This window comes from Myodes glareolus, chromosome 14, assembly GCF_982192425.1.
Source record: "Myodes glareolus chromosome 14, mMyoGla1.1, whole genome shotgun sequence".
Classification (NCBI taxonomy): Eukaryota; Metazoa; Chordata; class Mammalia; order Rodentia; family Cricetidae; genus Myodes; species Myodes glareolus.
In genome coordinates, this window is record NC_142039.1 from 27807129 (window position 1) to 27878860 (window position 71732).

The following is a 71732-nucleotide window of genomic DNA, read 5'->3' on the forward strand; positions in this document are numbered from 1 at the left end:
AGAGTAAAGAATATTAGGAGCTGCAAAGGAAAAAAGGCCAAGTAACATATAAAGGCCAGCCTTTCAGAATTACACCTGACTTCTCATTGGAGACAATGAAAGCCAGAAGGTCATGGTCAAGTGTTATACAGACATTAAGAGACCATGGATGCCAGCCCAGACTACTACACCCAGCAAAACTTTCAAACATCACAGAAGGATAAAACAAGATATTCCATGACAAAAAAGATTTAACCAATACCTAGTCATAAAACCAGCTCTACACAAAATACTAGAACAAAAACTCCAACCCAAGGAAGTTGGCTACATCAACCAAAACACAGACAATTGATGACCTCATAGCAGCAAATCCAAAGAAAGGGGAAACGCATAAATTAACATCACCAAGAATGAAAACTAAATTAACAAGGGATAGAAATCACTGATTACTAATATCCCTTAATATAAATGCAGTCAACTCACCTATAAAAAGGCACAGGCTAACAGATTGGCTATGGAAACAGAAACCATCCATCTTCTAAATACAAGAAATACAACTCAACCTAAAAGACAGACATCGTCTCAGAGTGAAGGGTTGGGAAAAAATATTCCAATCAAATGAACCTAAGAAACAAGCTGGTGTAGCTATCTTAATATCTAACAAAATAGACTTCAAACTAAAATCAATCAAAAGACACAAAGAAGGACATTTCGTATTAGTCACAGGAAGAATCCATCAACAGGAATTCTCAATACTGGACACTTATGCCCCAAATACAAGCACACCCTCATATGTAAAAGAAACACTTCTAAAGCTTAAATCATACATTAAACCCCACACACTAATAGTGGGAAACTTCAACACTCCTCTCTCACCACTGGACAGGTCAGTCAGACAAAAAATGAACAGAGAATTAAGGGAACTGACAGATGTTATGACTCAAATGGACTTAACAGACATCTATAGAATATTCCACCCAAACATAAAGAATATACCTTCTTCTCAGCACCTCACGGAACCTTCTAAAAAATTGACTACATATTTGGTAACAAAACAAATCTAAACAAAAACAAAAAAATTGGAATAACCCCTTGGTTTGTGTTTTCTTTATTGTCTCTATTTCATTTTTCAAGTCTTGAATAGTTTCTTTTATATGTTTGATTGCTTTTCCTTGGTTTTCTTTTATGGATTTGTTGATGTCTTCCAGTTTTGTTTGTCTTTTCCTCCATTTCTTTGAGAAAATTTATCATTTCCACTTTAAGGGCATCAAACATTCTCCTGAAGTTATTTTTTTAGGTAATTTTCTTCTGCTTCATCTATATTTGGTTGTTCAAGTCTTGCTGTTGTAGAGTCACTAGATTTTACCAGTGTTGTTCTTTGTGGTGTTGCATTTGTTCTTACTTTTTTTTTCTTTAGAGTTTTTAATTGCTTTATAAATAATACCATTCAAAATTTCTACCTCCTTCCCTCCTCCCATTTCCCTCCTGATCCCCCACTCACCCTTCCCTTTCCCCCTCCAGTACTAAGAGGGGGCAGGGAACCCTGCCCTGTGGGAAGTCCATGGCCATCACCCCTCCATCCAGGCCCAGGAAGGTGTGCATCCAAACAAACTAGCTTACAAAAAAGTCAGTACATGCAGTAGAACCAAATCCCAGTGCCATTATCATTGGCTTTTCAGTCAGCCCGCATTGTCAACCACATTCAGAGAGTCCAGTTTGATCACATGCTCATTCAGGCCCAGTCCAGCTGGATATGGTGAGCTCCCATGAGAACAGGCACACTGTCTCAGTGTGTTGATGGACCCCTTCCGGTCCTGACTTCCTTGGTCATCATCTCTCTCTTTCTGTTCTTCAACTGGACCTTGGGAGCTGAGTCCAGTGCTCCAATGTGGGTCTCTGTCTCTATCTCCATCCATCACCAGACAAAGGTTTTATGGTGATATTCAAGATATTCATCAGTGTGACTATGGAACAAGGCCAGTTCATGCACCCTCTCCTCTACTGCCCAAGGTCCTAGCTGGGGACATCCCCTGGACACCTGGGAATCCCTCTTGAGCCAAGTCTCTTGCCAACCCTAAAATGGCTCTCTTAATTAAGGTATCTTCTTCCCTGCTCCCATATCCAACTTTTCTCCATCTCAACCGCCCCACTCCCCCAAGCTCTCCCCAATTCTCCCCTTAGCCCTTCCTTCTCCCCCTCTCCCCTTCCCCCATCCTAACCCATCCCCATGCTCCCAACTTCTGCCCAGCGATCTTCACTGTTTCCAATTTCTTGGAGGATCTATATATGTTTTTCTTTGGGTTCACCTTATTATTTAGCTTCTTTAGGATCATGAACTATAGAATCAATGTTCTTTGCTTATGGCTAGAATCCACTAATGAGTGAGTATATACCATATTCATCTTTTGTGGTCTGGGTTATCTCACTCAGGATAGTATTTTCTATTTCCATCCATTTGCATACAAAATTCGAGATGTCATTGTTTTTTTACTGCTGAGTAGTACTCTACTGTGTATATATTCCACACTTTATCCATTCTTTCATTGAGGGGCATCTAGGTTGTTTCCAGGTTCTGTGTCTTTTCCTCTAGTTAGTGTAGTTTGCCCTGTCTGCCATTCTGGTGACCAATCCAGGTGGCAGTATAGCCAAGGCTCAGATGATTGCTTCTCATGAAGCAGCCTGTGCCATGGTTCCAGTTACCTTGTTGGTCACTCTGTGTTCCTGGAGGTCACTCAGCACTGCCAAGGTTTGCTTCACTACTATGGAGTCTGCTGTCTCAGACCTGCTCTGGCTCAGGTTGCTGGCTCAGACTTGTTTCTGTAAATGTCCCTGGTTTGGATCCACGTCTGTGGAGGTTCCTGGCTTGGGGTTGGTCCTGCACAGGTCTCTGGCTCCAATCTACTCCCTTGGAGGTCCCAGACTCAGGTGCACCCAGACCTGCAGAGGTCCTGGCTCAGGTCTATTCCCTCATAAGTCCCAGACTCTTGCCTGGACCTGCAGAGGTTTCTGATTCCTGCCTACTCCCTTGGAGGTTCCAGACTCATGCCGGATCCCACAGGGGTCCTGGCTCAGGCCTACTTCCTTGGAGGACCCAGACTGATGATTGGACCCTCAGGGGTCCCGGTTCAGGTCTCGTTCCCCAAATGTCCCAGACTCATGCACAGACCCGCATAGGTCTCTAGCTCCAGGCCACTCACTCAGCAGTTGCTGCCCTGTACCTGTTCCTGTGGAGTTCACTGTTTCTATAAATGTCCCTGGTCTAGATCCACTCCTGCTCCTGTGGGGCTCACCATTCCAGTCCCACTCTGGCCCAGATTGCTTGTTCAGTTCTGCTCCTGTGGAATTTGCTGCCTCAGGCCTGCTCTGGCCCAGATCGCTGGCTCAGTCATGCTCCTGAGGAGTTCACTCAACCTAAAAGCTCTTAATAATGCGATTTAGCCAATGGGCACTCTACAGTCTGCAATTCCTTTGCCTTCCCTATTGCCTAAAAGATGGCCTCTTACAGTGATTAATTTAAAAGATTGTTTCTTCATTACACTTTTACCAGAAAAAGACAGAGAAAAATTTGCCTCCTTGGTGCCTACATATAATAATTATTAGCCTGCTAAAAGATATCAATGAATGTTTCTCCCACAGGCAATATTAAATAGCCCCACTCTGTGCCAATATTTTACAAGTCGGCCATTGGAAATGATACATAAGTAATTTTCTGAATCTATAGTCTACCATTACATGGATGACATTTTACTATCTGATTCAAATGTAGATGCTTTAGAAAGAATATTTGAAGAAGTAAAGAAAGTTTAGCCTTATTAGGGATTATAAACTTCTCCCGAAAAAAAAAAAACCTACAAAGATGAGATTCTATTAACTATTTAAACTATAAAATGGGTTTATAGAAAATTAGATCTCAAAATGTACAAATTAGGAGAGATCAATTGCGGACTCTTAATGACTTCCAAAGATTGCTAGACAACATATCCCATCTATGGCCCAATATTGGGATAGAACCTGTGGATCTGAGTCTTAACTGTAATCTGATTATATTACTCTCCAAAATTTCCCCTACAGAAATTTTAATGCATAGGGAAGATATTATCTTCAAATGACTCTTTTTGCCACATAAACCAACTCAAAAATGAAAAAAATTTATGTGGTAAAGGTCTCTGAGTTAATTGTAAAAAGAAAATTGAGACTGCATCAATTAGCAGAAATAGACCTAGTAGAGAGTGTAATATCATTTGCTAATGATGAAATTAACAAATTATGGAAAGAAAGTGAACCCTGGCAAAGAGCTTGCAGTAATTTTTTGAAAGAGATTAACAATAACTATCCCAAAAGGGAGAGAATTTGACTTAAATAAAAAAAAAACTAATTAGATCCTTCCTCACAATGTATGAGACACATCAATAACTGGAGCCAAATGAATTCTATACTAAAGCAAAAATTCAGAAAAGGCAGGTTACAAATCAGAAAATATAAGCAATGTAGAACAAAGTCTTTATGATTCTGTCTAAAAGTGAGAATTATATGCTAATCTCATGGTACTAAAGGATTTTTAAGAACCTCTCAACATAGTTACTGAGTCACAATATGCAGAAAGAGTTGTCTTGCATATTGAAACTGCTGAATTTACACCAAGATATAGAATTAACTTCATTATTTATTCAGGTTCAAGACATAATCAGGAATAGGCTTTGTCCCATATACATAAGACACATATAATCCCATACAGGTCTGCCAGGTCCTCTAATAGGTAATGAAGAAACTGATCAATTATTGACTGGAAATGTGCTGAAGACTTCAGATTTTCATAAAAAATATGTCAATAGCAAAGGTTTAAAAATGGACTTTTCCATCACATGGAAACAAGGCAAGGAAATTGTATGATGTCTGATTTGCTTTTATACAACCAAACACCACTGCCTGCAGGAAGTAACCCAAAGGGCTCTCAAAGGAATGAAATCTGACAGATGGCTCTGTTTTATTTTGTAGAATTTGGAAAACTAAAGTATGTACACCACACCATTGATATGAATCTGAGTTCATAAAAGACTGATTCAGTAATCTCACATTTATTAGACGTTACGGCCATTTAGGGTATACCTGCACAAATAAAGACAATGCTTCAGCATATGTCTCTATGAAAACAAAACAGGATTTTGCTTATTACATTATAAAACATATTGCAGGTATACTAAATAATCCTACAGGTCAGGCAGTTACAGAAAGATTAAATTAAACTATAAAGGATATGTTAAAGAAGCAGAAAAAGGATGATAAGTAGTCCCTAGAAATAGATTGCATAATGCTTTATTATGTTGAATTTTGTTAATGTCAATGAGAAAGGAACAACAGCTGTAAAAAGACATTGGACAATAGGAAAACTTCTGAATTAAATCAATCAGTGTACTTCAAGGATGAGTTGATTTCAGAATGGAAACCAGGACAAGTGCTATGTTGAAGAAAGGTTTTGTTCTTTTCTTCCACAGGGAAAAAAAAGCTGTGGATACCATCAAAATTACTCAAGATTCATTTTGAAAAGGGGAGACTTCTTGATAAAGAGAAATGACAACTCATCCACAGAATTGACATATCTACAAGCTGTAAGGAAACCTCACAAGGGTTGGGGCAGGGTTCTGTTCTTGTGACTACAGAAAAATAGAAAATACCCACATTTGAGAAGTCAAGAGACCTTAGACATCTAGACACATAAAGAAGAAAAGATAGCTATCCAGAAATAATCACTAAGCAAATAAATTTCTGACTTATGATAGCAATGTTCTCTGCAGGGTGAAATCTCATTACTTAAAGATACATATCTTCTTCCTTCTCAGTATAATGGTAGTCCCAACTCACTTAAAAATCCAAACTGACTGTGGAGTTGGACTGTAGCTCTCCTTTCTAAATCCAAGCATGTTGTTAAAAGAAAAATGCAGAGTTTCTGTCTCATATCAGGAAAGCCACCTGGTGTAGGACAGAGGAAATAAAAACCCAGGGACTAAGGTTATCAAAATTCTGCTTTCAAAAATTCTACTTCTCCCCATACCCATTTTTATCTCTGTGTTACCTTCCTTTTAATATATGTTTATAAAAATTCAGACTTTCCATTTCAATATGAACAATGTTCAAGTTTTCCACAATGAGCAATAACTTTTCATACAGTAATCTTGGAAGTCTCCAAGAAGATGATGGGGCCCCACAACAATGATTTCACCTGGTTTGTATGTTGCCATTCAGGGGATAGCATCATTTAAATATTGGCCTTAGACTACAAACTGCACAGGACAGTATTGAGGTGGCTAGCTGAGATGATCCAGCCGAACATTCTACTCTAACCAGAACTTGAGACAGGCCCTGCTCTTTCCCATTATGCAGAGACTAGACAACAAATGATAAAGCTATCTCTCTCGGGACTTGACAATTAACCAAAAATTTTCTTTTTAAGAATCCCCTAAAGATATTGTCACCCCCAGATAGCAAGAAATAAGTTTAAGAACACAACACCCAAATTCCCAAGAGGTAGGCTGGGTGGTTTTTGGTCATTCAATGCATTATGAATATTTGTCAATGTTTATGAGTGTTGGTTACAAGTTATTATTGGAAATGGCCAGGAAAAAAGCTAGGCAACAGAAATTTGATTTAAGGTTCTTGTTTTGGAAAAAAACAAAGAGGATATGGATATGACACTATAAAAGGGTACTTTATTGAATCTACTCTGGAAAGAAAAAAGGGAGGATATAGATATGATGAAAAGGTAGATTATCGAATCCATTTTTGAAAAGCAGCTACAAGTTTTAAATGTTTTACATTGGATTGAACTTTTGCATAATGTATACAAATTTTGTATATTGATACAAATTTGAGACTAATTTTGTTAAAACATACTATACATATATTTCTGATCTTGTTCAAGGTATTATACATATATAGCTCATTTAACAGTGTTATGCAAATTTGTAGTCCTTGAAAGTTATTATTACTAACTGCTTAGGATAATAAGGAAATGCAGATTAGTCACCTATTATAATCAAACATGTAGTCAAACTAGGTATGTTTTCAAGTTCAAACAAAGATAAATTTTAGATAGACAGGTTATCTTCAAACACTTCACAGATTTACAGAATGTGGCACTTAAGATGTTTTAATAACATAGGCTCTTTTTATGACAATGAGATATGTCTGATCCTGACAGCACAAATCTACTTCAGAGAAGACAATGGGCATCAAAGAAACTCTACATATAGCTTACATTCTTTGTGGCAAAATTAATCCACTGGGTAAGAAAATGTCCTTGCCTCAACTGTTAACAGTATCCTGTCCTAATTGGACAAGCAAGACAAAAAATAAAGTGACTATTAAACATTGTCAAGACAATGAGGGACAGCCCTTCAGAATATCTTGCTTCACAAAAAAGTCTGTTGGATATGCTAGGTCTGTAGGCTGAAGATAGATGCCCCAATATTGCAAAGGAAATTTGGTTAACTGTCCAGGAAGCCAGCTGTTTCTGTCATTTCTCACAATTTGGAAGTGACTTGCTCACACTTCTTACTTACTCAGTTAATAATATTTCCTTCTTGGGTCTCCAAGGGAGGTGAAGACTAGACAGTTATGGTAGAAAGTAAATTAGGTACAAGACTTTGGACTCAACAAGATAGGATAGATATGGAATATTTTCTATGAACTTATCAAATGCAAAATAAAGATATTGTTAATGTATTTATTGCCTGCATATATTGCATAGTTATTGTATTTATTGTATGTTTTTCTTTTATTAGTTATAGACTTCTTTTTTATTTTAGACAAAAAGAGGAAATATAGTGATATTTCATTTGTATTTTAATAAGTAAAGCTTGCCTGAAGATCACAATGCAAAACAGTGACACTAGTCAGACACATTGGCGAGGTGGTGGCAAAACATGTCTTTAACTTCAGCACTAGAGAGGAATAAAATGCAGGAAAGACAGGAACTCACTCTCTTTAAGTTTGAATATTTTATAGAGGTAGGAGCTCTCCTGTGCCTTGGCTGCTTTGCTTTTCTATTTTCTAATCTTCAAGTCAAACCTCAATATCTGTATCTGGGCTTTTAATTAATTGTGATGCAGAAAAACAAGGTTGTATTATGGTAGAAGGAAACTGACCAAACATACTGTATTCACACTGAGATATCTTGGGATGGGGGAGGGAGAGGGAACACAGAGGCAGGGATCAGCAACTGGGACAATAAAATAAAACCAGTAACTTCAGCAAGGCTCCATCTCTCAAAAGATTCACAACCCCCCAAAAATATATGTATCTTTAAGCTGGGAACCAAATGTTCAAATACAGACACCTGGAGCAGCTTCATCGTCAACCACAAAAGGCATCATGGACTTACATGAGTGCTGGAAACCTGAAGGCAGAAGTCTGAGAAGAGCATCTCCCACATGAACCTGGGATCCACATCATCCTTGGCTCTTCTCAGTCTAGTTGCAGGAGAAGACTCAGCCATGACTATTGCCTCAAGAACAGACAACACACACAAACCGTACTCTGAAAATATATAGAGAAAAGGGAAACCAAGGAACCAAACTTGCACCCAATCAATGGTGTTGTTCTATCTCAATACGAATATTTAGAAGATTGTGAATAGATCCGTATTTTTATTTATTTTTTTTTATTAATTTATAAAAAATTCCACTTCTGCCCCTCCTCCTAATACCCTCCCATTCCTCCCACTCCCTCTACACCTCCCTCTCCAGCCCTAAGAACAGTCAGTGTTTCCTGCCCTGTGGGAAGTTCAAGTTCCTCCCCCCTCCCTCCAGGTCTAGGAAGGTGAGCATCCAAACTAACTATGATCCCAAAAATCCAGAACATGCAGAGGAAACAAGTCCCAGTGCCATTATCAATGGCTTCTCAGACAGTCCCCGTGCCAGCCACATTCAGAGAATCCGGTGTCTAGTTTCTTGAGTTCTTTGTATATTTTGGAGATCAGACCTTTGTTTGATGAGGGGCTGGTGAAGATCTTCTCCCAGTCAGAAGGTAGCCTTTTTGTCTTAATGACAGTGTCCTTTGCTTTACAGAAGCTTCTCAGTTTCAGGAGGTCCCATTTATTCATTGATTCTCTTATTGTCTGTGCTACTGGGGTTCTACCTAGGAAGTGGTCTCCTGTGCCTATGTCTTGTAGACTTCTTCCCACTTTCTCTTCTATCAGGTTCAAAGTGGTCAGGTTAATGTTGACGTCTTTAATTCATTTGGACTTGATTTTTGTGCATGGTGATAGATAAGGATCTACTTTCATTCTTCTACAGGTTGACATCCAGTTATGCCAGCACCATTTGTTAAAGATGCTTTCCTTCTTCCATTGCATACCTTTAGCTCCCTTGTCAAAAACCAAGTGTTCATAGGTTTGTGGGTTAATATCTGGGTCTTCTATTCAATTCCATAGGTCGACTTCTCTGTTCTTATGCCAATACCAAGCTGTTTTCAATACTGTAGCTCTGTAATAGAGTTTGAAGTTGGGATGGTTATACCTCCAGAAGTTCCTTTATTATATAAGATTGTTTTGGCTATCCTGGGTTTTTTTGTTTTTCCATATAAAGTTGATTATTGTTCTCTCAAGGTCTGTGAAGAAATTTGATGGGATTTTGATGGGGATTGCATTGAATCTATAGATTGCTTTTGGTAGAATTGCCATTTCGTTGATTCTTTGGATTGTTCTCTGTATTTCTATTTTGTTGATTTCAGCCCTCAGTTTGATTACTTCCAGTCTTCTACTCCTCCTGGGTGAGTCTGCTTCTTTTTTTTCTAGAGCTTTCAGGTGTGCTGTTAAGTCTCCAATGTGTGCTTTCTCCATTTTCTTTAATTGGGCACTTAGTGCTATGAACTTTCCTCTTAGCACTGTTTTCATTGTGTCCCATAGGTTTGAGTATGTTGTGTCTTTATTTTCATTAAATCCAAGGAAGACTTTAATTTCTTTCTTTATTTCTTCCTTGACCCAAGGGTGATTCAGTAGTTGACTGTTCAGTTTCCATTAGTTTGTAGGCTTTCTGGTGTTAGAATTGTTATTGAATTCTAACTTTATTCCATGGTGATCCGACAAGACACAGGTGGTTACTAATATTTTTTTGTATCTGTGGAAGTTGGCTCTGTGATAAAATCAACAAGACAGACAAACTCTTATCCAAACTAACTAAAAGACAGGCAGAGGATATCCAAAATAATAAAATCAGGAAAAAAGGGGGATACCACAACAGACACTGAGGAAATCCAGAGAATTATAAGTACATACATTTTAAAACCTGGACTCCTCTGATTGGAAAATCTAAAAGAAATGGGTAGTTTTCTCAATAGACACCACTTACCAAGGTTACATCAAGATCGGATAAACAATGTAAATAAAACTACAACACCTCATGAAACAGAAGCAGGCTTTAAAAGTCCCCCCCCCAAAAAAAGCCCATGGCCAGAAGATTTTATAAAAGAATTATACCAAACTTTCAAAGAAGAGGTAATACCAATACTTGACAAAACAGAAACAAAGAAATATTTTTCAAACAATTTTATGATTCCACAAACTCTGATACCCAAATTACATAAAAACTCAACCAAGGAAGAGAATTACAGACCAGTTTCCCTCATAAATGTAGATGTAAAATTGCTCAATAAAATACTTGCAGGCAGAATCAAAAACATATAAAAACACCATCCACCACAACCAAGAAAGTTTCATCCAAAAATCGAGGGATGGTTCAACACACAAAAATCAGTAAATGTAATCCACCATATCAGACGATGAAAAGATCCCTCATGCTCATGAATCAGTAGGATTAACCTGGTGAAAATGATCATTTGATCAAAAGCAATCTGCAGATCCAACAAAATCCCCAGCAAAATTCCAACACAATTCTTCACACGACATCAAAGGAAAAATACTCAACTTCATATGGAGAAACAAAAGCCCAGTATAGATAAAACAATCCTGTGCAAGAAAAGAGCTTCCGGAGGTTTCATATCCCTGATCACAAACTCTGCTACAGAACTGTAGTAACAAAAACAAACAAACAAACGAAAATCAGGTGAATGGGACTAGAAAAGCTTCTGTAAAGCAAACAACACAGTCAATAAGACAAAACAGCAGACTACAGAATGGGAAAATTTCTTCACCAACTCCACATCAGACAGAGGTTTGATCTCCAAAATATACAAAGCACTCAAGAAATTGGTCATCAAAAGAACAAATAATCCAATTTTTAAAAAAAATGGAGTACAGACCTAAACAGAACTCTCAACAGAGGAATCTGAAATGACTGAAAGACACTTAAGGAAATGTTCAACATCCGTAGTCATCAGAGAAATGCAAATCAAAACAACTCTGAGATTTCATCTTACACCTGTAAGACCTACTTGGATCTAATCTACATGGAAAGTAGAAGAAGACAAGATATCCTGAGCAAATTGGGAGCATGGAGACCATGGGAGAGGGCTGAAGAGGAGAGGGAGAGGAAGGGAGGGGAGCAGAGAAAAATGTATAGCTCAATAAAATCAATAAAAACATCAGGTGGTGCCATAAAAATACAGGCAGGTATAATCATTTACTGGAACTGAAGACCCATACATAAATTCACACACCTATGGGCACCTGATTTTTAATAAAGAAGCAGGAAACACACAATGGAAAAAAGAAAGCATCTCCAACAAATAGTGTTGTTCTATCTCAATACAGATATTTAGAAGATTGTGAATAGATTCATATTTGTCACCCTGCACAAAACTCAAGTCCAAGTGAATCAAAGATCTCAACATTAAACCAGACACACTGAACCTAACAGGAGAGAAAATGGGAACGACCTTGAACACATTGTTACAGGAGACAACATCCTAAACAGAACACTGATAGCATAGGCCCTAAGATCAATAATTCATAAATGATACCTCATGGAACTGAAAGTGTCTATAAGGCAATATCACTGTCAATAGAACAAAACAGTAGCGTACAGAGTGGAAAAATATTTCACCAACTCCACATTTGACAGCAGACCACAATATATCAAGAACTCAAGAAATTAGGCATCAACAAACCAAACAATCCAATTTAAAAATGAGGTACAGATCTAAACAGAGAATTCTCAACAGTAAAATCTCAAATGCCTGAGAAACACTTCAAAAAATGTTCAACATCCTTAGTCATCAGAAAAATGTAAATTAAAACAACTCTGTGATCTTATTTTATACCTATTGGAATGAATAAGATCAATAACACAAGTGACAGCTCATGCTGGCCTTAATGTGGAGCAAGAGAAACACTCCTCCCTTGCTAGTGGGAGTGCAAGCTTGTATCGCCACTACAGAAATCAATATGATGGTTCCTCATAAAACTGGGAACTAATCTACCTCAAGATCAGGCTATACCTCTCTTGGGCGTATACACAAAGGACACTCCATCCTACCACAAGAACACTTGATCAACTATGTTCATTGCAGGTTTATTCGTAATACCCAGAAAATGGAAATAATCTAGATATCCTGCCAAGGACCGGCTCAGGGGAGCCACTCAGACCATGGGGGAAAACAGGGCGAAGGATAGGAGTAATCAGGATACGGCGAGGAAATTTACAGACAGACCATTCTCAATGTATTTGAGACATGCTGCTGCAACTTTATTCTTTCAGTGTGAGGCTTTTATATTTTTACAAACAAAGAACTTGGTAAAGGCATACATCATCAGATTATAAAATAGAAAAGATCAGCACAAAACAATTTTACAAAGAGAATCTTTGAAGATGCTTTGGCATGGGTACAAGGACTTTTGCTCCCTCACATTTTGTAAAGTCAGTCTTTTTTCTTGATTTTAGAGAGACCACTGTTCTTGAGTTAGGCCATCTTTATCAGCTTATACCAGGTGGCCGGCTGGTCTGAGCTAGGTGACCTTGTGTTCAGAATATCCTGGGTGGGAGAGAGGAAGGCCATTATCTTCCTGGGAAAACTTTCTGCTAGGAAATTTTAAAGACATGATCTCAACTCTCCTCCCTTCCTGATGTTCAGGTGTTGTTATCAGCCTAGGTTTTCTGACCATAAGGAAGGCTACATAGGCCTCCTGTTAAATTGCACGTAAATGCCTAATACTGTTTTCCTGTAGAAGGTTTCTAAGGTTTTTCCTAGTAAAATTAATTCCTTTTGTTCCACATCATCAAGGAATTATCCTAATGATGACCCTGCCAATTCCCAGAACTGGCTACTTCTTTTAAGGCTTTAATGAATAGTGGGGCAGAGCTGAAATGTTTTTAACAGCCTTGTTTGTATCTGCAACTGCCTGGAATAGTCTGATCTGTTAGCAATATGCAAGAATCACAAAGAACACACAGACAAGGGAAAAGAAAGACATATATGGCTCCAAGGACAGTCAGGTCGAGTCAGTACAGGTAGCAATTACAGGTGGCATCATGACCACAGCTGATTGTCAAGGGACCGCCTAGAACACAGCTCCAAGAAGCACAGATCCCAATCCTCCGGCAACACTTGCCTGCCCAGTCAGCATTACTGCTACACTGGCATGACAGCCGTGGATGTAGCAATATCCTTCAACTTAAAAATAGAGAAAGAAAATGTGGCACATTTACAAAATGGAGTACTACTCATTGGTCAGAGAGCGGGCGAGAGAGAGGGAGAGAGAGAGAGAAAGACAAAGAGAGACACAGAGAGAGACACACAAAGAGAGAGAGGCAGAGATCTCGAGATTTTCAAGCAAATGGATAGAACTAGAAAAAATTCATCCCAAGAGCTGTAATCTAGACCCAGAAAATCAGATGTGGTATGTATTCAATAGAAGTGGATAATAATTGTTATGTTAATTATAATCAGTCTACAGCTCAGAGACCCAGAGAGGTTAGGTAAAGAGGAAATCAACAGGGGAAGCATGGATCTCCCTGGAAAGAGGAAATAGAATAAATTCTGTTGGTAGAGTAGAGTTGAGTGAGATGGGGCCAGGATGTTGGGAATAAAGGGAGAGTTTGGAAAGAGATACCTGGGAATGGTAGACATCTGGGGTTGGTGTGGAATCCTAGTGCATGGGAAACTCCCTGGAATCTTGGAGGGTGACCCTAGTGATAAAACTGACAATGGAGGATACAGAGTCTGAACTGGCCATCTTTTTAGTCAAGCAATGATTCCAGTTGTGGGACTGGGTTCCATTTGATTGAGTTGTTGTCCATGGGTATCCCTAAATAACCCAGGCTGATGCTAGGACCCAGGTCACCCTCTGAAAACTGACTGTGGTGCCCTGTTTCCAAAGACAACTTCCATACAGCTCACTGGATGTAGACATGTTGAGCTGGTGAGCATTTGGACTCTTCAGCCTCACATTATAGTGTCTTTGGCACAAATGGTACCCTGCAGGATATGAAAAGAGAAATATGGACACCAACTCAGTCACAAAAGCCTCATCATACAACCTGACCTGCTGGCAAGATGTGCTGGAGCAATGGTGGCACAGAGCTTGTGGGAGTGTCCAACCAATGACTGGTCTATCTTGAGGCCGCACCACAAGAGGGAGCCCATGTAGGAACACTGCTGGATACCAAGAAGCCAGAGACTGGACAGCCCAGAGACTTAGGGTAAGACCAAACACACATGGCAAAAAAAAAAAGAAATCAATGATGTGACTCCTAATTTCTAATATTGTGCTATACTTATAGATCGGTGTCTTGTCCAATTGTTATCAAAGAGGATTCCTCCTGCAGCAGATGGCAGTGAGTGGAGTGACCCATGACAAGACACTATGTAAAGACAGTCAAAACTGAAAGTCTTCATCGGGTCCCACTTTCAGCGATCAGGAAACACCAGAGAAGAGGGGGACTAAAGACATTTGGGTTCAGAGGGGATGGAGGACACCGAGAGAACATGAGTCTCTAAGCAGGGCTCACAGGGGCTCCCAGAGACTGAAGCAGCAAACACAGGGCCTGCGATGGTCTGCACCAGGTCCTCTGTGTATGTTATGGCTGTTAGTTTAGTGTTTTTCTGGGATTCCTAACAGAGGGAGAGGTTGCATCTGTGACTTTTTTCCTGCTTTTGGGAATCTTTTCCTCCTATTGGGTTCCCTTGTCCCCTCTTGATATGGGAGCTTTTGCCTTGATTATTGTTTCTTCTTTTGTCCTGTTTGGCTGTCATCTCTTAAAGGCCTGCTCTTTTCTGAAGAAGAAACAGAGGGAGAATGGATCTGGGGAGAAGGGGGATCTGTGGGGGAGCTAGGAGGACTGGAGGGAAGGAAAACTGTGGGTGGGATGGATTGTATGAGAGAAGAACCAATTTTCAGTTTTAAAAGAGAAAAAGAAGTGGGTTGTTCAAATAGGACCTTCTTGCTTTATTGCATAATCCCACTAATCAAACACACACACACACACACACACACACACACACACACACACACACTGCATGCTGTAGCACTTGGTTATTCAGAAACACATAAGAGTTGGAACCACCAACTATCAGAATGGCTCCCAACTAGCATGCTTTCTTCAAAGTAATGTTGAAAACCTGAAACTAAAATTCCAGAGACCATGCCCCCCTTCTGCCACTGTATTTGCCACACCACAAACCAACCTAAGCCAAAGACATCCATCCGGTGCTGTTTGTGTGGCTAGATACCCTCTGGGCTTCCTTAAATGAGTTTAACGATGGGGTGAGATGAAGGTGCTCCCCAAAAAATCATTCTGAAATAAATTCCCATTCTTAGCTACTTAAGAGAGTATAAATGTAACCTGACCATGGTTTTGTGGAAGTCAGACATTTGGGGAATAATGAGTATTCAATAAGACCATGAGTTGGGACCCTTGTCCCAAGGGACTGGTGGCTTTAGAAAAGACCTAAGCTAGAATGAAAGGGAGAGAGAGAAACTGGGCCTGTTGAGCATTTGAAACCTCAAAGACCACGTCCAGTGACACACTTCCTCCAGCAAGGTCACACCTCCTCGTCCCTGTCAAGTAGCACCAACCCCTAATGACCAAGCATTCAAATCTATGAGTCTGTGGGGCTGTCCATCCCTATTTAAACCACAAGGGGAGTCAGACAGGAACGCAGAAGGTAATTAAGGTTCGAACAAGGCTGAGGATAGTTATTTTAAACCATGGTTCAGATGTTGTCACTGAATAACAGGACATTCCAACTGTAAGGTCCTTCAAGTGGATACCAACAGTTGCAGCTAAGCTTGTGAGACTACCATAGGCAGGACAGATGAAGTCAATTTTTCCAGTCACTCGTCTGTCCATCCATCCATCCATCCATCCATCCATCCATCCATCTACCCATCCATTCATCAACCCATTCACCCATCCACCCACCCATCCATCCAGCAACAACTACAGCAGAATACTGAGTTTTTAGTTCAGCCGTGATTGGCCCAGTGCAAGTGAAATCACAGGGAGTCATTGTGACATCAGCTAGAGACCAGACCATATAAGGAGCTGCCTGGGGCTGGGTTTTGTCCTTGTATCACAGAGGAGGAGTTGGTTGGTGGATAAGGATTTGGACTCAATTATTCCTCGTATTCTTGGATATCCAAAAGTGGGTGATCCTGAAAAAAGTGAGCTTCTCTTGTTTTCTGTTCAACTTTCAACATTTGACATTATTGATTGATTCTTTTCGACCATATTCAACTTTGTTTTAAATTATGGCTGTTATTTCTATTCTTTCACTGACAGAGATTTTCCTTTTTATCCAATCTCATTTCTTTGTCATTCTTCACTGTTCTCTATTTTTTGTTTTTTTTTTAACTCTCTGGTTTGTAGGTACATAGGGAGGAATTCACTGACTGTGCTGAAGATTCACCAGCCGTGTGTAATCTCCCTGCCAATATCAGGTGACCAGTGTTTCTATTAACAAGAAATTCATCTTTTCTTCTGACTATGATGAAAATAAATATTTTCATGTTTGTAGAATAAGATTGTTTATAATAGAACATTCTCTTATTCTATGCTTATCGCTGGCAGTGGCATTTCTTTTCTTTTCAGGGATGACTATGTTTTCTTGATGTTGGACTATGCTTGCTCTTTTGTCAATTTTTGTATGTAGATTGATTCTTGTGTTCTCCTGAAGATATCTTGATCATGAAGTATCATCATTTTAATGTGTTACTAAGAAGTAAAGGAGTAAGTGCTTTCCTTAAGGATATTTTAATGTTCGTAGTCATTGCCCCTGTCAGATACTCATCTCTTTTCAAGGTGCTTTACTAGGCTAAAGAGTAAGGGCTTTACGTGAATATTTTGTTTTATAAAAAGATTTGAAATTATCCCTTGCCTCAGTTTTATGGGCTAACGGAATATCTGTGGATCATTACAGTTATTTCTTTAGATTGTATGACCATCAGGGAATTATCCCGGTAACAATACAAGGCATTGTCAACCTATTTGTTCTTTCAGATTGTGTTGCCTAGTTTTATATTTCAACGTTAAGGTTTTCCCCAGATTCTTGTATCTTTCCTTGGTATATGAGTCCACATCTTTACTGGGGAGTAAGGAAAGATGGGAGCTACAGAGAGACGGTGATGCTTAGAGAGATTCCATCCATGCACAAGGACTCTAGCAATGATGGCCATGCAGTGGGAGTCTGAAGCAGTTGCATTCCTGTCAGACAAATTCCTGTCATGCCTTCATGGAATTGCAGGTTTCTGAGGGAAAGGGAGGTCCTATACCAATTGGAAACAGGTTCATTTAGTATGAGACCTGTGCTACACTACAGAGGATGGGGCCTGGAATCGGGCTACTTGAAGGGTCCATTCTTTCTCTGGTGGAGGTGGATGGAACAGACACAGTCAATGTGTGACTTTGTGACAGCAATGAGTATGCCTTGACTTCTGGGCAGTATGGGTAGGGTGGGGATGGGGGGCAACCAACTCTGCTAAACCCATGTTTATTGGCTAGCATTCTGTTGTGATAGACGTTATAAACCTGGCATCTTAAGAGAGGGTGAGCATGTCTATGTGGCTTAGTTTTGGAGGGACAAGAGGCCATGGTGGTGGGTCAGAATCACAGAGGCCAGCTGGAACCCTGAAGGCAAATGCAGAAAATTGAGATTTCACACACTTCAACTCCAGCAAGAAGTAGAAGAGGACATGAAGACTATGCTGTTTCTTCTCAAGGACAGTGCCATGGATGGCGTTCTGTTTCTATGGCTCCAACCTCCAACGTTTCCAAACAGTACCATCGATTTCTCTTATGTGTCCATGTGTTCAAACACCCCGTTTGTATCTGACATTTTTAATTCAAAGTACCACAGAGGGATTGTTGAATGTCAGATGTGATGAGGACTTGATTCCTTGTTTAGGAATTTGTGGAACGCATGAATGTGGGGCTAGCTAGAGGACCTGTGCCTCTTGGTGATAGAGAATTTCTAATTCAGGGTCACCAACCATCTAAGCAACAGCTCTATTTGGGAAGGAAATGTGCCACCATCATGGCTTCAGTGTCTCTTTAAAGTGCGTACACGCATGTGCACAAACATACACATACACAAACACACACACACACACACACACACACACAAACCCTTCCTCCCTGGAATTGATTCTGGTCTAGGATTTGGTGCCAGCCATGAGAAAAATACTCAGGTCACTGGTTGTGTCACAGAACATGGTCAAAACCACTGTCAGTTATGGAAGCCATGATTGGTTCGCTCATTTGGGTGACATCACAAGGAAACATTATGAAGTATGCTATCAACTACTCTGTTATAGGCCCTGCCTGCATTGGGTTTCTGTCTTGTATCTCAGAGTAGCTGTTGCTGGGCTACAGAACAAGTGTCACCAAATATTGGCTGTGACAGACTGGGAATCTCCAATCTACTGGACTTTGCTAGAGTGAGTTCCTTTCCAGTTACTGGTTTTGGTTCCAGGGTTAAGTTTTGCAATTTCATGTTTACATGTATGTTGTTAGGTTCCATCCTAGGTTTGATCTGTGAATGTTGTATCTATTTATTCATTATTACCCAATTTCCTGTTTCAAAATTCATTTATTCTTTACTTTTTTCCCATTTTCTTCAGATGGAACATGTGTTACTGAAACTAACCATAGGAACTTCATTGTAAATTTCCGATCCATGCCTAGCCTGCATTTTGGTCAAACTCTCCTACTCTATCGCTTCCTCCACTCCATCTCTGTGACTAATACTGTTTCTTTGATAAACGCTCTGCCCTCCTCTTCCTTAAACCCACAGGAGAAGAATATATCAGTTTCTCTTTGTGGACTTTGTTTCTCTTAGATTAGATTTTCTCTACTAGAAGCTACTTTCCACAGTGTATAAACGTTCAGTTGTCCCTGTGTCTGAGTATGGGCTATTCCACAGAATTAGAACAGATGCTGCTACACTTGTGTTCAGTGTCTTTATGTCAATTACCTTCTGGATTATTCTTGTACTTCTTGGTCTTAAAGGCATCATTTGCTTGTTTGGATTATCTCAGATTTCAAAACAGAGAATTCATACCTATAAACTTTCATTCTAAAACTATATCATTTCTTCCCTAGCATCGTGTGTCCCTGAAATTGCCCAAAATACAGAGAACTTGAGGTAACCATCATGGTCAGCCACCGGGAAGAGGACATCCTTAAGAAGAATTATAAATTTTTAACATCTCTGGGGTGTGGTGCCTTTGGGGAGGTGATACTTGCCCAACACCTTACCACGAAAACGCAGGTGGCTATCAAGGTGCTTGAGAAAGAGTACAATGATGAGGAGTACATCAGGTCTGAAGTTGCGATCCATAAGTCCCTGCAACACAGCAACATCATCCAGTTATTCCATGCTATCAACACGCTGCAGACCACCTATCTCATCATGGAATACCTTAAAGGAAAAGACCTGGTGATGTTGATCAGGGAGGTGGGCTGTTTAAAAGAGGAGGAGACTAGGCCCATAATCAATCAGTTGGCATCTGCTGTGCACTTTCTGCACCAAAGACGGATCGCGCACCGCGATATCAAGCTAGAAAACATCCTTCTGGGAGAAGGCGGCAAAGTCAAACTTTGCGATTTTGGGTTGGCCACTCAGCTTACAGAGCGTCAGATGCTGGAGGAGCTGTGGGGCACCTTGCCATATATGGCCCCTGAGATCTTGGCCGGAACACCATATGACGCTATGGCAGGGGATATGTGGAGCTTAGGGATTGTCTTCTACGTCCTGGTCACCAGACAATTGCCCTATGTAGCATCGACCCCCGAAGCTATGTACTATCTGATCACCACCACCCCGTGCCGCATTCCATACCATCTTTCTAAGGCCTGTTATCTCACCTTGGCCAGACTGCTCACGGGTTACATTTGGTTCAGGCTAACTTCATCTCGGCTTGTGGAACGACCTTGGCTGGGCCATATTCAGGAACACGTAACATCTCCTGCCAAGGAAATCCTCCCCAAGGTTGTGGAGACCATGTGTAACATCGGGTACACCTGTGAGCAGGTTATATCATCACTAAAAGACCCAGAGTCAAACCTAACAGCAACGATTAACATACTAAAATTCAAAGTGAGCTCTGGGGATAGCAGTCTGCAAAATATCATCCCTGCAGTCGCTATTAGTGTCCCTGTGGCCATGAAGAGGAGCCACAGCGAACCAGCTCTGCTGTCCAGAGGCAGAAGCAAAGCGCGGCTCCACACACACACCTGCCCGGAGGAGCTGCATTATTCAGATAACACAGCCCCAGAAGGAGATGCATTGGCCACTGAAACCATCAAATCTACAGGGGACAACACAGTCAACATGATGTCACTGGATAGCCTGGCTGATGAATCTTCCTCCCATGAACCACCTCTGAATGGGAGATGCATGGGGCTGGTGAACATGGCCTTTAGCGAAGAACAATCCACAGAGCCAGAGGTGCCCAGTGACCAGCCCCAGGTTGTACCCACAGCCTCTGGAACCAGGCCACTCCGGGGCTGGAAGCTAATGAAGACGAGAATTTCCCAGGCTCTGAGAGCACTGTGCTGCTGCTGCCTGCCTGCCCCACGTGGGCAAATGGAAGTGGCCTAGGAGAATTTCAGCCCTGATAAGGAGTGCCTGCTGCAGGAGGGAGCCAGGAGAGAAGCTCAAATGGGTGCGGCCCTGCAACCCAGGGCAACAGGTCCCTGCGTCCATACTCCAGCTACAGGTTCTGAGCTACCAGTCCCTTTCTCCCGTAGCTTACTGCTGCCCTGGCACTGCTTTCCAGATCCAGGGCTGGACAGAAGGCCCATCTGCCCGCTGAGACTCCACCTCCCCAGCTTTGGTTTGCATTTACGCCCGTTACCCACATCTAACACACCTCCCTCTGCAACCAGCCATGACTTAGATACCCACCTCATGCTGATCATCATCTTGTCTTCTTCCTCTGCTCCAGCTTAATATGAACTGTCTGTTGGACAGACCTGCAACAATGCATGTCCTTGAATCTGATTGACAGGGACAATGGATACAGAGTTTGAGCTTATGCTTCAATCTGAACTCCCACTCTTTCAATAATTCTGATTTTTGTGTTCTGTGTTATTTTTAAAATTTGCCTACTTGTTATTTGTTAGTTTTTATATATCTTTAACATAAATGTGTTCATTAGGAAGTTCAATTTAAATAGAAAACGTAGTTAATTAATATTGTTAATGCTTCATGTAAATATCTGGACAGTCTCCTCAGCCTGGAAAGCTGAGGCAAAAAAGAGAGGAACTTCTGGTCCTAGCTTGTAGGAGACACTGTAGGCCAGTCTTCCTAAGCCTCAGCTCTCCTGCCAAAACCAGCCTACCCAAGCCTCAGCCGTCCTTCCAAAACAAGACACATGAGCATGCATGGCAGGAACTTCTTCCCTGAGCCAATGGAATGCCTCCTGCTATGCCCAGAGACTGGTGACTAATGGACATGTGACCAGAGTTGTCAGTGAAGAACAAACCCAGGTCATCAGGCTTGGTGGCCAACACCTTTACCTGATGAGCCATCCCACTGATCTGGAAGATTTATTGGACTGGTTAACCTAAGGCCTGGTGTATTCCCCATTGACAACATGCAGGCCAAGTCTGGAATCTGGATGCCTCTGCAGTTTCTGTGTGCTGCTGGTGACCTAGAATCTCCCTAGCACTGAGTTCACATTGAAGGCAGAAGGGGTTAGCGTAGTGTCCTTGGAAGATGGTTACAACAATGGGTGAATTCCTCAAAGAAGGGGCTTACACACCCAGGATTTCCTGCTCCCCTAGTCTGCTCCCTGGGCTCCCAGTGCTTTGGATGGTACCATTTACAATCAGGATGGGTCTACTCCAATCACTGTCCCACATGCCAACCCTATCTGGAAATTTCCCTCAAATGCACAAGTGTGTACTACCCATCCTAGACACTCATGCAGTCAGGTTGAGAACCACCACTTCACAGTTCTGCCTGAATGCCTGGGAAATGCTTACCAATGAAGTCATGGTGACACTGATTACCCCAGGGAGGATACATCCACAGGACTGGACACATGACCTGAAGACCTAGTAATCTGAAGATCTGGTCCTGATGGTGAGCCTCCAGGAAGTCATGTGGTCTGGGCAGGCCAATCATCATCCTTCCACAGGCTTTTTTCACAGAGAAATGACAGATCTCATTTTTGGTAATCGAGGCAGAAACAGGATCTGCTGGTAGAGAAGTTGAATCCACAGAAGGAAAAATTGTGTGTGGGAGATTAAAGAATTGCCTGCAGTAGAGAGCAGTCCATGACAGACCAAAGAAAGGCTCCACCCAGACCAGAGTGGTGAAGCACAGAGTTTACTGGAGTTATTCGTGAATTGCTCATAGATATAGGAAGACCCAGCCCCCTGTGGGTGGCACCATTCCCTAGGTTGAGCCCTGGACTGTCTAAGAATGAAGCAAGCTAGCAAAGATGAATTTATTCTCTTTGCTATGGACTATGAGTGTGATAAGACAAGCAGCTAGAGTTCCTGCCTTAAAATCCCAAAACTGATGGATTGTAACTTGGATTTATGAGTCAAATAAACCCTTTCCTCCCCTGTGCAGTATTTGTTACAGCAGCAGAAACAAAACTAGAACATATGTCAGAGATCTTTACCAGCCGAGCTTCCTCCTCGGGACCTGACAAACCCACCTGCTTTGTTTAAGAGCCTGGATTTTGAGGTGTTCCTGGTAAAAAGAGGTTGAGCCTATAATGCTTAAAGAAAAGAGAAATAAGCTCACATCTGTTGGCACTACCCACTCCATACTGTTGGTAAGATGTATTTGGAAAATCCTCTGTCTTGTGAACTAAAGAAAGCACCGGTGGATGCCTTCCCCATTCTCATTAGTGAGCTCTGCTAGGGCACATGATGTCTTCAGGAGATAGATGCCAAGCACAGCTCTTTCAACTCCTATTGTGACCTTGACCTTTGCAGCTTCTCCGGGTTTGAGAATGCACAGAAGTGTTCCCTCCTACCCCAAACTTGACACTTCTGATATTCATTCTTGTATGTCTTCATTTAGACTACAAAGACATGAAAAATTTCATGAAAAATTTCAAAGTCTGAAATACTTGTCAACACAGAGACACTTGGTGAAGATGGCTTCTTATAATTAAAGATGTCACATGATTAGGTACTAATAAAGTTGGTGAAACCATGCCTATTATTTTAAAGATGAACATGACAGGCACCAGTGAGCAGTCCTAGGAACTCAGATACAGTCATACCCTAAAAACGTCAGATTGCCTGAGGAGGGGACAAGGGAGAGAATGCTGGGGATGGGGAATGTCAGACTACCTGAAGGAAGAACTGGGTGTGAGATGCTTTTCTTCAAGAAAAACAGCAAGTGAATCTCCAGGCTGATTCCTCCATGCTACTCATTAAGATTCAAACCCGAGAAAAGCAAGTCACTTAGGCACGATGAAGAAAAGTTAATGTGGACAAATACCCACACTCAACTCTGTAGTGCTGGAGGTAGGAGAATGAGCTGATGTAATATTGACACCAAGGTCATGGAGTACCTCTGTCTACAGGAGTCTGTGCTCTGCCAACAAGACCAAAATCCAGTGTCCTGATTAGTGTTGCTTCCATGAATAAACATTTGTCTGACCTTGTCTCAGTTCAGCCAGGTGCACTTGATTCCGGAAAGAAACAGTCGACTTAAAGAAGTCATTACTGTCTCTGTCAGCTGTAGGTACCAGAAAGAAACGGTCCAGTTGGAGAAATCACCACTCTCTCTGTCAGCTGTAGGTACCGGAAAGAAACGGTCCATGTGGATAGGTCATCGCTCTCTTCATCAGCTGTAGGTACCGGAAAGAAACGGACCAGTTGGAGAAGTCATCGCTCTCTCCATCAGCTGTAGGTACCAGGAATATACGGACCAGTTGGAGAAGTCATCGCTCTCTCCATCAGTTGTAGGTACCAAGAAGAAATGGTCCAGTTGAAGAAATCATCGTTCTCTTCATTATCTGTGGGTACCGGAAAGAAATGGCCCAGATGGATAGGTCATCGTTCTCTACATCAGCTGTAGGTACCAGGAAGAAATGGTCCAGTTGGAGAAGTCATCGCTTTCTCCATCACCTGTAGGTACCGGGAAAAGAAGTGGTCCAGGCAGAGAAATCGTTGCTCTCTTCATCAACTGTAGGTTCCGCGAAGAAACGATGGAGTTGGAGAAGTCATAGCTTACTCCATCAGCTTAGGTACCAGGAAGAGAAGCGGTCCAGGTAGAGACGTCAATCCTCTCTTCATCAGCTGGAGGTACCTGGAAAAGAAAGCGGTCCAGGTTAAAAAGTCACCACTCTCTTCATCAGCTGTGGGCTTCGGGTGCTGATTGAACCCTTGACCCACTTCAACCTCCTTAAATTAAGTTGTTGTGGTTCCAAAGAAGAATTTATCATTTCCTGCAAAGTGGAAGACTTACAAGGTTTGAGTCAACTATTCCCTTTCCAAGGTGAGTGGGACACACTATACTCATTGTAGTCAGTCTAGAGCTACAGGCAAATGTGTTATTCCTAAGAAAAGGAAGCATAATTTTATAGACTGCTTTTCTGAGCTGCTCCGTGAGTCAGACACTCCTATTGTATTTGTCAGTTTTCTGGCACTGTAACTGAAATCCTGAGCCTGACTGCTTTATCCACAAAAGAGGTTTATTTATCTCAGCATGCTAGACCTCAAGGGTCCAGTGTGGTGAGGCTCATGAGGAACAGTACCCCAACAGAAGTAGAGAGGCAGGAAGCCAGAGAGAGGGTAGAACCGCTCTTGCTCTTTTTTACAATACCACTATAAAAGAACAAATGAAAGCTCCGAGTCCTCACTTGCGGCTTTTCTGCAATGAAAAAAAATATGCCATAAACCAGCTCCAGAAGGAAAGGTTCATCTCAGCTTTCCCTTTCCAGTTCAGCACATAACAATGGGAATGACAGCAGCCCCTGAGGTAGATACCTGAGGTGAATAAAAAGAAGAGACTGATTGGAGGTCCAGCATGCATGTCTCTGATTCTAACAACAGATGCAATGTAACCAGAAGCCCGAAGCTCTTGCCTGCCCTGTGGTGTGAGACAATTCTGTTTTCTGTCAATTATGTTTTAAATAAATGCTTATTGGCCAGTATCCAGGCAGGAAGTATAGACAGGACAACCAGACAAGAGGCAGAGCAATGAGAACAGGTGAATTCTGGAAAGAAGGAAGCTCCTTCCCCAGTAGCATGGAGACACCGAAGATGCAGGATGTGACCTGCACCGCTGAAAAAGGTACTGAGCCATGTGAATAATATAGATAAGAATAATGGGTTTATATAAGTTATAAGAGCTAATATAAAGCCTGAGCTAATGGGTAAATCAGAGTATTACTTATGGAGACCTCTGTGTGGTTTTCTTTGGGACGTACCAGCTGTGGGACCTGGGCAGGACAGAAACCCCCACAAAGCAGGCCCTCATGTTACAGAATGGTGCCCATGAAGACAACTTCATCCACATAAAACCTGAGAGAGCTGGGAAGTAATTCTAGACAGAAAAGAATAGAGTACAGCATGACTTCTTAGTAGCAGAAATGTCTCAGGTCTGCTCTGCTTGCTACAGTTAAGCAAGTGCTCTCATTTAAGAGAGGCTTCCTGACTCAGTTTTAGCTGCAAGGTTTTTTGAAGAGGTCCTGCCATGAAATACTTAAATGTGCTTGATGAAAAGATGAACACATGATTTTTGGTATTCAGTTGTAGCAGGAATAAAGTCATGTTGCTTTAAAATGCTGGCTTTATGGGTCATCCTGACAATGCAAACTCTGACTTTTTCAGGCAGGTGATTGGTCCAACTATGGAGAATTTGAATGCAGTGTGTGAGCACAGTGCTGCAGCTTGCTTGTTGGCATGGACATTAAAATTCAATATAGTTGTGGCAATAAATGTGACTATAGCCGGTACATCATCCATGAGCCTGGAATCTCAGAAAAGACTCATGTGGTCAGAAAAAGAGACATATACAGTAAAGTAAGATTCAAAGACAAAGAAAACCTCTAAATGGTTTACAGTGTGTTAAAAATATATGCAGGCTTTTAAAATAAGGTTAAAGTCCTTAAAACAAAAAGTAAAAAAGAGTGTAGCTGGGTGTGGTGGCATACACCTTTAATCACAGCAATTGGGAGGCAGAGGCAGACAGATCTCTGTGAGTTCAAGGTATGGTGGCACACACCTTTAAACTCAGCACTAGGGAGGCAGAGACAGCAGATCTCTGTGAGTTCAAGGACAGCCTGGTCTACAGCATGAGTTCCAGGACAAAATACATAGAAATCCTGTCTCAAAAGCCAAAAATTAAAAATAAACAAAATAGAGTTTAAAATAAAGCCATGTAAAGATGGAAAACACACAGAGAATCTGGATACTGTATGTTGTTATGCTCTCTTTGAATTGTTTGAATGCTGAGGAAGGAACAACAGCTGTTAAAAGATATTTGCTTATAAATGTTCTGAATTAATCCAAGATAGGGATTTTGAAAATATCTTGAGTTCAAAATTGAAGTCAGAATGTATGTTACTTTATAGAAGACATTTTGCTTTTGTTTCCACAGGAAATGAGAGGCTTTGGATTCATTCTGAGTTAAGAAAAATCAGCTTTGGTCAAGAAAGACCACCTGAGAAATCTCCACTAGGAACAGATGGAGCACATGTCTGAGTTCTGTATCCAGAGCAGATTTAAGACTGTTGCCTGAGATGATCAAGAATCACAGGATATTCCAGTAAGGACTTTTTCATAATTCTAAATTTTCTTTAGGTCTCCATAAAATTATCAGCACACCCAAACAGCAGGAAGTAGCCTGGAATACTACACCACATTCCCAAAAAATGGACTATGTGGTGTGAGAGAATTCTGTATTCTTTCAATTATGTTTTAAATAAATGCTAATGGACCAGTAGCCAGGCAAGAAGTATAGGCAGGACAACCAGACAGGAAGTAGAGGCAGGGCAGTGAGAACAGGAGAATTCTGGGAAGAAAGAAGCTCCTTTCCTAGTCCTATGAAGAAAGTGAAGATGAAGGATGTGACCTGCCCCACTGACAAAGGTACTGATCCATGTGGCTAACATAGATAAGAATAAGGGGTTAATAGAAGTTATAAGAGCTAATATGAAGCCTGAGTTAACAGGCCAGTGTATTACCAATGGAGACCTCTGTGTGGTTTTCTTTGGGACGTACCAGCTGTGGGAACTGGGCAGGACAGAAACCCCAACAGAGCAAGCCCTCATGTTACAGCCATGAAATAAGCCTCTTATACACTGGAAATATTTGTCACTCAAATTGGTTTTTATAAAACACTGATTGGCCAGTATCCAGGCAGGGTAATCAAACTAAAGGAGATGGGAAGGAGAAGGATGGAGTCAGGAGTCACCAGGAGGTGCAAAGGGGAGCAGGAGTTGAATGCACCATGCTAATAAAGGTACTGTAACATGGCAGAGAGTAAAGAAGGATAGTGGGTTAACTTCAAAATGTAAGGACTACAACCGTAAATAAAAATCACTCGTCATTAATATCCCTTAATCTCAATGGACTCAATTTACCTATAAAAAGACACAGGCTAAGACAATGGATACAAAAACAGGATCCAGCCTTTTGCTGTATACAAGAAACAACCTCAACCTCAAAGACAGACAATACATCAGAGTATAGGGTTTGGGCAAGATTTTCCAAAAAATGGACCTAAGAAAAAACCTGGTGTAGCTACCCTAATATCTAACAAAATAGACTTCAAAGTAAAATCAATCAAAAGAGATGGAGAAGGATACTTTATCCTCATAACAAGAACAGTCCACCAAGATGAAGTCTCAATACTGAACATCGATGCTCCAAATACTAGGTCACCTTATGTAAAAGAAACAATACTAAAGCTTAAACACAATTCAAACCCCACACACTAATATAGGAAACTTCAACACACTACTGGCCCAATGGACAGGTCAACCAGACAGAAATCTAAGAGACAAATAAGAGAGCTAACACATATCATGACTCAAATGGATTTAACAGACATCTAATGAACATTCTACCGAAACACAAAAGAATATACCTTATTCTCAGCATCTTATGGAACCTCCTTTAAAACTGATTACATACTCAGTAATAAAGCAAACCTCCACAGATACAAAATATTTGGAGTAATCCCCTGGGTCTTATCAGACTACCATGGCTTAAAATTAGAATTCAACAGAAATACGAACTTCAGAATGCAGAAAAACATATCAAAATAAAATAGTACACTATTGAATCACATCTGGGTAAAGGAAGAAATAAAGAAGGGAATTAAAGACTTCCTTGAATCCAATGAAAATGAAGGCACAACATATCCAAACCTATGGGACACCATGAAAGAAGTGCTATGAGGAAAGTTCTTAGCACTAACAGCCCACATAAAGAAAATGAAGTAAGCTCACATCAGTGACTTAACAGCACACCCGAAAGCTCTGGAACAAAACGATGTGGACTCATCCAGGAGGAACAGAAGATGAGAAATAATCAAATTAAGGGCTGAAATCAACAAAATAGAAACAAAGAAAACAAGACAAAAAATCAAGGAAACAAAGAGCTGGTTCTTTGAGAAAATCAACAAGCTAGACAAAAACTCATTCAAACTAATCAAAAAGGAGAGAGAGAGAGAGAGAGAGAGAGAGAGAGAGAGAGAGAGAGAGAGAGAGAGAGAACATCCAAATTAACAAAATCAGAAATGAAAGGGGGACATAACAACAGACACTGAACAATTCAGAGAATCATTGGGTCTTGCTACAAAAACCTGTACTCCACAAAATAGAAAAATGAAAAAGAAATGGACAGATTTCTGGATAGATACCACCTACCAAAACTAAATTAAGATCACATGGAAAATTTAAATAGACCTATAACCTGCAAGGAAATAGAAACTGTCATCAAAAGACTCCCAACCAATTTCTTAAAAAAAACAAGGGCCTGATGGTTTTAGTGCAGAATTCTTCCATAACTTCCAAGAACTAATAGCTATACTCTTGAAAATGTTCCACATAATAGAAACAGGAGGAACATTGCCACACTCTTTTTATGAGGCCACAGTTATCCAGATACCAAAACCAAACAAAGACTAAACCAAGAAAGAGAATTACAGACCAGTCTCATTCATGAACATGTATGCAAAAATACTCAATAAACTACTGGCAAACCAAATCCAAGAACACATCAAAAAAATCATCCCAGAAATGCAGGGATGGTTCAACATACAATAATATACCAACGTAATCCACCAGATATAGATTCAAGGCAATCATCATCAAAATCCCAACACAATTCTTCACAGACCTTGAAAGAACAATAATCAACTTCATATGGAAAAACAAAAACCCAGGACAGCAAAAAATCCAGAACCATAAAGGAACTTCCAGAGGCATCACCATTCCTGACCTCAAGCTCTATTACAGAGCTACAGTAATGAAAACAGCTTGGTATTGGCATAAAAGCAGAAACATTGACCAAGGAAATTGAATAAAAGACCTGGATATTATTCCACACACCCATGAACACCTGATTTTTGACAAAGAAACTAAAATTATACAATGGAAAAAGGAAAACATCTTCAACAAATGGTGCTGGCATAACTGAATGTCAACCTGTAGAAGAATGAAAATAGATCCATCTCGGGTTCCATGCACAAAACTCAAGTCCAAATGGATTAAAAACTAGAAGACAAATAGGACCACACTGAACCTGATAAAAGAGAAAGTGGGAAGTAGCCTTCATTGCATGAGCACAGGAGACCACTTCCTAAATATAACCCCAGTAGCACAGACGTTGAGAGCAACAATAAATGAATGGGATCTCCTGAAACTGAGAAGCTTCTGTAAAGAAAAAAAACATAGTCAATAAGATTGAAAAACAGACAGCCTACTGAATGGGAAAAGATCTTTACTATCCCCATATCAGATAGAGAACTGATCTCCAAAATATATGAAGAACTAAAGAAATTAGACATAAAAATTCTAAGTAACCCAACTAAAAAACGCTGTACTGAACTAAACATAGTATTCTCTACCAAAGAACCTCAAATGGACAAAAGAGACACTTAAGGAAATGCCCAAAATTCTTAACCATCAGGGAAATACAAATAAAAACAACTCTGAGATGTCATCTTATACCAGTCAGAATGAGTAAGGTCAAAAACACCAATGATAGATTATTCTGTATAGGATGTGAACTGAGGGGAACACTCATCCATTGCTGGTGGGAATATAAACTTGTACAACCACTTTGGAAATCAGGATGGCAGTTTCTCAGAAAGTTGGGAATCAACCAACCTCAGGACTGAAAAATACCACCCACCCTTGGACATATACCCAAGAGATGTTCAATCATACTACAAAGACATTTGTTTAACTATGTTCATAGCAGCATTATTTGTAGTATCCAGAACCTGGAAAGAAACTAGATGTCCCTCAACAAAAAATGGAAAAGAAAATGTGACACATTTACACATTGGAGAAGTATTCAGCCGGGAAAAAAAAATGACATATTGAAATTTGCATCCAAATGTATGGGACTAGAAAAAAAACATCCTGAGTGATGTAACCCAGACCCAGAGAGATGAATATGGCAGTACTCACTCATAAGTGGATACTAGTTGTAAAGTAAGGATATTGAGCCTATAGTTCATGTCTAGAGTAGCCAAGTAACAAGGTGAACCCTAATAAACACATATATAGAACAACCTGGAAAGGGGAAATATACAAGATCACTTACAATATTGGGAGCATAGGGGTGGGCAAGTAGGGAGGGTAGAAGGTGAAGATGAAGGGAGAGGGAAGGGGGAAGGAGAACTTGAGGGAACAAGATGGTGAAGATGGAGGAAGGACAGATGAAAGCAAGGAAAGAGATATTTGGATTGGGGAGCCATTTTGGTGCCAGCCAATAAACCTGGCACTGGAGAAATTCCCTGGAATGCACAGGGATGACCACAGTTAAGACCCAAAGCAACAGAAGAGAGGGTGCCTGAACTGGACATTCCCTGTAGTCAAACTGAAGAATATCTTAAATATCACCACTGAATCTCCATTCAGCAATAGGTGGGAACATAGTCAGAGACCTGCACTGGAGCATTGGACTGAGCTCCCAAAGAGTGGGAGGAGTGAGACTATGAGCAAAGAGGTCAAGACTTCAATGGGCACACCCACTGAAAGAGTTTACCTGAGCTAAAGGGAGCTCACCACTCCAGCCAGACAGGGAAAGAAATACCTAAGGTCTAAACTAGTCCTTCTGAATGGGAGTGACAGTTGTATGGCTGGAGCAGACTGTGGGACACTAGCAGTCATGGAAACTGCCAAGAGGTCTTGTCCCTGGAAGGTAGTGGTCAGAAAGGCATGGCTACAATATGAGACCCCATTTTCAGTTGGCTTTCCACTGCCTCCTCTGCTTCCCAGCAAAGTATTTACCAGAGGCTTAGATTAGTGCCCTTGCAAACCGCTTTGTGAATATATTGACTGTCTGGCTTAATCCTCTTTCAAAGTAACAAAGGAAGAAGAAGCAAATTGTAGTGCTTCACAGACTGTTTTCTTTACACAATGAGGTATTTCCCAAACAAGTAGATGGTGGTCTTGTGTTTCAAGAGTTCCAAGCCTCTGGGCAGAGTGAGCTCAGTACAGGAAGAGCAAGTGGCAGTGATGCCAGCTTCCCCTCCTGCCTCTCAACATGACTGAAGAGCCTACTGAGAACAAGTTGCCTGGATGCTCTGGCAGTGATCTACTGTGCACAAATGATGTCACTACAGTCACACCCATCAGCAGCAACCTCACCATCAACATCACACTCCAGCCCCAACCTACCTTGCCCACGCTCATGGGGCCCTGAGTCTGATACCATGTAATCATATAGATCCACAAGAAACTGATCCATTGAGCATGCTCAATAACCCCGATGTCCTAACATCTCACAACCAGAAACTCCAGGAAATGACACAACTGTATTGCTTAACACTACTTGCTTTCTGAGGGGCAAGAGAGGTACTGAGTGTTTTGAAAATATTCCCCTATTCTTCTAAAAAATATACACTTCCTCTAACTTTACAAATGATCAAATAAATTCTATCCTGTGTTAAGTTATTAAATTTACCTTTTTTCTTCCAGCATGAGGCATGCCCACAAACATGACAAGAGTCCCATGCTTTGATCATCCTTTTTGTGTGCTTTTGGCTAGATTTCAGAATTTAAATAAAAATATTAAAATATTAGTTATGGATCTATAACTGAGTACATTATTCTCCAATATTAGACCTGTTTAAACTATATATAAAAACTCAAAGGATGATGTCAAAAAGCACATGTGCACAAGAATTCCTACACAGAAGCAAAGTCTGCAGAGGCTGATTAAAACTGTGAAAAGTGTTGCATGTCACAGACCCAGAAGCTAATTCCTATTTATTGCGGGCAATCTTTAGCCCCTTTAGAGCCATTCTTTGTCCACCTCTATGTCAGGTCTAACAAAAGCTTGATTCTCCACCAAAGGAGGGGTTGAAAATTTTACCAGATAGACCAGAGTCCAGTAGCTGAGATCCCACCACTTTACTATACCTTACCTTTGTAATGTTTCCAACATTGTACTTGAAAATAATTGCAGAACATTGTAGTTAAAGTAGTTACAGATCATGCCTATTGGCAGATGTTAGACACTAGACGGTGCCATATTCCACGCAGGGGATACACAATGTCCTTTCTGATCACATTGATAATAGGCAGAAATATTATAAATTATAGTCAGAAGCAATGATCAGCATTTTCCTTCCGCTGGCATTGCTGTAGCCCATGACTTCTGGTTCTGGCTCTGGTAAAGTTCTGGGAAAGACAGCATCAATTACTAGAAGGAGAAGCGATGCGTCATAACCACGACTCCTTATTAAAGATCTGCTCCTAAGTCGCACAAGCCATGATTATTAGTTCACCTGTGTCCTTGCCAAATTAAAACTATCTACCTTCTCTCACAGGATCTGCAGATCGGCACCGTTAGAGAAAAGCCTGACATGCAGTGAAGTTAAGACTTGTTTATCCTTTGTGTATTCTAGTTTGAAAAAAATTCTGAGAAGTCGGGATGACTTGACAAGGTAACAAATGGAAATAGCAAATATCTAACGTTTTCTGAGAGTTTTCTAGTGGAAGTGTTAAACGCAAGATATTACCTGTGTAACTACAGCATTCATTGATGAAAGGGTGGTCAACTGCAAGTCACGGGTCTCTGTTAACAGATACGGTAATCATCTCAAATAAAAGGGCTGGAACTGTGTTTGCTGACACCATCCCCAAAGCCCTATAGATGACTGGTCTCTACTTTCCCATGCTTCCCTGAGTTAGCTTGGGTTCCCACACAGCCTTCCATCCACATCAAATTCACTAGATGCCAGGGCAAATATGTTAGCCACTTATCCTGAGTTCTAATGGGTTTTACAAACTAATTCCCTAGTAATACTACATAATAGGGTTAGCAGAAAGGTTATGCTGATCATGTGGAATACTGTGAGGGAGGATGTGAAAGAGGAGGGAAGGTCAACACCTAGAGGTGAGGTTCTCTGGGCCTACCCAACACATACTGGTCCTTGGTATAAGTGAAACACCACAGGAAAGCTACACAGAAACAGGTTTAAGATCTTGTCTTATTATCTTGAGTAGCAAGAGACATTGAGACCTTATTTTTATTTTACGGGTACCAGCTAATAATATAAATTATACCTCCTTCTACCCATTCTTAAAATATACATCAACATGAATTAATATACCATAACACCCTGTATAAAAAATACAGAAGTTTTGTCAGTATGAAATAAAAATTTTAATAAAATAAACTGGTAAAACTTAGAACACACTAAAGATGAAGAAAACTAAAATTTTCAATGCTATTCCATTGAACAGTTAGTTATCAAGTAAGTAGTTCTTTCAATTTTTTGTTATTTAATCAAACACCTTTTTTGAATGTGTCTGACTATGGAATAAATTATGTGTTTGTATATATGTATATTATAATAAGTATAATATCCCATAAACATCGTATTTTCTTATCTTTTTGTTTCATCTAATAGCTAGGAGTTTGATGTTTCGTTCGGTGCCCATGGTGGAGACTGACAAAATGAAGTTGGTACAGACCAAAGTCATTCTCAGCTACATTGCCACCAAATGTGCCCTCCATGGGAAGGACAAGAAGGAGAGAGGTATGTACGAAATATTTAGTCTGGGAAATAGTTACGTCATGACTTGAGTGAAGAGAACCATGGCAAAGGACTCGTGACACAATGCCTGGGTGTTTGGACATGCATACACTGACTTCAGTTAAGAAGAATGCTATGGAATTGAGGGAAGAATAGGAGGGGTTGTGGGTGTCCTGTAGAATAGGAGATGGTGGAGTCCGGTATCCCTTTGATTAATCTTCAGATGAAACATTCTATCCAATAGCTTTGGATAGATGGACCCAAACGGCAGTAAAGAGAAGGATCCAAATAACTTATCTTCCAGTTCTGAAAATTACAGTCATGACCCTAGCTTACCATGTGAATCTACATGCAGTCAGGCTGATTGTGGCTCACAGAGTCTGGTACAGAAATACCAGGGTTGCATAAAGCTTTTTTGGGGAAGGCTGTTCAGAGCTGTCAAGACTGATCATGTGGTCTCCTCTTTTTTGTGATAGACCACGCCATTCAAATTGAATATTTTGTGGAACTGTAGGTGTTTTCTCAGAAAGTTAAACATGGAGTCTCCAATAACCCAGCAATTACATTGCTAGATAAATATGCAAGAGAAATAAAAATACATTCCTTGGTTATTCATAGATGTGTTAGTTATAATGTTCAATAAATAGAAAATGAGCCAGACATTAACAGAAGAATGGAGGAAGAGATCAACCTTGCTTGCCAGCCCTTTAGGGCATTCAAATGGGAATGTGACTGGAGGTGGTGGCATTTGCCTTTATCTTAGCACTCAGTGACAAAAGGAGGAGAATTCTGTGAGTTTAAGTCCAGTATGTCTACATAGTACATATGCAGGCCAGACAGAGCTACATAAAGAGATCCTGTCTCAATAAAAATTGTAAAAGGATTGCTAACCTGCAAGTAAAAATCTATTATTACTGCCTCTACAGCTCCGTCAGAGGGGAACCTAATTTACCACAGTCTTTTATGGTTTTTGACTGTAAAATCTGAGGCAGGAGGGTTCTGGCCGAATATCTGTCTGTTTTCGCCATTGACATGTATACTGAAGATATGATGGGTTTGGATTACTCAGTTCTCCATCAACCTTACATTCCCCAAATGAGAAAGAGGCTAGCCTTGCCAAGGCCAAGGACAAAGCTAGGAACCATTATTTGCCTGCTTATGAGAAGGTGAGTGCAAGTGGTTTGACCTTTAGAGCATTCAGAAGTCATTGGAGCAGCTAACACTGCTGCACCAAAAGTGTGTCATGCAAGTGTTAAGTATTAAACACTTATTTCTCACTGTTTACAATCAAGACATCGCAGATTGGAGTCTGACCAAACTTACTCATTGGTTCATCTATGCCTGCTTTCTGTCTGGATCTTCATTGGCAGGTGGGACTGCTATATCTCCGGTGTACCCTTTAGGGAGCAGAAATGCCATCCATGAACACTTAGGGTGTAGGATCTATTCCCCCTCTAGAGTCCTTCTTACAAACAGCATCATGCTGAGGGCTGGGGTACTTACCTTCTTGATTTGGGGAACACAGAGATCCTCAGTCACAACAGAGGCAACAGGAAAAGATTTGGGTGCCTTGGATCACCTCCGACTCTCTCTCTTGGCCCTTGAAATCTGACAGATTAGGATTCATCCCGTGAAGAAATGTTTTCTATTCATTAGAGCTTGTTCCTTATACTGTGAAAATAGAAATTCCCTTGAAGATCATTAAAACATATAAATTACAGTATCAGTTAGTTCTTTTACCAAGCAGTCATTCACATTTCTGTATGTACAGATAATCTGATATTTATTTGATGACATTATTTTTAATTGGTAGTACTATAACATTTTTCTTATTTTTCATTGGTCTGGGAGAATTGTCTGTATTCTGTCAATCATGTTTTAAATAAATGCTGATTGGCCAGGCAGGAGGTGTAGGTGGGAAAACCAGACAGAAAGTAGAAATGATGCAAGGAGAGCAGGAGAATTCTGGAGAGGAGGAAGTTGATTCCTCCCACTACTGTCCAGACCACCGAAGTAGCAGGATGTGAGCTGCCCAACTGGAAAAGGTACAGAGCCTCATGGCTAAAATAGATCAGAAAAATGGGTTAATCAAGATGTAAGAGTTAGCTAATAAGTAGACTGACTTAATGGGCCAATCAACTTTATAACTTATAGAGATCTCAGTGTGATTTTTCTCAGGGACTAAACAGCTGGGGGTACCGGGCAGGACAGAAAAACACAAAGAAACAAGCTTTCCCTTCATGTTACAATTTTCAATTCATATATATATATGAATATATATATATATATATATATATATATATATATATATATATATTCCAGATTAGTGTTCTACAAAATAGAAAAAAAGGGACATTGCCAAACTTTTTTTTATGGAGGCCACGATTACTCTGATACCCAAACCACACAGAGATTCAACCAATAAAAAAAAATACAGACCAATCTCACTCATGAACATGGATGCAAAATTACTCAATCAAACTTGGATATTTCATGGTGGGTTATCCTGAAAAAAAGTGAGTTTCCCTTGTTTTCTGTTCGACTTTCCATGTTTGACATTTATTGATTGATTCTTTTTGACCATATTCAATTTTGTTTTAAATCGGGGTGTTATTTCTATTCTTTCACTGATTGAGATTTTTCTTTTCATCCAATCTCATTTCTTTGTCATTCTTCACTGTGCTCTGGTTTTTTTCCCCAAACTTTCTGGTTTGTAGGACACAGTGAAGAATTCCTGACTGTGTTGAAGACTCACCAGCCGTGTGTCACCTCCCTGCCAATGTCAGGTGAGAAGTATTTGTATTAACAAGAATTTCATCTTCTCTTCTAACTATGCTGAAAGTAAATATTTTCATGTTTGTAGAATAGGATTGTTTATAATAAAACATTCTCTTGTTCTATGTTGTCCCCAGCAGTGGCATTTCATTTTTTCAGGGGTGACTATGTTTTCTTGATTTTGGACTATGCTTGCTCTTTTGTCAATTTTTGTATGTAGATTGATTCCTGTGTTCCCCTGAAGGTATCTTGATCATGAAGAATGATCATTTTAATGTGTCACTAAGAATTGAAGGAGCAAGTACTCTACTTAAGGATATTTTAATATTCATAGTAATTGCCCCTGTCAGATACTCATCTCTTTTTAAGATGTCTTTTCTTGATTAGAGAGTAAGGGCTTTACATGAATAGTTTGTTTTATACAAAGATTTGAAAATAATAATTGCCTCAGTTTTATGTGCTAATGGAATATATGTGGATCCTTACAGGCAATTCTTTAGATTGTATGATCTGTCAGTGAATTGTCCCAGGAAAATACAGGGCATTGTCAACCTATTTGTTCTTTCACATTGTGTTACCTAGTTTTATATTTCAACATTAAAGTTTTCCACAGATTCTTGTATCTTTCCTTGTTATATGAGTCCCCATCATTAATAGGGAGAGGAAAAAGATGGGAGGTACAGAGAGATGGTGATGCTAGGAGAAATTCTCCATCCAGGCACAAGGATTCTAGCAATGAAGGCCACACAGTGGGAGTCTGAAGCATTTTCATTCCTGTCAGACAAAGCATGTCTCCATGGAAATGCAGGTTTCTGAGGGAAAGGAAGATCCTGTACAAACATGAAGCTAGTTCATTTAGTATGAGACCTGTGCTACATTACAGAAGATGTTGCCTGAAATCCAGGCTGCTTGAAGGGACCATTTTTAATCTGGTCGAGGTCTATGAAACATATACAGTCAAGGTGTGACTGTGTGACAGCAATGAGTCTGCCTTGACTCCTGGGCCGCATGGGTAGCGTGGGGACAGGGAGCAACCAGCTCTGCTAAGCCCATGTTTATTGTCTAGCATTCTGTTGTGATAGAAGTTTATGAAAATGATCTTAAGAGAGAGTGAGCAAGTCTGTCTGACTTAGTTTTGGAGGGACAAGAGCCCATAGGGGTGAGTCAGAGTCATGGAAGCTAGCTGGAGCCCTGAAGGTAAATGCAGAAAACTCGAGATGTCACCAACTCAAACTCAAGCAAGAAGTAGAAGAGGACATGAAGACTATGCTGTTTCTTCTCAAGGACAGTGCCACGGATGGAGTTCTGCTTCCATGGCTCCAACCTAAAAAGTTTCCAAGAAATACCATCTATTTCTCTTGCATGTCCATGTGTTCAAACACCCATTTGTATCAGACCTTTCTTATTCAAAGTAACAAAGGGATTGTTGAATGTCAGATGTGTTCAGGAATTGACACTTTGTTTGGGAATTTGTGAAACACATGGATGTGGGCCTAACTAGAGTACCTGTGCCACTTGGTGACAGAGAACTTCTAATTCAGTGCCACCTAAGCAACAGCTCTATTTGGGAAGGAAATGTCCCACCACCATGGCTTCAGTGTCTCTTGAAAGTGCATATACGCATGTGCACACACACGCATAGACACACACACAAAATACTGATTGTGTTACAGAACCTGGTCAAACCACTGTTAGATATGGCTAGCCATGATTGGTCTGCCCTTTTGGGTGAAATCACAACGAAGCATTATGAAGTATGTTAACAACTACTCTGTTTTAGGCCCTGCCTCCATTGGGTTCCTGTCTTGTATCTCGGAGTAGCTGTTGCTGGGCTACAGAACAAGTCTACAGAATATTGGCTGTGACAGACTAGGAATCTCCAATCTACTGCACTTTGATAGAGTGAGTTCCTTTCCAGTTACTGGTTTTGGTTCCAGGGTTAAGTTTTCTATTTCATGTTTGCATGTATGCTATTAGTTTACATCCTAGGTTTGATTTGTGAAAGTTTTATTTTTTCATTATTACCCAATTTTCTGTTTCAAAATTCATTTATTATTTACTTTTTTCTACTGCGGTTTCAATTTTTTTCAGATGGAATACGTGTTACTGTAAACTAACCATAGCAATTTCATTATAAATTTCCCATCCATTCCTAGCCTGCATTTTGGTCAAACTCTCCTGCTCTATCGCTTCCTCCACTCCATCTCTGTGACTAATACTGTTTCTTTGATAAACGCTCAGCCCAGCTCTTCCTTAAACCCACAGAAGAAGAAAATATCATATTTCTCTTTGTGGACTTTGTTCCTCTTAGATGAGATTTACTCTATGTGTAGCTACTTTCCCAGAGCATTACTGATCAGTGATCCCTGTGTTTGAGTATGGGCTCCTCCCCAGAATCTGAACAGTTGCTGATACACTTGTGTTCAGTGTCTTTATGTCAATTATCCTCTGGATTATTTTTGTACTCCGTGGTCTTAAAGGCATCATTAGGTTGTTTGGGTTATCTCAGATTTCAAGACAGAGAATTCATACCTATAAACCTACAATCTAAAACTATAATCATTTTTTCCCTAGCATTGTGTGTCCTTGAAATTCTCCAAAATGCAGAGAACTTAAATAACCATCATGGCCAGCACCCAGGAAGTTGACATCCGTAAGAAGAATTTTAAATTTTTAACATCTCTGGGGTGTGGTACCTTTGGGGAGGTGATACTTGCCCAACACCTTTCCACGAAAACGCAGGTGGCTATCAAGGTGCTTGAGAAAGAGTACAAAGATATGGAGTACATCAGGTCTGAAGTTGCCATCCATAAGTCCTTGCAACACAGCAACATCATCCAGTTTTTCCATGCTATCAACACGCTGCAGACCAACTATCTGGTCATGGAATACCTTAAAGGAAAAGACCTGGTGATGTTTATCAGGGAGGTGGGCTGTCTAAAAGAGGAGGAGGCTAGGCCCATAATCAATCAGTTGGCATCTGCTGTACACTTTCTGCACCAAAGCCGGATCGCACACTGCGACATCAAGCTAGAGAACATCCTTCTGGGGGAAGGCGGCAAAGTCAAACTTTGTGATTTGGGGCTGGCCAGTCAGCTTGCAGAGGGCCAGATGCTGGAGGAGCTGTGGGGCACCTTCCCATATTTGGCTTCTGAGATCTTGGCCCGAACACCAATATGATGCTATGGCAGGCGACACATGGAGCTTAGGGATTGTCTTCTATGTCCTGGTCACCAGACAATTGCCCTATGTAGCATCGACCCCCAAAGCTATGTACCACCTTATCACCACCACCCTGTGCTTTCTAAAGCCTGTTATTTCACCTTGGCCAAACTGCTCACGGGTTACATTTGGTTCAGGTTTACATCATCTCGGCTTGTCCCTGGGCCATATTCGGGAACACGTAACACCTCCTGTCAAGGAAATCCTTGCCAACGTTGTGGAGACCATGTGTAACAACAGGTACACCTGTGAGCAGGTTGTATCACTGCTAAAAGACCCACAGTTAAACCTAACAGCAACGATTAACATACTAAAATTCAAAGTGAGCTCTGGGGATAGCAGTCTGCAAAATATCATCCCTGCAGTCAATATTAGCGTCCCTATCGCCATGAAGAGGAGCCACAGTGAACCGGCTCTGCTGTCCAGATACAGAAGCAAAGCAGGGCTACACACACACACCTGCCCAGAGGAGCTGCACTATTCAGATAACACAGCCCCAGAAGGAGATGCATTGGCCACTGAAACCATCAAATCCACTACAGGGGACACCACAGTCAACATGATGTCACTGGATAGCCTGGCTGATGAATCTTCCTCTCATGAACCACCTCTGAATGGGAGATGCATGGGGCTGGTGAACATGGCCTTCAGCGAAGAACAATCCACAGAGCCAGAGGTGCCGAGTGACCAGCCCAGGTTGTACCCACAGCCTTTGGAACCAGGCCAATCCGGGGTTGGAAGCTGATGAAGAAGAGAATTTACCGGGCACTGAGAGCACTGTGCTCTGCTGCCTGCCCGCTACACGTGGGCAAACGGAAGTGGCCTAGGAGAATTCCGGCCCTGGTAAGGAGTTCCTGATGCAGGAGGGAGCCAGGACAGAAGCTCAGTTGACTGTGGCCCTGCAACCCAGGGCAATAGGCCTCTGCGTCCATACTCCAGCTACAAGTTCTGAACTGCCAGTCCATTTCTCCTTTAGCTTACTGTTGCCAGATCCAGGGCTGGACAGAACTCCCATCTGCCCACTGAGTCTCCACCTCCCCAGCAATGACTTGGATGCCCACCTCATGCTGATCATCATCTTGGTCGCATCCTCTTCTCCAACTTAATGTGGGACTGACTGTCAGGCAAACCTGCAACAATGCATGTCCATGAATCTGATTGACAGGGACAATGGATACAGAGTTAGAGTTTATGCTTCAATCTGAATTCCTACTCTTTCCCTAGTTCTGATTTTTGTGTTAAGAACTTTTTTTTAAGTAAATTTTATTAAATTATAAAAGTTTCCATTTCCGCCCCTCTTCCCAACACCCTCCCACTCCCCCCACTCCCTCTCCTCCTCCCTCTTCATCCCTTAGGGCAGTCAGGGTTTCCTGCCCTGTGGGAAGTTCCAGTTCCCTCCCCCTCCCTCCAGGTCCAGGAAGGTGAGTGTCCAAACAGACTGGATCCCCAAAATCCAGTATATGCAGAGGAAACAGGTCCCAGTATCATAGTCAATGGCTTTTCAGAAAGACTTCGGGCCAGCCACAGTCAGAGAATCCGGCCAAATTCCGAGAATCTGGTTAGATCACCTCCTCGTTCAGTCCCAGTCCAACTGGCCTTGGTAAACTCTCATTAGATCCGTTCCCTTGTATCAGTGGGTGATAGCATCCCTCGCAGTACTGATTTCGTTTTTCATGTTCTTCCTCCTTCTGCTCCTCATTTGGACCTCGGGGGGCTCAGTCCGATGCTCCAATGTGGGTCTCCGACTGTGTCGCCGTCCTTCGTCAGATGAAGGATCTATGGTGATAAGCAAAATATACATCAGTATGGTTATGGGCCACGGCCGATTCAGGCACCCTCTCCTCTGTCCAGCGAACAATCTGGAGGATCTCTCCTTGGACCTGGGATCCCATATATAATCAAGTCTCCTGTAAACCCTAAAATGAATCCCTTAGTTGAAATATATTCTTCCCTGATCCCATATTCATCCTTCCTCCCTCCCCCCCCCATCCCAGGCCACTGAGCTTTCCCCGTTCCTCCCCTACTCCCTTCTCTCTAACCCTCTCCCCTTCCATCAACCCTCCCACCCCCCCCCATGCACCCGAGGTTACCTGGGACTCTTGTCTATTTCCTACCTCCTGGTGGATAGCTAAATAATCTTCATCAGGTTCATCTTCTTATTTAGCTTCTCTAGGATCACGAATAATAGGCTCAAAGACCTTTAATTATGGTTAGAATCCACTTATGAGTGAATACATACCGTGTTCCTCTTTTTGGGTCTGGCTTACCTCACTCAGTAAAGCGTTTTCTATTTCCATCCATTTGCATGCAGAATTCAAGATGTCATTGTTTTTTACCGCTGAGTAAAACTCTAATGTGTATATGTTCCACACCTTTTTTAACCATTCTTCTATTGAAGGAAACCTAGGCTGTTTCCAGGTTCTGGCTATTACAAATAGTGCTGCTATGAACATAGTTGAACAAATGCTTTTGTAGTATGTTAGGGAATCTTTAGGGTATATTCCCAAGAGTGGAATTGCTGGGTCCTGAGGGAGGTTGACTCCCAGTTTCCTGAGAAATTGCCACACTGATTTCCACAGTGGCTGCACGAGTTTGCATTCCCACCAACAATGGATGAGTGTTCCCCTCACCCCACATCCTCTCCAGCATAGGCTATCGTTGGTGTTTATGACTTTAGCTATTCTGACAGGTTTAAGATGGTATCTCAAAGTGGTTTTGATTTGCATTTCCCTGATCGCTAAGGAGGTTGAGCATGACCTTAAGTGTCTTCTGGCCATTCGAAATTCATCTGTTGTGAATTCTCTGTTAAGTTCAGTACCCCATTTTTTAATTGGGTTAATTAGAGTTTTAGTGCCTAGTTTCTTGAGTTCTTTGTATATTTTGGAGATCAGACCTTTGTCTGATGAGGGGTTGGTGAAGATCTTCTCCCAGTCAGAAGGTAGCCTTTTTGTCCTACTGACAGTGTCCTTTGCTTTACAGAAGTTTCTCAGTTTCAGTAGATCCCATTTATTCATTGTTTCTCTTATTGTCTGTGCTGCTGGGGTCCTACTTAGGAAGAGGCCTCCTGTGCCTATATCTTGTAGACTACTTCCCACTTTCTCTTCTATAAGGTTCAAAGTGGACGGATTAATGTTGATGTCTTTAATCATTTGGACTTGATTTTTGTGCATAGTGATAGATATGGATCTACTTTCATTTTTTTACAGGTTGACATCCAGTTATGCCAGCACCATTTGTTAAAGATGCTTTCCTTCTTCCATTGTATACCTTTAGCTCCCTTGTCGAAAATTAGGTGTTCATAAGTTTGTGGGTTAATATCTGGGTCTTCTATTCGATTCCATAGGTTCAATTCTCTGTTCTTATGCCAATACCAAGCTGTTTTCAATACTGTAGCTCTATAATAGAGTTTGAAGTCAGGGATGGTAATGCCTCCAGAAGTTCTTTTATTGTATAAGATTGTTTTGGCTATCCTGGGTTTTTTGTTTTGCCATATAAACTTGATTATTGTTCTCTCAAGGTCTGTGAAGAAGTTTGATGGGATTTTGATGGGGATTGCATTGAATCTATAGATTGCTTTTGGTAGAATTGCCATTTTTACTATGTTGATTCTCCCAATCCAAGAGCAGGGGAGGTCTTTCCATTTTCTGGTATCCTCCTCAATTTCTTTCTTCAAAGACTTAAAGTTTTTGTCAAATAGCTCTTTCACTTCCTTGGTTAGAGTAACCCCAAGATATTTTGTGCTATTTGTGGCTATCATGAAAGGTGATGCTTCTCTGATTTCCCTCTCTGCTTCTTTATCCTTTCTGTATAGGAGGGCCACTGATTTTTTGGAGTTGATCTTGTATCCTGCCACGTTACTAAAGGTGTTTATCAGCTGTAGGAGTTCTTTGGTAGAGTTTTTGGGGTCACTTATGTAAACTATCATATCGTCAGCAAATAACGAAAGTTTAACTTCATCCTTTCCAATACGAATCCCCTTGATCTCCTTATGTTGTCTTATTGCTATTTCTAGAACTTCAAGCACTATATTGAAGAGGTATGGAGAGAGTGGACAGCCTTGTCGCGTTCCTGATTTTAGTGGAAAGGCTTTGAGTTTCTCTCCATTCAGATTGATGTTAGCTGTCAGCTTGCTGTATATTGCTTTTATTATATTTAGGTATGATCCTTGTATCCCCAGTCTCTCCAACACCTTTATCATAAATGGGTGTTGAATTTTGTCAAATGCTTTTGCAGCATCTAGTGAGATGATCATATGGTTTTTTTCTTTCAGTTTATTTATATGATGGATTACATTGATAGATTTGCTTATATTGAACCAGCCCTGCATCTCTGGAATGAAGCCGACTTGATCATAATGGATAATTTTTCTAATGTGCTCTTGGATTCGGTTTGCCAGTATTTTATTGAGAATATTTGCGTCGATGTTCATGAGTGAGATTGGCCTGTAATTCTCTTTCTTGGTTGTGTCTTTGTGTGTTTTTGGTATTAGGGTAACTGTGGCTTCATAAAAGGAGTTAGGCAATGACTCTTCTGTTTCTATATTGTGGAATACATTAAGGGGTATAGGTATTAGCTCTTCCTGGAAGTTCTGGTAGAATTCTGCATTGAAACCATCTGGTCCTGGGCTTTTTTTGGTAGGGAGATTTTTGATAACAGCTTCTAATTCTTCGCGACTAACAGGTCTATTTAGATTGTTCACCTGTTCTTGGTTAAACTTTGGTATATGGTACTTATTTAAAAATGTCCATTTCTTTTACATTTTCCAACTTTGTGGCATATAAACTTTCATAGTAAGATCTAATGATTCTCTGAATTTCCTCTGTGTCTGTGGTTATGTCCCCCTTTTCATTTCTGATCTTATTAATTTGCATGTTCTCTCTCTGCCATTTGATTAATTTGGATAGGGGTTTGTCAATCTTGTTGATTTTCTCCAAGAACCAGCTTTTTGATTCATTTATTCTTTGGATTGTTTTCTCTGTTTCTATTTTGTTGATTTCAGCCCTCGGTTTGATTATTTCCAGTCTTCTAGACCTCCTGGGTGAATCAGCTTCTTTTTTTTCTAGATCTTTCAAGTGTGTTGTTAAGTCTCCAATGTGTGCTTTCTTTGTTTTCTTTAATTGGGCACTTAGTGCTATGAACTTTCCTCTTAGCACTGCTTTCATAGTGTCCCATAGGTTTGAGTATGTTGTGTCTTTGTTTTCATTAAATTCAAGGAAGAGTTTAATTTCTTTCTTTATTTCTTCCTTGACCCAGGGGTGATTTAGTAGTTGACTGTTCAGTTTCCATGAGTTTGTTGGCTTCCTGGGGGGAGCATTGTTGTTGAATTCTAGTTTTAGTCCATGGTGATCTGACAAGACACAGGTAGTTACTAATATTTTTTTGTATCTGTGGAAGTTTGCTTTGTTACCGAGTATGTGGTCAATTTTCGAGAAGGTTCCATGAGCTGCAGAGAAAAAGGTATATTCTTTCCTATTTGGGTGGAGTGTTCTATAGATGTCTGTTAAGTCCATTTGATTCAATACCTCCAATAGATCTCTCAATTCTCTGTTTGGTTTCTGTCTGATTGACTTGTCCATTGGTGAGAGAGGAGTGTTGAAGTCTCCTACTATTAGTGTGTGTGGTTTGATGACCGCCTTGAGTTCTAGAAGAGTTTCTTTTACATATGTGGGTGCCTTTATATTAGGAGCATAGATATTCAGGATTGAGACTTCCTCCTGATGAATTGTTCCAGTTATGAGTATGAAATGTCCATCTCCATTTCTTCTGATTGATTTTAGTTTGAAGTCGATTTTGTTAGATATTAGAATGGCCACGCCTGCTTGTTTCTTAGGTCCATTTGCTTGGAAAACCTTTTCCCAACCCTTTACTCTGAGTAGGTGTCTGTCTTTGTGGTTGAGGTGTGTTTCTTGTAAACAGCAGAATGTTGGATCCTGTTTTCGTATCCAATCTCTAAGTCTGTGCCTCTTTATAGGTGAATTGAGTCCATTGATATTAAGTGATATTAATGACCAGTGGTTGTTGACTCCGGTCTTTTTTTTTTAGGTAGTAGAGTGTATGTGTTTTTCTTCTTTGATTTGTGCTTGTGAATGGTCGCTAGATGTTCGAGTTATTTTAGGCCGTGTCGGGAATGTTGGATTCCTTCGGTAGTGATTTTCCTTCTAATATTCTCTGTAAGGCTGGATTAGTAGCTACGTATTGTTTAAATTTGTTTTTATCCTGGAATATTTTGTTTTCTCCATTGATAGTGAACAATAGCTTGGCTGGGTATAGTAGTCTGGGTTTGCATCCATGGTCTCTTAGTTTCTGCAGTACCTCTATCCACGACCTTCTGGCTTTCATGGTTTCCATAGAGAAATTCGGTGTAAGCCTGATAGGTTTACCTTTATAAGTTACTTGACCTTTTTCCTTTGCAGCTCTTAAAATTTTTTCTTTAATATGTATGTTTTGTGTTTTGATTATTATATGGCGAGGGGATGTTTTTTTCTGATCCAGTCTATTCGGTGTTCTGTATGCTTCTTGAACCTTCATAGGAATATCGTTCTTTAGGTTGGGAAAGTTTTCTTCTATAATTTTGTTGAATATATTTTCTGGGCCTTTGATCTGCAGTTCTTTTCCTTCTTCAATCCCTATTATTCTTAGATTTGGTTTTTTTATTGTGTCCCAGATTTCCTGAATGTTTTGTGAAGAGAATTTGTTGGATTTGCCGTTTTCTTTGACCAGAGCATTTATTTTCTCTATGGTATCTTCAGAATCTGAGATTCGTTCTTCTATCTCTTGTATTCTATTGGTTATGCTTGATTCTGTAGTCTCCGTTCGTTTACCTAGGTTTTCCATATCCAGCCGGTTCTCCGTTTGTGTTTTCTTCATTGCCTCCATTTCAGTTTTCAATTCTTGCACTGTTTCCTTTACTTGTTTGATTGTTTTTTCTTGGTTTCTCAGGGTCTCATTCACGGATTTACTTATTTCTTCAAACTTTTTGTTATATTTCTCATCAATTTCTATACTCATTTCTTCAAACTTTTTGTTATATTTCTCATCCAATTCTTTAAGGGAGTTATTCATATCCTGTTTAAGGGACTCTATTGCTTTCATAATGGCACTTTTTTCCACTTCTTCTGGGTTAAGGTGTTCAAGCTTTTCTGTTGTAGGGTCCTTGGGATCTGGTGTTTTCATGTTGTTTTTCAGATTGTTGGATGAGGTCTTGCCTTGGCGTCTGCCCATCTCTTACTTCAAATGTTCTCTATTGGAACTTCTGTTACCGGGTCAGGTTCCCTTCTTGGGCAGGGACTTCACTGACAGAATGCCCACCTTTCCTCAGGCAGGCTATTGAAGCACAGGCACTCCCTCTTTCCTGGATGCGCTTACAATGCAGGCTCAGCTTGCAAGGCAGCTGAGCTGGGGAAAATTTTATGGCCCCAGAGGGAAGGGAGAAATATAGGAATTCGTACCTGGATGGGAGCTGGGATGGCAGGCGGGAGGGGGTAGCCAGCACTGCAGGGCGACCTGGGCGTCTATGGGGTCGGGGAACACCCAAGCTCCTCCTCACCGGGACCCTGCCACGGCCCGAAGGAAACTCACCCCACCGATGGTCCTCTGCTAGAAGTCAGGGCCCCTGCTGGATGGGAGCAGGGATGGCAGGCGGGAGGGGGTAGCCAGCACTGCAGGGCGACCTGGGCGTCTATGGGGTCGGGGAACGCCCAAGCTCTTCCTCGCCGGGACCCTGCCACGCCCGAAGCCAGCTCACCCCACAGAAGACCCTCTGCTAGGTTAAGAACTTTTTTAAATTTGGTTACTTGTTATTTGTTCTTTGTTATTTTTTGTATATATCTAAGAAAAATGTTTTTATTAGTATACTTTGCAAGTTCAATTTAAATAGAGAAAGTAGTACATATATGATTTTTTCCCTCTGTTGTTAATGCTTCATGTAAATATCTGGATATTCATTAGTAACTATAAAAGCCAAATGTGGGCAATAAATATTAATACTAGCCAAAAAAAGAGAGGAGCTTCTGGTCCTAGATTGTAGGAGAAACTGTCGGTCAGCCTTCCTAAGCCTTAGCTGTCCTGCCAAAACCAGCCTACCCAAGCCTCAGCTGTCCTGCCAAAACCAGCCCACATGAGCATGCATGGTGGGAACTTCCTCCCTGAACCAATCGAAGGCCTGCTGCTATACCCAGAGAGTGCTGACTAATGGACACGTGACCAGAGATGTCAGTGAAAGAAGAACAACACAGAAGAATTGGTCACCTGAGCCAATGGGACCTTGGGATGGGATATGAGAGGCCTGCCCATACTCTCCATAAAGGAGTTGACTTTTCCTGGTCACCAGACTTCCAGAGTCTATGTGGTTGACTCCATGCCTTCTCGCCCGTCCCACAATTGGTTTTCCTACAGGGTTGCCCCCAACACAGATTGATTTTGGCTCAATTTTCCTTCAAAAATTTCTCCCTCCTCCTTCTGCCCTTCTTCTCTCTATTCTTTTTTTGTGGCTTCTGTTCAAAGGAGGCTCTCAGGAGCTCACCATCTCATCTTGTCCTGGTTCAGAAGAAGGAGCCCAGGCAGCATCAGCCCATCCTGTCCTTCCACCCTGTGAGAAGAGGACATTTAGTTCCAGTCAGCCTCACAGAAAGTCCTATCTCTGAGTATCTTCAGCTCCTTTGCCCTGACTAGTCACGAGGCTATTGTTGAGCCAATCACTGTGTCCTAGGTAGTATGATGTTCTGATTGGCCAGGCCTGAGTCATATAACCATGTAGAAGGAATGGCAGGCTGCTTTTCGTCCTGCCAAGCTCCTGGCTGCCTGGCTAGCTTTGCCCCCAAAATAATTACATGGAAACTGTATTCATTTAAACACTGCCTGGCTCATTATCTGTTTCCTCTTATTGGCTAACTCTTACATATTGATCTAACCATTTCTAATAATCTGTGTAGCACCATGAGTGATGGCTTACTGGGTACGGTCCTAACCTGCGTCTTTCTTGGAGAGAGAGTCATGGCGACTGTCTCACTGCCTTTTTCCTCCCCGCATTCTAGTCTGTCTACTCCGCCTATCAATGCTGTTGTCCTATCAAAGGTCGAGGCAGTTTATTAACCAATGAAAGTAACACATAGAAAGAAGACCCTCCTCTATCATTTCCCCTTTTTTTGTTTAAACAAAAAAGAAGGCTTTTATTTTAAAATAGTAAAATTACATATAGCAAAAACAGTTATAAATCAAGAATTACAGTTACAATATATCTAATTTATCTTTTATCATAACTAAGGAAAATTATAATTATAACTATAAATAACCATTCTTCAATTTCATCAAAGACTCCAGAAGGATATAATATTGCATAAGTAAATAAGAAGTAAGCAACTTTTTTAAAATTAATTTATAAAAGTTTCCATTTTCGCCCCTCCTCCCAAAACCCTCCCACTCTCCCCACTCCCTCTCCAGCCCTAAGAGCAGTCAGGGTTTCCTGCCCTGTGGGAAGTTCAAGTTCTTCCCCCCTCCCTCCAGGTCAAGGAAGGTGAGCATCCAAACAGACTGAATCCCAAAAACCCAGTACATGCAGACAAAACGAGTCCCAGTGCCATTATCAATGACTTCTAAGATAGTCCCTGTACCAGCCACATTCAGAGAATTCGGCCACATTCAGAGAATCCGGTTTGATCACGTACTCACTCAGTCCCAGTCCCAATCCAGCTGGCCTTGGTGAACTCTCATTAGATCAGTCCCCTTGTATCAGTGGCTGAATGCACTCCTCATGGTCCTGCCTTTTTTGTTCATGTTCTCCCTCCTTCTGCTCCTCATTTGCACATTGGGGGCTCAATCCAGTGCTCCAGTGTGGGTCTCTGTTTCAATCTCCATCCATCATTGGGTGAAGGTTCCCTCTGATCTTGCCTTCCTTGCTCACGTTCTCCCTCCTTCTGCTTCTCATTTGGACCTAGGGAGTTAAGTCCAGTTTTCCAATGTGAGTCTCTGTCTCTATCTCCATCCATCGCCAGATGAAGGTTCTATGGTGATATGCAAAATATTCATCAGTATGGTTATGGGCCAAGGTCAGTTCAGGCACCCTCTCCTCTGCTGTCCAGGAAACAATCTGGGGATCTCTCCTTGGACCTGGGAACCCCTCTAGAATCAAGTCTCTTGTAACCCCTAAAATGGCTCCCTTAGTTGAGATATATACTTGCCTGCTCCCATATCCATCCCTCCTCCCTCCCCCATCCCAATCCCCCAAGCTTTCTTCAATCCTCCTCTACTCCCTTCTCTCTAACCCTCTCCCTTTCCATCCACCGCCCCCCCACCCCCCGTGCACCCAAGGTTGCCTGGCACTCTTGTCTACTTCCAATCTCCTGAAGGATAACTACATGATTTTCTTCAGGTTCACCTTCTTATTTGACTTCTCTCGGATCACGAATAATAGGCCCAAAGACCTTTAATTATGGCTAGAATCCACTTATGAGTGAGTACATACCATATTCCTCTTTTTGGGTCTGGGTTACCTCACTCAGTAAAGCGTTTTCTATTTCTATCAATTTGCATGCAAAATTCAAGATGTCATTGTTTTTTACCGCTGAGTAAAACTCTAATGTATATATGTTCCACACCTTCTTTAACCATTCTTCTATTGAGGGGCACCTAGGTTATTTCCAGGTTCTGGTTATTACAAATAGTGCTGCTATGAACATAGTTGAACAAATGCTTTTCTGGTATGATAGGGCATCTCTTGGGTATATTCCCAAGAGTGGAATTGCTGGGTCCTGAGGGAGGTTGACTCCCAGTTTCCTGAGAAATTGCCACACTGATTTCCACAGTGGCTGCACGAGTTTGCATTGCCACCAACAATGGATGAGTGTTCCCCTCTCTCCACATCCTCTCCAACATAGGCTATCATTGGTGTTTTTGACTTTAGCTAATCTGACCGGTGTAAAATGGTATCTCATAGTTGTTTTGATTTGCATTTCCCTAATCGCTAAGGATGTTGAGCATGACCTTAAGTGTCTTTTGGCCATTCGAAGTTCTTCTGTTGAGAATTCTCTGTTCAGATGAGTACCCCATTTTTTTAATTGGGTATATTAGAGTTTTAGTGTCTAGTTTCTTGAGTTCTTTGTATATTTTGGAGATCATACCTTTGTCTTGGTGAAGATCTTCTCCCAGTCAGAAGGTAGCCTTTTTGTCTTACCAACAGTGTCCTTTGCTTTACAGAAGCTTCTCAGTTTCAGGAGGTCCCATTTATTCATTGATTCTCTTATTATCTGTGCTACTGGGGTTCTACCTAGGAAGTGGTCTCCTGTGCCTATATCTTGTAGACTACTTGCCACTTTCTCTTCTATCTGGTTCAAAATGGACAGATTAATGTTGAGGTCTTTAGTCCATTGGGACTTGATTTTTGTGCATGGTGATAGATAAGGATCTACTTTCATTCTTCTACAGGTTGACATCCAGTTATGCCAGCACCATTTGTTAAAGATACTTTCCTTCTTCCATTGCATATCTTTAGCTCCCTTGTCAAAAATCAAGTGTTCATAGGTTTGTGGGTTAATATCTGGGTCTTCTATTCAATTCCAAAGGTCGACTTCTCTGTTCTTATGCCAATACCAAGCTGTTTTCAATATTATAGCTCTGTAATAGAGTTTGAAGTCAGGGATGGTAATGCCTCCAGAAGTTCCTTTATTGTATAAGATTGTTTTGGCTATCCTGGGTTTTTTGTTTTTCCATATAAAGTTGATTATTGTTCTCTCAAGGTCTGTGAAGAAGTTTGATGGGATTTTGATGGGGATTGCATTGAATCTATAGATTGCTTTTGGTAGAATTGCCATTTTTACTATGTTGATCCTCACAATCCACGAGCAGGGGCGTTCTTTCCATTTTCTGGTATCCTCTTCAATTTCTTTCTTCAAAGACTTAAAGTTCTTGTCAAATAGGTCTTTCACTTCCTTGGTCAGAGTTATCCCAAGATATTTTATGCTATTTGTGGCTATTGTGAAAGGTGAAGTTTCTTTGATTTCCCTCCCTGCTTCTTTATCCTTTGTGTATAGGAGGGCAACTGATTTTTTGGAGTTGATCTTGTGCCCTGCCACATTACTAAAGGTGTTTGTCAGCTGCAGGAGTTTTTTGGAAAAGTGTTTGGGGTCGCTTATGTACACTATCATATCATCTGCAAATAACGAGAATTTAACTTCTTCCTTCCAATCCAAATCCCCTTGATCCCCTTATGTTGTCGTATTGTTATTGCTAGAACTTCAAGCACTATATTGAAGAGGTATGGAGAGAGTGGACAGCCTTGTCGTGTTCATGATTTCAATGGAATGGCTTTGAGTTTCTCTCCATTCAGTTTGATGTTAGCTGTCGGCTTGCTGTAAATAGCTTTTATTATATTTAGGTATGATTATTGTATCCCCAATCTCTTCAATACCTTTATCATAAAGGGATGTTGAATTTTGTCAAATGCTTTTTCAGCATCTAATTAAATGATCATATGGTTTTTTTCTTTCATTTTATTTATATGATGAATTACAATGATAGATTTGCGTATGTTGAACCAGCCCTGCATCGCTAGGATGAAGCCTACTTGATCATAATGGATATTTTTCTAATGTGTTCTTGGATTCGGTTTGCCAGTAATTTATTGGGAATTTTCGCGTAGATGTTCATGAGTGAGATTGGCCTGCAATTCTCTTTCTTGGTTGTATCTTTATGTGGTTTTGGTATCAGGGTAACTGAAGCTTCATAAAAATAATTTGGCAATGACTTTTCTGTTTCTATATTGTGAAATACATTAAGGAGTATAGGTATTAGCACTTCTTGGAAGTTCTGTTAGAATTCTGCATTGAAACCATCTGGTCTTGAGCTTTTTTTGGTAGGGAGGTTTTTGATAACAGCTTCTAATTCTTCACGACTAACAGGTCTATTTAGATTGTTTACCTGGTCTTGATTTAACTTTGATAAATGGTACTTATCTAAAAACCAGCAAATTTCTTGTACTTTTCCAACTTTGTGGCATATAAGCTTTTGTAGTAAGATATAATGATTCTCTGAATTTCCTCTGTGTCTGTTGTTATGTCCCCCTTTTCATTTCTGATCTTATTAATTTGAGTGTTCTCTCTCTGCCATTTGATTAGTTTGGCTAGGGGTTTGTCAATCTTGTTGATTTTCTCCAAGAACCAACTTTTTGTTTCGTTGATTCTTTGGATTCTTTTCTGTATTTCTATTTTGTTGATTTCAGCCCTCAATTTGATTATTTCCAGTCTTCTACTCGTCCTGGGTGAATCTGCTTCTTTTTTTCTAGAGCTTTCTGGTGTGCTGTTAAGTCTCCAATGTGTGCTTTCTTTGTTTTCTTTAATTGGGCACTTAGTGCTATGAACTTTCCTCTTAGCACTGCTTTCATTGTGCCCCATAGGTTTGAGTATGTTGTGTCTTTATTTTCATTAAATTCAAGGAAGACTTTAATTTCTTTTTTTATTTCTTCCTTGACCCAGGGGTGCTTCAGTAGTTGACTGTTCAACTTCAATGAGTTTGTAGGCTTTCTGGTGTTAAAATTGTTATTGAATTCTAACTTTATTCCATGGTGATCCGACAAGACACAGGTGGTTACTAATATTTTTTTGTATCTGTGGAAGTTTGCTTTGTTACCGAGTATGTGGTCAATTTTCGAGAAGGTTTCATGAGCTGCAGAGAAGAAGGTATATTCTTTCCTATTTGGGTAGAATGTTCTATAGATATTTGTTAATCCCTCTATTAATTCTCTTATTTCTCTTTGGGTTTCTGTCTGATTGACCTGTCCATTGGTGAGAGAGGTGTGTTGAAGTCTCCTACTATTAGTGTGTGTGTATTGATGACTGCCTTGAGTTCTAGAAGTCTTTCTTTTACATAAGGGGGTGCTTTTATATTAGGGGCATAGATATTCAGGATTGAGACTTCCTCCTGATGAATTGTTCCTGTCATGAGTATAAAATGTCCGTCTCCATCTCTTCTGATTGATTTTAGTTTGAAGTCAATTTTGTTGGAAATTAGAATGGCCACACCTGCTTGTTTCTTAGATCCACTTGCTTGAGAAAACTTTTCCTAACCCTTTACTCTGAGTAGATGTCTGTCTTTGTGGTTGAGATGTGTTTCTTGTAAACAGCAGAATGTTGGATCCTGTTTTCACATCCAATCTCTTAGTCTGTGCCTTTTTATAGGTGAGTTGAGTCCATTAATATTGTGATATTAATGACCAGTGGTTGTTGACTCCGGTTATCATTTTGTGTGTGTGTGTGTGTAGTAGAGTTTGTGTGTTTCCCTTCTTTGAGTTGTGGTTGTGAAGGGTCACTAGATGTCTGAGTTATTGTAGGCAGTGTTGGCAATGTTGGATTCCTTTGGTTGCGATTTTCCTTCTATTCCTTTCTATAAGGCTGGATTTGTGGCTATGAATAGTTTAAATTTGTGTTTATCCTGGAATATTTTGTTTTCTCCGTTGATAGTGAACGATAGCTTGGCTGGGTATAGTAGTCTGGGTTTGCATCCATGGTCTCTTAGTTTCTGCAGTACCTCTATCCACGACCTTCTGACTATCATGGTTTCCATAGAGAAGTTCGGTGTAAGTCTGATAGGTTTTCCTTTATAAGTTACTTGACCTTTTTCCTTTGCAGCTCTTAATATTCTTTCTTTAATCTGAATGTTTTGTGTTTTGATTATTATATGGCGAGGGGATTTTTTTTTTGATCCAGTCTATTCGGTGTTCTGTATGCTTCTTGAACCTTCATAGGAATATCGTTCTTTAGGCTGGGAAAGTTTTCTTCTGTAATTTTGTTGAATATATTTTTTGGGCCTTTGATCTGCAGTTCTTCTCTTTCTTCAATCCCTATTTTTCTTAGATTTGGTTTTTTTTTTTATTCTGTCCCAGATTTCTTGAATGTTTTGTGATGAGAATTTGTTGGATTTGCCATTTTCTTTGATCAGAGCCTTTATTTTCTCTATGGTATCTTCAGAATCTGAGATTCGTTCTTCTATCTCTTACATTCTATTGGTTATGCTTGATTCTGTAGTCTCTGTTCATTTACCTAGATTTTCCATATCCAGCCGGCCCTTGGTTTGTGTTTTCTTCATTGCCTCCATTACAGTTTTCAATTCTTGAACTGCTCCCATTACCTGTTTGATTGTATTTCTTGGTTTCCCAGGGTATCATTCACGAATTTACTCATCTCTTCAAATTTTTTGTTATACTTTTCATCCATTTTTTTACTCATTTCTTCAAACTTTTTGTTATACTTCTCATCCAATTCTTTAAGGGAGTTATTCATATCCTGTTTAAGGGACTCTATTGCTTTCATAATGGCACTTTTTCCCACTTCTTCTGGAATAAGGTGTTCAAGTCCTTCTATTGTAAGGTCGCTGGAATCTGGTGTTTTCATGTTGTTTTTCAGATTGTTGGAGGAGTTCTTGCCTTGGCGTCTGCCCATCTGTTTCTTCAAATGCTCTCTATTGGATCTTCTGATACTGGGTCAGGTTCCCTTGTTGTACAGGGACTTCAATGACAGAAGGCCTACCTTTCCTCAGGCAGGCTATTGAAACACAGGAACTGCCTCCTGCCGGGTTGCGCTTACAGCCCAGGCTCAGTGTGCAAGGCAGCTGAGCTGGGGAAATTTTACAGCCCCAGGGGGAAGGGAGGAATAGAGAAAGGATACCTGGGTGAAAGCTGGGATAGGAGGTGGGAGAGCTTAGCAGGGTGGAGCCACCCCTACAGTGTGACCAGGGAGTCAAGGGGGTCAGGGAAAGTCTGAACTCCTCCTTGCTGGGCTTCTGCCACAGGCCAGGAGCAAACTCACCCCTCCGATGGATGTCTGCTAGAGGATCAGTACCCCTTGCTGGCCAGGAATGTCGCTGAGCTGACACAGGGCCTACCTTACCTCAGGTAGGCTATGGAAACACAGGAACTGCCTCCTGCTGGGTTGCACTTACAGCCCAGGCCCAGCGCAGAAGGCAACTGAGCTGGGGAAATTTTATGGCCCCACAGGGAAGGAAGGAATAGGGGAAGGGGTACCTGGGTGAAAGCTAGGCTAGGAAGCAGGAGAGCTTAGCAGGTTTGAGCCACCCCTGCAGGGTGACCAGGGTGTCAAGGAGGTCAGGGAAAGTCTGAACTCCTCCTTGCCGGGCTTTTGCCGCGGGCCAGGAGCAAACTCACACCTCCGAAGGATGTCTGCTAGATCAGTGCCCCTTCGCTGAGTTTTGTTTTATTTTGTTTTGGGGGTCTTATTTGTTTTCTTCATGCTTGAGTGTTATTTTATTTTGTTTTCCTGGTTTGGGGACATTTTGTTGTTGTATTGGATTTCTGTTATTTATTTATTTGTTTGTTTACTTACTTATATATTTATTTATTTAGAATGAACTTGAAGTTGGATGGGAGAAGGATCTGAAAGAACTTGGGGGAGGGGAAAATATCAAAACGTCTAAATTTAAAAAGTGTTTTATATAATGAAATACAATAAAAAGGAAACAAAATCAAAGTGTTTTAGGCAGGAAAACTATAAACACCTACAAAAACTGAAAGCAATGAAAAGATGGCACTACGATGCCAAGTTGTACAGGGCACATGTAAAAATACTGGAAATAATAGGACCTTCAAACAGGTGAGTCTAGAAAGAAACCAGGGGGCTTGGTACTAAATCTTGATCTGAAAGTAGAGAATGGAGGAAGACTAAGCCTCACCAAAATAAGCACTAGTGATAGGTGGGAACTAAGAGAAAGTGGAGCCAGGGGAGCCCGGATACTCCAAGGAGGAAGGTATTCAACAATGACAAATCTGGAGGTGAACACACAGGAATGGACACCAGGTTTACAGATGTGAAAGCCTCTCTTGCTTTGCAAGATATGGAAAAGACCTTGTCTTATATTCATAACTCTGTTGTAGAAGACAGAATTTGAGGAAGCTAATTATACACTATTCTATGTCCCTGAGGTTTATTACCGCGAAGCTTTTTGTTTCATACTCAAATATAATAATTTTATTATTACTACCTGGACTGCAAATAACCCTACCCTGCATCAGAGAGGAGACAATTATCCTCAAATACTCAGGCATATTAAATCAGATTAGAGACATTGCAAATAGGAATAAATAATGAAAATGAAAATTTTTTCACTTAGACTCAGATATATTTACTCTCCCCCCCCCAACTGAAAATACTTTCTTTTCTCTTAATAGATCCTGACTACAGTTTCACCTCCTTCTACTTCTCCCAGTTCCTCTTCACCTCCCCTCCCATCTGGATCCACTTCCTGTCTCTCATTAGACGAGAACAGGCTTCGAAGAGATGACAACAAACCAAAACACAATAAAATATAATAAACAATCACATCAAAGTTGAACCAGGCAAATCAACAGGAGAGAAATAGGCCAAGAGAAGACACGAGAATCAAAGACCCATACACTTACACACTTGGGAGTCCCACAAACACTAAACCTAAAGTTAAATAAATATGCAGAGGACCTGGTGCAGATCCACGTAGCCACTGTACTTGCTGCTTCAGTCTGTGAGTTCATATGAGCTTTTCTCAGTTGATTCAGAGGGCCTTGCTCTTCTGGAGTCCTCCATCCCCTCTGGCTCTTATTCTCTTCCTCCCTCCTCTCCCACAGGATTCCCTGAGCTCTTTGGGGAGGGTGGTTGATGGAGACATTCCGTCTATAGCTGTGTGTTCTCTGTCTCTGCCTGTCTCTGTCTCTGTCTCTGTCTCTCTTTCTCTGTCTCTGTCTCTGTCTCTGTCTCTCTCTCTCTCTCTCTCTGTGTGTGTGTGTGTGTGTGTATGCAATGTCTAGCTTTTGATCTCTGTATTTGTTCCCATTTGCTGCAGCAAGAAGCTTCTCTATATGCCTGAATAATGAATGCATTGACTTATGAATATAGCAGAATATGTATTTGCTTATTTAAGGATATTAGCCATGAAATAAATTATAACCAAGCTATAATCCATATACCCAGAGAGGTTAGTTATAAAGGGAAAAGAGACACATAGATCTCCATGGGAGGGGGAAATAAAATAGGTTTTATGAATGAACTGGGGGTGGGAGAACGGGAATGAGAGGATCAGATGAGGAGGTGAAGGGAGATGAGGTTTAGGGAGAGAAAATGGGATAGACAGAATTGAGGTGCATTTGAGGGGTGGTATGGAAACCTATTACAGTGGAAACTTCCTAAAATATACAAAGGCAATTCTAATAAATTCTCCAAATAATGAAAGAGATGGAATCCCAAATGGCCATCCCTTTTCACCAAATGAAGCTTCCGGTACTAGAACTAGGTTATATCCAATTGAGTTGTTGGCAAAAGGGTTACCATGTAACAGTCCAAACAATCCAAGCTGTCGCCAAAACGTTAGGTTGTTATCCAATAAACTGACAGCAAGGCCCCATTGCTGAAGTCAACATCCACACAAATCATTGAACGTGGAGAGGTCCAGCCGGTGCTTACATAGAATCTTCATCCCTAAGATCTAGTTTCTTTGGTGTGGTAAAGTATTGTTGAAGACAACATCCACACAAATCATTGAATATAGAGAGGTCCAGCTGGTGTTTACATAGAATTTTCATCCCTAAGTTCTAATTTCTTTGGTTTGGGAAAGTACTCTGAAGGCTACCAAAAGAGAAACATAAACAACAATCCAGTCACAACCTTTTGATCTACAATACTGTCTTGCCTACAAAATATGCTAGGGAAATGGTGGACCAGTGACAACACTTATCCTGAGCCAATAGTATAGATTTCTTGCTTGATAATATTAGTAGAAAAGACCAAAGGGACATTTATTTAAAGTGTCGTGGAGGGAACAGAGTCAAGTATAAACAGAGCTCTGAGGTTTCTTCTTGTTAACAGTTAAAGGACAAGATTCTGCCATCCATCACTGGTCAGAAACCACACTTTCTTCCCCATGGTCACAATAGACAACTTCTGCTTACCCACTTAGGACACCAGAGCAAAACACTGCGTTTCAGATCCCAGGTGATAGTGTCATCATTTCCCAAAAGAGTGAAATGATTTTTGTTTTGTTTTTTGTTTTGTTTTAATTTTTATTATTATTATTATTTATTATTATTAAAAATTTCCACCTTCTCCCCTCCTCCCATTTCTCTCCCCCTTCCCCTTCCCCTTCCCCCTCCCCCTCTTTCTCCAGTCCTAAGAGTAGTCAGGGTTCCCTGCCCTGTGGGAAGTCCAAGGTCCTCCCGCTCCATCCAGGTCTAGAAAGGTAAGCATCCAAACAGACTAGGCTCCTACAAAGCCAGTACATGCAGTAGAATCAAAACCCAGTGCCATTGTCCTTGGCTTCTCAGTCAGCCCTCCTTGTCAGCCACATTCAGAGAGTCCTGCCTGATCACATGCTCTACCAGTCCCAGTACCGCGAGGGGTGCACCCACCCACTGAGACAGTGGAGCTGATCTAATGGTAGCTCACCAAGGCCAGCTGGACTGAGACTGATGGAGCATGTGAGTGAAATGTTTTTATACCAGAATGAAATAAAATCCTATTGTCATGGCAGGGACATTGGCCATCACTTCCATACGAAAAACATGAGACTCTAACACTACAAGGGCTACAGAAATGTGTCCAATTCTGTTTTAATAGTAAATTCTTGTAAGTGTGATTTGTCACAAATAAAAATAGTTTGCAAAAATCTTGTTTAATGAAATTACATAGTCTTAGTGCTTCATCTGCATCTCTCCCCAGAAATCTCTGCTTCAGGTGTTTTTAAAGTTCCAACCCAAGTGACCCTTTTCCCATGATAAAATCGCCTTGTGTCTGAGTCAGAATGCCATGCAGACGTTGGAGAGGGTATCAGTTTCAGTCACATGGCATTATTCTATTTAGCAATAAAGCTAACTGTATTCATCATAGAAATCAAAAGCATACCTTAAATTTTATAGTGAACAATAAACTGTTTGAGAACAGAAATAAGTCTGACCTAGTGATGACTTCAAACTTCAAGCAAAAGACTTTTCACACCTCCAGGAATGTAGCTTTTGTCAGTCATCGGCCCTTGATACAGGCATGCAAATGTTGTTGCCAGAAATATTATACATATTAATAGTTAAGTGAATCTCTGCAGAAGGTGAATCTGAAGGTTGAGAATGGAAAGTGGGGGAAGAAGAGAAGATGTTTTATGTTTAACTCAACATGAGATAAAATAATTTCAGCTGCAATAGCAAGAATGAGACAAAGTATCAGGCAGAGGTGAAAATTAAATGATACAGAAGATGCCGCTGCTAGGAATAAAGTCAGAGATTTATCACGGACGGGGCATCATACAGACATTCGACTCAATGCATTAGAGGTGAGCTCTAGATCGTAAGCACGAACAAATACCCCTGCATGAAATAAAGATTCAGAGTCAGAGTTAACCAGGCAGCACGCTAACAAGGGGAGAAAAAATTATGTTCAATGCTTGAAGAGATAACAGGATTTGAAAAGAGAAACTTAAAGAGAAAGTGAATGAGGCGGGAAGGAGCTGTATAAAATTTTATCTGGAATAGTTAAAAGGCAACTTTTGTATGTGTGCAAGGCAAAACTAGTGGACTATTAGAATGAAAAGTTATAAATAATGACAAGGGTTTAGTTTAAACTTTCAAAAGCCCATTCATCTATCAAACTACCTTTGGAGGTATGTATTTGAATCTGTACACTTGAGCAGAGACCAGAGATGAAGGAGATATGGAAGAGAAGAATAAATTGTATTAAAATAATTTTTTTCTAGGAATAAAAAGTGAGTTGCATAGGGTCAGTAAATTCTAGAATAAAAACAGTTTTAGTAAGACATCAATTGAAAAGTTATTTTTTTAAAAAAAAAATGCCTTTGCCTAGAAAAAGGGTGTGGATGGGGAGCCAACACCTGTATCCCATGGCGTAGTTCAGGCGTGGTTTCACATTTTCAGACAGTGCAAAGCCCTTTTCTGCCATGGTGTTTCTACTGTTTGCCAGGTTTGGATTTACCTCATAGTCACACTTCTGTCTACTACATAGATGTCCCCATGTCTTTTAGAAAGTGACTTCTTGATATAGCTCTGGAATTGTGACTTTAGAATGGCCCAGAATTCACTTCAGTCCTAAGCTTTCTCCCCAGTGGTCCCTTTTGTATATGATGGGCCAGTTTCAGCTAATGTTTGGACTGATTACAGAGGACATGGTAACATGTGGGCTCATTTACTTGCTGGTCACTTCTAGGAACTGATTGTAATACAAAATGGTATTAACCTTCCAAAATATCTTATCTAATATCTAGTTAGATTTATCTTATCTAGTTAGTGGCTAAGAGAAGCCCTTCAGAACACATCACTTGTGTGCCTGAATATTCACCCTTCCTTTTCCACATCCCTTTCAGGATCATAAAGTTCATAATCAATGGGCTCCTCACTGATAGATATTCATATGCCTTTTTAAAGCAAGTTTTACAACTAGCCAGCCTGTTAACAAGTGGTCCACAGGGTGTTGCATTTTGTTTATCGTTAAATAAAATTTTGTTCTGTGTTTATAAGCTTAAGGTTCCTTTTGTGCCTAAGGCACTGATTAGAGATTATATAAGAATGCAAGCAAGCCTTCATTGTGAACAAAATCATTGCCCAAATTAAAAAAAGGATAGGGAGGGAGGAATCTGCTTTTGGGGAGTTAAATTTCCCACTAACAGCTGAGTTCATTTACCCTGTTGCTGCCACTGCTGATTCTGTAACTGATATTTGAACCAACTTTTCTGGGCTTTTGATATGGACTGAAGACCAGTAGCTGGGTAGTATCCCTCTAGGTCTTTAGAAGCACACAGAGACTGCTGACACTTTCTGCCTCGTAGAGGGAGAGGCTACTGGGTTTTGGGCCTCTCTGGTGCAATACAGGTATTGTTGGAATATTTTAACCATGTGGCATTAATGTGTTCAGTAAATTCTTTTTAAACACACCCAGTGCTGGAATCACCCCCACCCAACTCTCCTACACACATCCATTCTACCAGTTATGTTCCTCTAAAGGGCCCTGGCTAACAGAGTCAATATTGTATTGTCTTGGTCTTTTTTAATATAAGTTTTACCTTAGTTTAAAACTTACTCTTCAACGTAAGTCACCTCCCCCACATACCTTAGCAGATGTTTTACAAATTCATGCACAACTCTTGATCAGTTGAGCCTGAGTCACCTCTAAGTTGAATATTTTTCTGCCCTCACTGAATCAACTGTTCAGAAACTCTTGATCCAAGAAACCACACTGGCCAAGAAGGGCTTCACATTTCACATTTCATAGAACTGTAAATTTCATGGCTTTGAGCTTCATAGTATCACTGTCCACTGTATTTTTATTGGCTGTCAAATGTGTCTAAAAATGCAGTAGTCCCATATTTGCATAATATTACCATGCATTTTAGGTTTTATTTCTGCACTTTACATGTTGGGAAATGCTCTTCTTCCATTTTAAGCACCTTCTTCTGAGTAGCATGCTTGTAAGGCTTATCTATGCTACAGATTCACATCAGAATTCCAATTATTTTTAATATTACATGAACATATAATTTTTAATTCCAGCAATATAAACAATGATGTAATTTAGGTTTATTAAACAAATTGCTTAAATGTATGCATTAGCTGGCTGAAATTTAGGTTGTGTGTGTTTAAAGTTGTTAATTCTGTTGCTATGCATGTTGACAAACACAGTTTTGTAAAGACATTTGTCGTAGTTCATTTTTGTCAACTTGACACAAACCAAGTCATACCTGGGAAGAGAGGATCTCAACTGATGAATTCCCTCGATCAGGCTGACCTACAGGCACATCTGTGGAGCATCCTGATTAATTATTGATGTGGGAGAACCCAACCTGCAGGGAAAGTGGGCACTAAGGAAAGTGTATTAAGAGTATTAAGGAAGGTAGCTGAAAAAGGCAGAGTGAACAAGCCAGTTAGCAGCATTCCTCTGTGGTCTCTGTTTCAGCACCTGCCTCTAGGTGTCCACTTCAGGATCTTGCCTGGTTTCTCTCCATGATGAACTGTCATCTGTAAGCTGAAATGAACTCTTTCATCCCGAAAATGTTTTTGGTCATGGTGTTTATCACAGCAAAAAAGAATCAAACGAGAACAGAATTATCTCTAAATCTTAAGGCTACTCCCTGTTTTATACTGTGTTTACCATGTTGTGGGATAAAGTTATAAAAACTTTGCTCTATCTTTTGACAGAAGAAATTATTTATTAACCTCCCACTTGCTATTGTTTAGAAACTTTTTCTATCTCTCGGGACCCTAAGCATCCATATGTGGGAGAATTATCTGTATTTTGTCAATCATGTTTTAAATAAACGCTGATTGGCCAGGTAGGAGGTGTAGGCGGGAAAGCCAGACAGGAAGTGGAAATGATGCAAGGAGAGTAGGAGAATTCTGGAGAGGGAGGAAGTTGATTCCTCCCTCTCCTGCCCAGATCATCAAAGCAGCAGGGTGTAAGCTGCCTGGCTGATAAAGGTACTGAGCCATATGGCTAAAATAGATCAGAATAATGGGTTAATCAAGATGAGAGAGTTAGCCAGTAAGAAGCCTGACCTAAAGGGCCAATCAGCATTATAACTTATGGAGATCTATATGTGATTATTTTCTTTGGGGCTAAACAGCTGGGGGAACTGGGCAGGACAGAAAACCTTAACAAACAAACAGCCCCTCATGTTACATCCACACATGTTTAGGATCAGTTGGTTGAATTCTCCAGTTATACATCTGGGTTATTGACAGGACGTTATCCAATCTGGAGGTTAATTTCCATCTTGGCTAGACTGTCTCATTTTCATGAACATGAAGTGGTTTTTCATGTATTGAGATCACTGACTTAGTTCAACAGGACCTTAACATTTCCATAGTATAAATTTTGGTTTTCTTCTGTTAGTTATTTTTAATGTACGCCTCTGTGGAATTTTTGTTGTTGTTGATTTTATTTTTGGATTGTTTGTAACTAGCTCTGAGAAATAAAATTGATTTTGTGTGATTATTTTGTGATCTGAAACATTCATAAAGTCACTTGTTTCAATCAATTGAATTATTCATTTATTCGGATATTCTGTATACTAGATTGTATATCATGCACACAGACACTTTTAATATTTTCTGAATGCATTTAGTTTCTTTTCTTCCTTCTCTGACCTATGTTGTTTCCCAGTTTAATGTTAAAAAGTAATAATACAAATGTAACAATGGCGAGCAGGGACAAGGGAAGAGATAAGGGAGGAACATAAACAGGACAGGGAATGTATGTAATTTTAATTTTTTAAAAATCTATTTTTTTATTTTTAAAATAATACTTTCTCATCTTACATACCAGTTCCCCCATTGTCCTCTCATCCTGCTTCCCCCACCTTCCCCCTAAACACAACCCATCCACTCCTCAGAGAGATAAGGCTTCCCATGGGGAGTAAACAAATCTAGGACATCACTTTGAGGCAGGGTCAAGCCGCCCACCCCCATATCTAGGCTTAGCAAGGTATCTCTTCATAGAGAATGGGCTCCAAAAAGAGCCAGTTCAAGCAATAGAGATAAATCTTGGTCCTGCAGCCAGTGACCCCACAGACTGCTCCAGCCATACAACTGTAATCAGATTGATGACTACCTTAATTGTCATCATAGAGCTTTCATCCAGAAATTAATGGAAGCAGATGCAAAGATTCACAGCTAAATACTGGGCCGATCTCCCAAAGTCTAGTCAAAGAAAGGAAGGAGTGATATTATGAACATAAGGGTCCAGACCATGATGGGGATACCCATGGAAACTGATCTGAGCTAATGGGAGCTCACTGACTCTGGACTGATAGTAGGGCAACCAGCAGAGGAACAAACTAGGCCTTCTGAATGTGGGTAACATAAAAATTTTAGAAACTGAAAGAAGTAACAACTCTGGGTAGCTTTTTTTACTTTCTATTTTAGGTATTTTACTCTTGATTCTGGTGCCAACTTTAGATATTTTAAAGGAAAATTTTACTACAGTAAATTTGTCCTAACACTTGTTTTGTTGACTACTTTTAATGAGTGGTGTTGAATTCTTTTAATGCCTTTTTTTGTCTAGTGAAGCGATCCTGTTGTGTTCATCCTTTATACTGTTGTTATGGTATATTACATTAATTGATTTTTAGGATGCTAATCCAATCTTTCCCCTCTAGGATAAATCCCTCTTGATCATGTTATATATTTATCCCATGATTAATTGGCTGGCAACGATTTTTAGTGTGTAGTCATACCAAGTTTTTCATGGTTCCTCATGGGTATTGTTATTAACATAACAGGCTGCAGAGAGTGAGTTAGGAGTGAATATTTGTTAGTAATTCTTCATTAGCTACTAAAGATCACAAGTGAAAACAACTGCTTTTTATTTATCTGCTTGGGAAGTTTTTTAATTACTAATTAACATCTCTTTAGTAGGTCAAAGGTCAACTGAGCTTTCTAAACTCCTCTTGACTTAGTCTCACAGCTTTTATAGTTCTGGAAACATGGCCTTTTCACGTAATGTATTTAGCTCATTACCCTAGTCCTCTTTATTTCTGTAAGATGGTTTTTGTTAAAACCATCTTCACTCCTGAATTTAGAAGCAATCCTCTCCTTTTTGGAATTGATCAGTGTAACTGAAAGATCTGCCAATGTGTTGCTCTATAAAAATAAACACCTTCTGGTCCCCTTGGTTCTTCTCCGTGGATTTTCTGTGTAGGGTTTCACTAGTTTCCCTTATAACATTAATCATTTCCATCTTCCTGCTGGCTTTCTTTTTTGTTCATTTTTCATTGTTGCATGTATTAAAGTATAAAATTAGCTTGCCATCTCAGGCTCTTTCTTTTTTTCCCACATAACTACAGACTTTTCAGCTGTTAGCACCTCTTTAAACATTGTGGACTTTACTGACTTCTAGCCATAAACTTCACTATGGAAAAATGCATCTAGTCTTTTCTAAGCAGTTGTTTAGATTTGTTTAATGAGCTCTTTGTTTTCCCTGGAGAATCTGTAGTGTGCCTTGAGGTTTATAAGTATTTGGCTGTTATTTGATTGAAGTATTCTATAGTTATTCTATAGAACCCATCAGATTTATTTCATAATCAATTTTTTATTATTAATAAGTTATAGATTGGGATATATACTGATTAAATAGAACCAGAATATACAAATCTAGAGAAACACAATGCATAAGAAACTGAAGCATCAACTTTTAAAAAACTGTATACAATAAAGGGATAAAAATAAGTATTCAGAAATGTTATTTATAGTGAGACATTTTTTCATCAGGGAAGATTTGAATAAAAACAAGAATTAAGTTTTGGTCATGAAACATGCTAAGGATTTCTCAGAAATAACCAAGAAAGAGAATAGGAGTGAGCCACTAAATAGGACTTTAAAGCTGCATGCCTTGTATAAATCAAACTTGAAAGTTACAGACCTAAAAAAGTTATGATAAAAGTGAAATATAAAAATAATAAAGAAAAAGTAAGTTGCTAATTTTAAAATAACAGTGAAAATTATGAGAGTGATGCTGAATGCAATGGTTTAATGAATCTACCCATGAACTAGTCACCTTTGTTTCAGGGTCCCAGCCTCCTGTTCTTATCTTCATCAGCATGCATTCATTTACATCAATTTGAATAATACTTAATCTATTGCTTGGGACTTATAAGGCAAAATATCACATTCCTGACCTCCAAAGCTACCTGATTTCAAATAAGGTTATTACTAATCCTGTTTGCAACCTAAGTAAATGTCTACAAATTTTCTCACAGTCATTTAAATTCACTGGTATTAATTCTTTTGAGCAATTATGTAGGCTAGACCCTGGAAATCAAAAGTAGTGGATGTAAAAGAACAGATTATTAGTAAGTTTTGTGATTGAGCTTAGGCTGTCCCTTTCTTGTCTACTTCCTTGAGATGTTCAGCTTCCTTGAGGAGTGATCCTTGCCCTTTACTCTCTAATGTAAAGCTTCAAAGACATTGCCCAGACACCCTGTGTAAGATTTATTTATTTAAGAGTCATAAAACTCATAAGATCCCAAGCTCTCCTTTTCAACCGCATGCCCTGATTTACATAACAAGTTCCTTCCGAAATGTTTCTGTTTGTCTCCTAACACAGCATGCCCCATATGGAGGCCTAATGAACAAATTTAATGAGCCTGCCCCGATCCATTTGTAAAGGATAAATTGGTTTGTAACTTACAGAATCATTCTGAACACTTATTTACAAATTTAAATATACATGGGTCCCTGTTGCAAATAGTTCCTAACCATTCTGGACAGATGGGACATCTTTGAAACCAAACTAAAAGTTTTAAGATTTTTTATTTGATTTTTTTTAAAAAACAACTATGTGTTTTCTTTGAGAAAATCATACATATATACAATATGTTATGATCATGTATGCTTTCATTTTCTTCTGACCAATTCCCTCAATACATCTCTCATCTAACTTCATACATAGATTTTTGTAAAGTTCCAATGTATCCTATTACTGCTGCCCATTTGAGCATGGGTTTGGAAGCATCCACTGGAACAAAGTGGATAAGGTTGTGGAGTTTACCACAACCTCAGAGAAAAATGATATTCTCCCTGCCACCTGTCATTCACTGCCAATAGTTTCTCAGTCAGGGCTGATACCACCAGAACCCATACTGAGTCATACTGGGATTTCAAATGGGTTGATTTCTTAAAGTTAAAGAAGAAAATGCAATTCTGAGATTATTATGTTTATTATATACAATGTACATATAGTTCATACTGCTTCTTACAGTGTACAAAATGAAGCTTTCAATCTGTAAAATCAAATGTGTGCGCACAGTCATATTTGAAAAACTATGCCGTGAAAACCAGGATACTGAGACAGTGCTGTGTTTAGTGAGTGTATGAACACAAAGTTTCCATTTTTAAGAAAAGAATATATTTGGGCTCAGAGTTTAACAGTACAGCCCATCTGTCAGGAAATTGTGGCAGTAGGTCACATAGTGTCCAGTCACTCAAACAAGAAAAGATCAATGTTGATTCACCGTTTCCCCATTTTGCTAGAAAATTCACTTGGCCTGTCCTAAATCTCTAAGCAACACAGCAGGGAAGAACAATCTCACGCAGGCATGTCAGCTATGAAAGTGTCAAGGAAAAAGACCAAACTCATACAAAACTAGACAAAGTTGATCCGTCTATTTCTTTGGGGTTGACTCATATTGAAAAAATTATTTTGCTACTTTATTCTGGATCTAGATTGCTTAAAATGGATTTTCTACATTAGGACCAGTCTAAACCCATCAAGATGTTAAATATAATTGAGGATTTACATTTTTAAAAGTTTAACAAATTTCTAACTTTTAAATACCCAGTCAACTTAGAAATTAGTCGGCTTATAACTGCATGTAGAATTCTAAGAGTTATGGCACAGTTTCATCCTATCTCCTTGCCTCTCTTCTTTTTTTATCATATCTAAAATAGATATTATTTTTAATTCATTGATTTGTCACTTATTTGTAAGTTCCAAAAATGTTTATTAGGAAGCCATTTTGTACAAGGTTTTTTCCTAGTAGATGACATGCATTAATTAACAAGATATATGGGTCCTATCCTTACAAATTTATATATTTTTTTAAAGATCATCACTACATTTAATTGCTGGTAAGTGAAGCTCTCGTTAGGGAATGGTATTACATAGCCTGGTTGCACTGTGATTTATCTGACCATTTCTCTCTTTTGATGACTTTCTGAATGTTTCCTGTTCTTTTTGGGTTTTTTTATTTATAAAAGTTTATTAGTTTATAAAAGTTTCCATTTCCGCCCCTCCTCCTAACACCCTCCCACTCCCTCCACTCCCTCTCCTCCTCCCTCTCCATCCCTAAGAGCAGTCAGGGTTTCCTGCCCTGTGGGAAGTTCAAGTTCCTCCCCCATTCCTCCAGGTCCAGGAAGGTGAGCATCCAAACAGACTGGATCCCAAAAATCCAGTATATGCAGAGGAAACAAGTCCCAGTGTCATTATCAATGCTTGCCTTTCTTCTTCTTTCTCCTTTCTCTTCCCCTGCCCTCTACTCCTTTATTTTCTCTTTGTGCATAACACTTTAAGTATATATGTGTGTACATATATACATGTATCACATATATGTGTATATATATATATCACATAAAGATACATATATAAAACATGTTTTGCATTACATAGAGTATATATACAAACTGATTTTATGCAGCAACCTGACTTAGCCATGAGATGGTCAGGTATTTGGCTAAATACAATTTTAAGGAGGTTTCCTGTGAGTATGTTACTTGTGTGTATGTTTGGATAGTTATGTCTATATCATAAAACTGTCATGGATATATGTATTTTACTTGCATACACACATCACATAGATGTACTAGGGTGATGTAGGACAAGGCATCCTTTATGAGTTTGAGAAGCATGACTGCTTATAAATCTCACTAGAAACATGGATGACTAAATAAGACACTAAAAAAGAGTGTCTCCCAAATTAAAAAAAATAATGTGCCACATGCTGTACTTGGCAGTTTGGGCTCTGTACTTACACAGTAAACACAGCTTGGAAATTAAGTCTCCTATTTTTTTCCTTAAAAATAAATCATCGTCTCTAACAGTTGATGCTGCAGCATCCTCTTCTCACTGGTCTTGTCAACCCTGATCCGCATCCTGTCTCAGCACTGTGTTGCTAGGCAATTCTTGGCATGGTTGGATTTGACTAAACATATGGATGGGCACATGTGCTTGCACTCCTGTGAAACAGCCAAGACACTTCACCCACATTTGCTCCCGGAACACATATGAGGCAAACAAGATCCCTTCATTCCTCTTCACACCAATGACTCTGAAATGTTCAAGGAAGTTGTAATTTAAAATTTTATAATATGTGTGTGTGGAAAATTAATATAAGAAGAAAAGTTTCATTATAAATTGAAACGCTACTATAATATTTGCTCCATCATAGCTCAACAATTTTAAAAACATTTTTAAAACTTTATCCATTTTTCTATTGCCCTTCATTTATTTTAATCATATTTCACAGTAATGAGATTTCTTAGAGTAAATGATATTTTGTTTCTCTTTTCTGGGTATAAGAATATTTGCTAACAACATATGAACATGTAGTACTAAATACAGGAAATGCAATGAGAGAAGACAGCCTTTGGCTTCTAAGAGCACACATGTAAACTTTCTGAATGATCAATTTTATTTCATGAATCATTGATTCATTTGGGGTTTTCTAAAATGATGCTATACTACATACTCACAGTAGAAAAAACCAAGATCTTCTGAGTAAATTGGGAGCATGGGGACCTTGGGAGAAGGTTGAACGGGAAGGGAGAGGCAGGGAGGGGAGCAGAGAAAAATGTACAACTCAATAAAAATCAATAAAATAAAATTTAAAAAGAAATGTAAAATAAATAAAAGGAAAAGATAAACAAGCAATATAAACAAATATAAGGAAAAACACTTCTTTGCAAAAATCTCACCATGTGCATGTGTGTTAGACAGCAGCTACTGATGGACAAGTGTGTCTACACACACTTACACACTGACGTAATTGGATTCATATTATACTCTACATTACCTCAGATCCACTTCTTACTTTATCACACTGTCTTCCCACTACTAATCCTCCCATAACTGTCACACAATAATATGTGTTTATTGAAAACTTTCCTTGGTCGTGAAGGATAAACAGACACACAAGTGTGTAGATGGACACTGCTTGTTCGTTTCCTGGCTGCTCAGACCCAAATAATCACACAGAGACTATATCAATTACAACACTGTTTGACCTATTAGCTCAGGTTTCTTATTGCCTAGCTCTTATATCTTAAATAACCCATTTCTATTATTCTGTGTATTGCCACGAGGCTATGGTTTACCAGGTAAGGTTCCTGCCACCATCTCCTTTAGCAGCTACATGGTGTCTCTTTGACTCCACCTGCTTTCTCTCTATATCTCTGTTCTGATTTCCCACCTGGCTTTACTCTGGAAAGCCATTGCCCCAAACATCTTTATTCATCAACCAATAAAGGCACCACATATAAAGAAGGACATCCCACTTCACAAATGGCATAGAGAAGAATAGCTGAATAAAGCTACTTTTCCAGACTTCCTGTATTTTCTCCACATAGTAATGTATACAGTAAACTTTTTAGTTGTAAAGGGTGAGTATAGCACACCATGTTGTTGTTGACACGATGTCAGGCTTTGCCTTTA

General features: G+C 40.1%; 2 protein-coding genes and 1 pseudogene across 2 annotated transcripts; all 3 read left to right on the top strand.

Annotated features, from left to right (window-relative positions):
• Nucleotides 1-19475: 19475 nt before the first annotated feature.
• On the top strand, nt 19476-20970 carry LOC125417563 (sperm motility kinase-like). The gene has a single exon (XM_085698833.2). The coding sequence runs from the start codon at nt 19522-19524 to the stop codon at nt 20968-20970; it is 1449 nt and encodes a 482-aa protein (XP_085554959.2). The 5' UTR covers nt 19476-19521.
• An 18026-nt stretch (nt 20971-38996) lies between these two features.
• Nucleotides 38997-41718, top strand: LOC148119779 (uncharacterized). Its single transcript, XM_087896679.1, has 2 exons — nt 38997-39249; nt 39922-41718. Exon 2 carries the CDS (start codon nt 40532-40534, stop codon nt 41312-41314), a length of 783 nt encoding a protein of 260 aa, XP_087752805.1. The 5' UTR covers nt 38997-39249; nt 39922-40531; the 3' UTR covers nt 41315-41718.
• LOC148119780 (sperm motility kinase pseudogene) lies at nt 39973-40527 on the top strand (annotated as a pseudogene).
• Nucleotides 41719-71732: the final 30014 nt, after the last annotated feature.

Coding starts and splice junctions, on each gene's coding strand:
- LOC148119779 (XM_087896679.1), top strand. CDS start 40,532: ATGGCAGGCGACACATGGAGCTTAGGGATTGTCTTCTATGTCCTGGTC.
- LOC125417563 (XM_085698833.2), top strand. CDS start 19,522: ATGGTCAGCCACCGGGAAGAGGACATCCTTAAGAAGAATTATAAATTT.